We start from the raw sequence: 72,089 nt of genomic DNA, 5'->3' as shown, positions 1-72,089 counted from the left end.
TTGGCTTGATGTCGAGTTTCCGGGCACTGCCCCAGAAAAATCAACCATCAAGGATTGGTATGCTAAGTCTAGACGTGGTGAAATGAGTACCGGAGGCGGTGAACGCAGTGGACGCCCAAAAGAGGTTGTTACCGATGAAAACATTTAAAAAATTTACAAAATGATTTCGAATGACTGTAAATTGAAATTGAATGAAATAGCAGACACTCTAAAGATATCAAATGAATGTGTACACCATATCATTCACGAATATTGGGGTATGAGAAAGCTCTGTGTAAAGTGGTTGCCGCGCGAGCTCACTTTTGACCAAAAACAAAGAGTTGATGAGCGGTTTTTGAAGATGATCAAGCGTAATAAACCCGACTTTTTGCGTCGATATGTAACAATGGATGAAACTTAACTCTACCATTTCATTCCGAAGTCCGATCGACAGTCATCCGAGTGGACTGGGATACGCAAGGAATACTTTTCACTGACTACCTTGAAAAAGGAAAGACCATCAACAGCGACTATTACATAGCGTTATTGGACCGTTTGAAGGACGAAAACGGCCGCATTTGAAGAAAAAGAAAGTTCGCAAATTAGTGAATACGATGGCAAAAATCCATGAATTGGGCTTCGAATTGCTTCCTCATCCACCAGATATTCTCCAGATTTGGCCCCCAGCGACTATTTCCTATTCTCAGATCTCAAAAGAATACTCGCTGGGAAGAAATGTTCGTCGAATGAAACGGTAATCGCCGAACCTGAGGCCTATTTTGAAGCAAAGGACAAATCGTACTAGAAAAATGGTATCGAAAAGTTGGAGGGTCGCCATAATCAGTGTATCACCCTTAAAGGGAATTATGTTGAATAAAAACAAATTTAGTCAAAAAAAATTGTTTTACTATGGTAGTCTGAGGATTTTTCAATTGACCTGTTAAGTGGTAGTCGTACATTATATAAGTATAGCTTAAGTAGTCTAATTTAAATTTATATTAGTAAAAGCTTTGTATTGAATAAATATTAGGGACATTTGTTCAACAAAATAAAACAGTATATTAAAAGCATTTCTTTTAATTCTTGCATATTTCATAATTTAGTTACTACCGGCACATAAAATTATAAAATCAAGCTTGCAATTGCAACAAAAATTGTTGATTACATGAAAATATATTCAAGCTACGATACCTTCGCGATGTTTTAATTAAATATAAATCAACTAGTAACCAATCGCAAAAGGCGTAATATGCAAAATGCGGCCACTAAAAATAAATAAAAACAATTGATTAATGTCAATGAGAATGTTTTTGATATCATTGCATTTTATATCGGTTTAGATTATTTATCGCTCATTTAACAACGCATGATGGCTTTTAAAAATTAATGGTTCAGCGAAACTGAATTTACTACGATATATTGTTTTATATATTAACGGCATTAGTGTATTACACAACATTAAAATGCATCAGATTGGGGGCGAAACACTTAAATTATAATATAACAAAACGTACTGACCAATGGCCCGTAGACTGGTGTTATTTGGAACATTTAGGATATATTTTTTAGCCTTAGATCATTGAAATTTGATATATTATCCACAATTCAATTTTTTAAATTATTTATATCTTACATTAGATTTTTTTGAGTTACATTCACTTCAAAACTGGTGCGTGATTTAACAGGTCAATTCAAAAATCCCCGGCCTGACAAATAGATGGCGCTACTAGAATTAAAACCACATGTCTTTAGTTAGCCCTAACCCTCAAAAGCTGCATGTAAAAATTTGACAGCTGTCGGATCATTAGTTTGTCAATAATATCATTTTGAGTGAAGCAACTTTTGTTATTGTCAAAAAATGGATTAAAAAATCGCGTCTTGGTAAAATAATACTTTTTAAAGGGAAAAAATACAGTTGAAGCAAAAACTTGGCTTGATGCTAAGTTTCCGAACACTGCCCCAGGAAAATCAGCCATCGAGTATTGGTATGCTAAGTTTAGACGTCGTGAAATGAGTACCGAAGACGGTGAACGCAGCGGATGCCCAAAAGAGGTTGTTACCGACGAAAACATTTAAAAAATCCAAAAAATGATTTCGAATGACCGTAAATTGAAAGTGAATGACATAGCAGATACTCTAAAGATATCAACCGAGCGAGTACATCATATCATTCACGAATACTTGGGTATGAGAAAGCTCTGTGCAAAGTGGGTGCCGCGCGAGCTCATTTTTGACCAAAAACAACGACGAGTTGATGATTCGGAGCAGGTTATGGTCGGCTGGCAAGGTTATGACGTCTGTATTTTGGGATGCACATGGAATAATTTTCATTGACTACCTTGAAAAAGAAAGGACTATCAACAGCGACTATAACATAGTTGTCACGATGTCAAAAATCCATGAATTGGGCTTCTAATTGCTTCCTTATCCACTGTATTCTCCAGATTTGCCCCCCAGCGACTATTTCCTGTTCTCAGATCTCAAAAGAATGCTCGCTGGGAAGAAATTTTCGTCGAGTGAAGAAGTGAACGACGAAACTGAGGCCTATTTTGAAGCAAAGGAGGATTTTGGAGGGTAGCTATAAGCAGTGTATCATCCTTGAAGGGAATTATGTTGAATAAAAAAAATAATTTTGACAAAAAAATCGTATCGTATTCAATCAATCGTAGAACTTTGTTTTGGGTGAGTTGGATTACTAGTTGGTTTGATGTTTTAGTGTAACCCCATTTTTGCACCCCGTATGGATATAATTATATTATTACTTTATTCGCTATGCCTAAACTTTAACTTGGACTCCCTTTGCGAATAACATTTCTTACACCACTCAATATTAAACTTATCTTTTATTACCACCCACAAATTTTAAAATAATAAAAAGGTGCAGAGACCCTGACATGACCGGCTTACATTTCGGTATGACTTATTTTCAGAAGAAAGGCGACTTGAGATCGCGAAAAAGGTGAAAAACCTCCTAAACGGAATAGACTCATACAGCTGCTGTAAATAACGCAGTTCGGGCATTTTGTCGTCAAGGCCACACTAAAGACATTCTGGCGCCGGCAAGAAGTCTGCGGTAAAACTGTTAATAAATCTTTCCTAAGACGGAACAAGGGTAAGAGGATGGGGAAACTTTAAGATATATATATATATATATATATATATATATATATATATATATATATATATATATATATATTCAATGTAGTAGTTTTTGTATTATACAAGAGGAAAAAATTTAATAAAGTTTCGTCAAAAGCATGTTTCTTAAAAGTATTTAAATATTATAATAATATTAAATACAAAAGGTACTACTTTTTACTATCCACTGGTTCAGTCGCTAGTTTTGGTTCGACTGATTTTACTACTTTTTACCAGTGACTGTTTCACTGGACTGTTTTCAGTCGCTATTTTTGGTTCTACCAGTTTCATTCGACTGATTTTTAACGTTCTGGCTTTGTCGTCGTAGCCGCGACCTTGACAAAAATGTACCCAATTTATGCTTACAGAGATTTATATGTAATATATATAGTTTTATGATTTTTTTGGTTGTTCCGTTCAATAATAAATAAAGCATTTATAACATTTCATTCAGATCATTTTTAATTATGTCATGGATTTTTTTTTTATTAGGTATATGTTTAATTTTTAGGTTTTGTTTAAGTTTTATTCTATTGTCTATATTTATTATAGTATATTATTTAAAAATATAAATTAACACATTAAAATACAATAAAACATTTGTGGGGTCGTATTGCATTCCATAGAAAAATTCAATTTCTTTTTACAAATCCACAGAACATTCAAATATAAAAGTAATTGACTTCGTTTAAAATTAAATTATAAATTACATATTATGTATAATTATTACAGTAGTATTCAGTAATTAACTAACCAAGCAATTATCTCCGTCATTTCCTCTCTCACAATTTATATAAGAAAGGATTCGTACATCTTCGTCTGACATCACGAAGTGAAAAAAACCAAACGAACCGTGCATTTGTCGGAAAATAGTAATTACTATTTTCAGTCGCTAGTTTTTTGACTATCAACTGTTTAGCGACTATTTTAGTATTAGGACTGTTTCAACTGTTTTCGTCGATAAAACATATATCAACTGAATATTATTATCCCTCAAAAGCAATCTCCCAAGAATCACGAAAAGAATTAAAAATCGCCTGTTTTCAAGATAAATTATTCAATGGTGATTATTTTGACCAAAATTACAAAATATAGAAATTTCACCAGCACCTATATTTTGTATATAGTTTAGTCATATAAATTAAATGGAAATGAGGACATCAAATCAAATGGACCACAAAGATCTAATCCAAGGGTACCAAGGGTCAGCGAAGAAACTAATAATTAAATAATTACTACAACTACTCGACAATAGTGAACTTGGTTAAAAAGACAAAAAAAACTTTGAACTACTGTAGTTAAATTATGTGTGATGTATTGTCCGGATATATAAATTACTAAACAGCTGTAGTTAACAGCTAATAGTAATATATGTGCGATGTGCTTACTAAATAAAAATACCAATATGACGAAGAGGAAACGTTTAGTGGTTAGAATCAAATAAACCTCGCTAAACATTGAAAAAGTCTATAGAATTCTTAAAAATATCAAGGTAGATCTATATATCTCATCTCTCTTTAGAAATACACATCGACCATCAAACAGTTTTGAATCTTTCTTATAAGACTTGGGTCAATTTTCTAAATAAATATCGATAAATAAAAATATCAAACAATATAATATTATCTTATATAATAAACTTTTAGATTAAGTACCAAATATTTGAAATTAAGTACCAATAGTTATAAAAGAAAATAAAAGTTTAAAAAATATCATTACTTTTCTATAAATAGAAAAATATTGGTTAATAAAAATATCGACATATTGGACAAAAAAATCGAAAAACATCGAGAATACTGAAAAAATATCGATGATGATACATCGATATTCGTTCAGCATCCCTGTATAGGATCTACATATTTAGGAATCAATATAACGAATGATTACGTTAATAATTAAGTGAGAAAGATCATAGTTGAAACCTGGAGAAGCTTCACAAATGTCTTGTCAAGCGCTGATTGACACCAAGCAATGGTGGTACGAAGTGCTGGTAGGATTAGAAAGACCATTAATTCGACATTTTACTGGCAGATCATCATGATTAATATATACCCAACACACCTTAAGACCCAAAAATATAACCAAACCACGACGTAGTTGAAATTTTTATAAAAATAATAACCAACCACTATGTAGACCCACGCCACTATTTATAAATCGGGAATATGAAAAAAAACAAACAGTTAAGCTGCGAATATATTTTTATTGTTTTTCAAAGTACTCGCCACACTTGTTGGATTTGGTTCATCTTGGAACACCCATACAGTCGGCTGCTGCTTACTTTCGGGTTCATAGGAATATATCCATGATTCGTCATCTGTCACGATTTTATAAACGTCTTTCGAAGCACCGCGATTGAATTTCTTAAGCATTTCTTTGCACCAATTGACACGAGTCTTTTTGAGCGATGGTCAAATTGTATGGGATCCAAGGCTAAAATAACTTTCGCGCAGCTAAGTGTTGATGTAAAATCGCATATATGCTGATGGAACTAAAGCTTAGGGATGCCTCTATCTTACACTAGGTGACATGATGATCTTCTTTAATCATTTCGCACACAGCATCGATGTTTTCTGGCACAACAGCCGATTTTGGAGGATCTTCACGAAACTTGTCGGACAGCGAAGTACGACCACGATAGTGAATTCACTAAACGAGCGATACACGGTGGTTTTTGATGGAGCTTCATCGCCAAAAGTCAAATTAAGTTGATTGATGCATTCTTGTTGTGATAATCCACATCGAAAATCCTAAAAAAACATATCGTATGAAAATGTTCACGATTCAGTTCCATTTTTTGCCGAGACGAAATTTTCGACGACGTACGTATATCGTCAAAAATGTCAAACTTTACGATAGAATCGTCAGATGGACTCACATGACAACAGTGTTGCCAATTCCGGAAATATAAATAATGACCCTCGTATTAGAAAACTACGTTAATGTAGTTTAAAGAGAATGCTTTATCTGTAAAAATTATAATATTTATATAAAAAATTCGCAAAATATGGGCATATTTTAATTCATCGTTGAGTAAAACACTTAATAAATAAATAATCTGTAAAAAAACATTAAGATTTTACATTTATTATCTCCATAAACCAAATAAAACAAGTTGGTATTTTTGCACTAAACAAAATAACTGCTATTAATTATTTTTAATGATTTGCATGGTTATCCGAAAACACAAGAACTGGGGAAACTGAAAGTAAAATTTCACTGAAAATTCGATTAATTAAACTTTAGTTAGCTGTGGGTTTAAAGGTGCTTATTCTCAAACTTTTCGAATGAGCAAGAGGGAGAGTTAAAATTAAGTGTTCTAACAGAAGAAAGAATCAAATATTTTTAACAAAAAAATTGAACCGAGTTCAAAATATAAATAATGAGTTCACTAAATAATCAAACTTTTTTTAACACAAAAAAATAATTTTAGTATAAAACATATACATAAAAATCGTTGTAATAACTATATAAAAATAAACAAAAACCTTATTTACCCTACCTACTACACCTATTTTATATTATAACTCATAATCACTATAAATCAAAGATAATAGTTTTATGGTTGCAACTGTAAATATAAATTGTACCAATCTTATAAACCAGAGGCTAATGCCATAGTGGCCAAAGTTTCTGATGTATAGTTATGATCTATGGATAATTTGAAGCATACATAAACGCCACCGAAAGTGGTTTCTACTGGGTTTTGATGGCAGCGTATCTAGCGTGTGGCTTTTAGCTTTCTCCCTTGTACGCATTGCACGTCCATCATAGCTGGAGCTGGAGAAGTGAGTGCACTAGTAACAGTACTGTTCATTTGTTAATTTGTTTATTTATTTTAAAAATTCAGCTTAATCCTAGCGAGGCCTATAAACTTTAGTGGCAGTAGATCTCGCGCGTTATCCCTTGATCATATTGCACGTCATTATTGTTAGTGTTAGGACATCAGCAGGTACGTCGCGTGCTATGCCTTCTGCACATGTCATACTTCATCCAAACATAGTTTATCATTGCTATCAGATATCGCTATTGTCTTTCATCATTATTCTCTAATGACACGTTTAGGCATTGTTATCACGATCGGCGTTGAAAACTCAACAAACCAACGTACAAATTCAATTACCAGTCAATTGGCCTTAATTATTAGTATCATCACCGTTGTTAATCAACCTGGCCGATAATTCGATTAATAATTATACGGCTGATTTAAAGTTCTTTATATCTTACTCTTATTCTCGAAAATTGGTTGCTCTGATACTTTTTTTTCTATTTCAAAACTGTCGCCCGACTATTTCCTCAATAGACATTTACCACCTGTTTACTTTTAGTTTAATTGATTTATTGTTGTTTGTAAGAACTTTATATGATGTTTGTTTTAATTGTGTATATATTTTTTGTAACTAAAATAAACAAATATCTTTTTAAAATAATTTATATTTTTTATTTACGCGCACATAATAAAATTCGTTCTACAGTAACAGAAGAGAATCAAAGAAATATACTGACAATATATTCAAATATCTATATATAGCAAATACCAGATAACAGATTATTAATAAACCAAACCAAAACCAATTTAAATTAAATGTATTTAAACGTATATCCATTATAATACAGAATATTCCGAAACAGATAATTTTTTTCCATATTTTACGTAAAAAACACAACGTTAAAACAAAACTTTCTCCGAAACATCATGGAATAAAATATCGTATATCAGCATTTACTCGGCTAACAACTTCGCAGAGTCCCGGAAAGGTTAAAAAATACGACTGGAAAATGCGTAGAAAAGCTGAAGTAAACAAAATAAGGGTCAGACCGTTTGCCCTTAAAGATAAACAAATGCCATTTCAATGCCAGTTAGAGGATATCTGAAATATTTTCAAAATAACACTTCTTGGTCATTATTTGATCAAACAAAATATTTTATTTCACAATAAGGACTAGAAAAAACACTCCAAAAATCAATCACTTTATATCTCGATCATTCCAGAGACAACAAATCAGTTCAAGATCTTCTGAAAATGCGCTTGTTCACGAGCTGGTCGACATGCTGGGAGCTTAGCACCGCGTCACCACTAACCTGTCCTTAAGTGGGCGCATACCAAATAGTGTTTTAGTTTCTTCATTTGCGGCTCGGTATCTCGAGGTATAAATTTGCTAGCAAATCTGAAATTTGACACTTTCTGCTTTCGGAAGGATATTCTAGAAAATAAGAACGCGTAGGGTATGTGTGTTTATATTTGGTGGAAATAATCAAAAATGTATTATTTTGGACTTTTTAGTTATTATATACTTCCTATAGAACTAATTTGATCTATATACAAATAATTTCGGTTTAATTTTTTTCGACAAAGTAATAATTAATTTTATTCACCACTCAACATTCGATCAAGTGCACAGAGCACCTGCGGATATTGAAAAAGCGTTTGAGGAAAAGAAATACTGCCCTGCAATATTCCTGGATGTCTCACAAGTTTTTGATCGGGTTTGGAATTTTGGATCAATCTGTGAGATGAGCAAATTGTTACCGCGTAACTATTGTCAACTGCTGGAGTCATATCTTTTCGGAAAAAAAATTAGAGTATCGCACAAAATGGTGTTCTCAAGATTTAAAATTATTTCGACTGGAGTTCCACAAGGTAGCGTCTTAGGACCTCTCCTATATCTGCTCTACACTACTGAGATTCCAACAACAAAAGAAACACTACTTGGAACCTTTGCTGACGACACAATTATTATGGCAAACGACATATCTCTGCCTAGGGTAGTAGAAAATGTACAAGTGGCAGTCAACAAAATCTACAAATGGACGAAAGAGTGGAACATTCATCATTCAAAGCATTGCGGCGATATAACAAAAACTTAATTATATCACTCAATGGATGCCCGATTCCTCGAGCAGAATCAGCTAAATACCTCGGAATCCATCTTGACAGTAGACCAAATTGAAAATATCATGTTAGACAGAAAGCAAAACATATTAGAACCAAAATAAACCAACTATACCGGTTAGTCGAAAGATACTCTCAACTTGATCTAAAATCAAAGAGGTTGATTTATAAGACAATTATAAAGCCAATTTGGACCTATGGGGTGTAAATATGGGGTTGCACTAAAAATTCAAATCAACTACAATCTCCGACGCTGTCAAAACAAGGTTCTTCGATTGATTACCAATGCTTGTAGCTACGTAACCAAGAAAGAACTGCACGATGATCTGGAAATCAAATGGATTTGCGAAGTATACGTCATGCATTCCACCGCCTGGTTTTAGGCCAGTACACAGAAATAATATAAAAAACAGTTCAAAACTAAATAAAACGACTTAAGTAATATCAATTTATGAGCTTGCCAAAAATATAATGGGTTTTCTAAAAGCCCAATAAGTGGCATTTCCAAATACTGCTTAATTTGTAAATTGTTGTATTAACTGGTGTAATTATTTCATTCATTCTAGCTAGTGTTTTATCAAAATATCTTCAGATGTAATAAATTCTTCGTCAGTAGTAAAATGTTCTCAAAACCATAGAACTGTTCGCTTAATACATCATTCTACCGAAGAGGTATACAATAATAAAAATAAATTATAAAAAAGATAATATAAATCTTAAATAAAAAGTCTAGCGACTATCATTATTTTCTTGTATGTTTTTATAGCCAAGAAAATAAATTGTTGAATATTAAAGAAGAGTTTTCCTATCAGAAAATTTACCTGTTAACAATATTTAGTATAAATATTGAATATAGTTTATCACCTCTGTACTATTAATATTTTTTTACGAAATTTAACAGCTACTGTGAGAAAATTCTTCAAATCGTTTCGAATCCATGCAATTTCTGAAAACTTTCGAATCTATATTTGGTTCTCAAGATTTTAGGAAAGAGGTTTTGATAATTAAAAGGTTTGAACAAAAACGGAGGGTTAGATCGAAAAGAAAAAGTCAATGAAAAACAAATTATTTATTATTGCCATCATTCACAATTTTAATATTTTTGTCCTATTGCATTAATAATCTTGAAAAATATAGTTCCAAAATGTTGCTATATTAATATACAATATATTGTTATCTATAAGCAAACTATCAAAAAAGTATATATTAAACGATGTGGCTAGGACGACAGAGTCAGAATATTAAAAAACAGTCGAATGAAACTAGTAGAACCAAAAATAGTAACCAAAAGTATAAGACTGAAACAATCGATAGTAAATAGTAATACAATCAATCGAACTATCAACAAAGTTCCCAACGCTAATTAAGAGTAATAAATGTTAGACAAGAAAACATTTCAATGAATTATGACACAAAAAAATTAATACACACTTATATTCTAAACTAGATTGTTCAATAAAAAAAAAAGTGATAGTGAAGACAGAGAGAGCCAAATCTGTACTGCGATTACTTATTTTAATTTATTTGTTTTTAAAGCTTTAAACATTTACACAATTATAAAGATTACCATTAGGTTACTAATGAATATCGAAATTCATAATTTTGTAAATTAACTAGCAACGAAAACACACTCCTCGTTATTTCGAATTATAGCCAACTAAAAAACAATCCTCAGACGCCAGACACTGAAAACCTCTTATAGCCTTCTGAATAAATCTTTCTGAAATAATAAATACTATAGAAGATATACACTCCGGCTATATTAACAATAACAATTTCAGAAATTCTGTATATCTTCTTAATTAAATTTCTAAAACTAAGATTTAATTGGACGTTATATATATAAAAACCCAGCAGATATCAATTATCTTATTTAACAAAACAAAAGTTGAATGAAAAATAATATTTGTTTATGTTTTACTTATTTAATAATATAGGAAAATGTATTGGCTAATTGGAAAAAAATCACAATTATCAGTACATAACAAATTGGTATTATATAAGCAAATACTGAAACCTATATGGACATACGGAGTTCAATTATGGGGATGTTCTACAAAGAGTAACATAAGCAAAAAATACAATTTTTTCAGAACAAAGTCATGAGAAGTCTTGTGGGCGCACCCAAATACTGACTGACAATACTGACTACCTACATCGAGACCTTCAGAAACCTACAGTCACTCAAGAAATCAAGAGAAATGCAAGGGGGCATGAGGAAAGGCTCCATTCTCATGAGAATATTGAAGTATTACAACTTTTGTATACCATCAGAGCAGGACAGAAACTCAAAAGAATCAAACCATCTGATCTTGTGTAGTGTTGTGTTGTGAGGTGTATATAATAAAAAATATAGCAGTGACATAACATCTTTATTAGATACGCTTAGCACATTCTTAATTTTCAATGAATTTATTACCACTTTTCCTATGTACTTGGATTAATTAACAAGTAAGACGAGTGCGAGAAAATACATCAGTATGTATTCCTCAATTATAAAATTATAATTATTTATTAATTATTAACTTATAGCTATAGTTTACACTAAATGTATACACTTTATATAAGTTCGTATGGTTTTGTTCGTTTCAATCTCCTGACATCCTGCGCGCTGTCCAGCAGTTGTATTGCTTCCACGTTAGTATGATTTAGTAATCTTCTTTCGTGTTTCAAGGCGAAATCTTGGATAACTTCGTAAATCCATTTGATTTCCAGGTCATGGTGCAGTTCTTCATTAGTTACATAGCGATTGGTAATCAATCCAAGAACCTTGTTTTGACAGCGTTGTGTGACTAGTTGATTTGAATTTTTAGTACAACCCCATATTTGCACCCCATAGATCCAAATTGGCTTTATAGTTGTATTATAGATCAACCTCTTTGATTTTGGATCAAGTTGAGAGTATCTTCCAACTAACCAGTATAGTTGTTTTATTTTGGTTCTAATGTGTTTTGCTTTTTCTCTAACGTGGTGACAGCAGTGGCATGTATAAACATTATTTCATCAGAGGCTGAGGTAGGGCCGATGGGTCCTCCTAGTTATATACCTAGATTTACGTTATCATAAAGACAAACTGTGGGTTAGTGGGAAACGACTAGTAACAATGTAACAATTAAATAATAAAAAAAACTTATTTGATAATGATATTATAATAGAATAACTACTCTACGATATTTTTACGTGTTTATCTGAAATATAACTTATTTCTCCAAAACATAATATTTTTGAATGAAAAATTGAAGTTTGAAATAGTATAATTGTTAATTTGCAGTTTTTCAATGATGTTTTTCCACACATTCATTCATAATGATGCCTTGTATGCTTTGACTGTTATGATCCAAAATACAAAGCAAATTTTCCATAAATATGACCTTTTCAGTAATTTCATGGACGGGTTGGATAGATTCCAAGTACATAACATTGATGATGGCTAATAAAGCGATGCAAAACTTCTCTACGGCCTTCCAATATACTACAGCATTCATATTCATGTGATTTTGGCAAAACCATCCACCATAAACCTCCAATATTTTAAACAACTTGTTACTTGAAATTGATAATTGTACATATACAATTTTTTCAGAACAAAGTCCTGAGAAGCATTGTAGATGCACAGAGATACGACAGGGCTGATTACTTACACCGAGATCTTCAGATACATCAGTAGAATTTCAAGAAGACATGAGGACAGACTCCAACCATTTGATATTGTGTAGTGTACTATAGCAATTTTAATAGAAAAAAACAATGTTAATTACTATTAAACATATTTATAACAGAGCCCAGTAAGTCCTCTCATTATCTATATATCTTATTCCTAGATCTAAGTTATACTGAAGAGAAATTATAGGTTATTAATAACATAATAATATAGTAACAATTTAATAGATAGATTTAAAAAAATAAATATAACGAATAGTTGTACCATCTCAGCAACTAAAATATTTTAAAAAAATCCCGATTAACACAACGGATGGCAACAGTTGATTGAGCAAAATAGCCTGAATTAAAAGCTTGAAATTAAAGCTTTGAATTAAAAAGCAAACGAAATCAATTAAATTACTGTACAATACACAGTAATATAACGTAATAAGAGTGCTTGAACGTGAAATAAAATATATTTTCTCAGAAATAAGAAATAAACTTTAGGAAACTAAGCTCTTAGCATGAGAGAAAAAAGCTATTCCATATAAAGTTTCGAGAAACATTTCCACCGAAAACACTAATACGTCAATAAAAAAACGGTCTGTAACTAAAACCTGAACTAAAACGTTCCGTTATAAGATCGGGAGAAAGTTTGCTCGCCATAAGGAGAAAATTTCTAGACAACTCCGAATAGATGGAAAGTAAAATGTATAGGGGATCCCTCCAGCTGCCGCAAAATACTGTCACAACGCTTGTGGTATGAGCTAAGTAAACGACATTCCGACGCCAGGGCTAGAGATTATCCGCAAGAAAACTCTTAATAAATCTCTCCCAAAAAAAAAATGCATATAAAAACAAGAGGACATATTACACAGTTGTCACAATAGTTGCTGTTATTATAACTTGCAAAGGTTTCCACAATTAATATAAAATTAATAAGAATTAACAAGAAACAGTTAATACTGATAGCTACTGACGTCCATGATACGCTCAACAAAAACATGAAAAGGCAAACCTTTGCAGCATCATAATCAACAGCCGTGTTTATCTGAAATATAACTTATACTTATAACTCCAAAACATAATAGTTTTGAATGAAAAATTGAAGTTTGAAATAATATAATTGTTAATTTGCAGTTTTTCTATGATGTTTTTCCACACATTCATTCATAATGATGCCTTGTATGCTTTGACTGTTATGATCCAAAATACAAAGCAAATTTTCCATAAATATGACCTTTTCAGTAATTTCATGGACGGGTTGGATAGATTCTAAGTACATAACATTGATGATGGCTAATAAATCGAGGTCTTCAGATACTCAAACTTCAGATAACAAAGGTTTTCACAATTAATACAAAATTAATAAGAATTAACAAGAAACAGTTAATACTGATAGCTACTGACGTCCATGATACGCTCAACAAAAACATGAAAAGGCAAACCTTTGCAACATCATAATCAACAGCCGTCCCACACAGCAAAATCCGAAATGTTGAAATCACTTGGATGGTAGTTTTACGAGGATCACTATTTACATTTCGGGAATTGGCAACACTGTTGTCATATGAGTCCATCTGACGGTTCAATCGTAAAGTTTGACATTTTTGATATAAGTACTCAGAACGTTTTATCACACGGACGCTATTTGTTTATTTTATATTTAGTTAAAAGTTTCGTCCAAGCAAAATATGGAACCAAATCGTGAACATTTTCGTGCGATGATTTTTTACGATTTTCGACGTGGATCATCACAACAAGAGTGCATCAATCAACTTAATTTGACTTTTGGCGATGAAGCTCCATCTAAAACCACCGTGTATCGCTGATTTAGTGAATTCAATCGTGGTCGTAGTTCGGTGTCCGACGAGTTTCGCGAAGGTCGTCCTAAATTTGCTGTTGTGTCAGAAAACATCGATGTTGTGTGCGAAATGATTAAGCAACATCGTCATGTCACCTACTGTGAGATTGAGGCTTCCCTAGGCATTAGTTCCACCAGCATATATGCGATTTTACATGAACACTTAGCTGTGCGAAAGTTATGTTCGCGTGGATCCCACAAAATTTGACAATCGGCCAAAAAAAGGCTCGTTTCGACTGGTGCAAAGAAATGCTTAAGAACTTCAATCGCGTTGCTTCGAAAGACGTTTATAAAATCGTGACAAGTGACGAATCATGGATATATTCGTATGAGCCCGAAAGTAAGCAGCAGTCGACTGTACAGGTATTCCAAGATGAACCAAATCAAAAATGTGGCCTGTTTCTTCGGGAAAACTGGTCATATTGCAACAGTGCCTCTAAGGATCGTAGAACAGTAAATTCTGATTGGTACACAACCATTTGTTTGCCAGAGGTCTTCGGTCAAATAAAGAAAACAAACAAGAGACGCCGGATTTTTCTACATCATGACAATGCGAGCTCTCACACATCGACTCAAACAAGAGACTATTTGATGGGACATCCGCCGTACAGCCCTGATTTGGCACCCAATAACTTCTTTTTGTTCCCATCCGTGAAGAATAAGCTGCGTGGTCAACGATTTTCATCGCCCGAAGAAGCTATTGAAGAGTTCAAAAATCATGTTTTAAAGATACCTCATTCGGAATGGAATAAGTGCTTTGAAAATTGGTTTAAGCGTATGCCAAAGTGTATCGATCATCGTGGCGAGTACTTTGAAAAACAATAAAAATATATTCGTAGCTTAACTATTTGTTTTTTTCCTATTCCCGAAATGTAAATAAAGACCCTCGTATCGCACCATATTCTCCAGATGTAGCTTCACCCGACTATCACATTTTCGCATCGATGAGGCACACGTCTACACAGCAGCACTTCTTCGAATAAAATTAAGAATGGTTCGATGAATGGTTCAAATTAAAGAAAAAGCTGTTATTTTGGAATAACATCCATAATTGTCAGTGTCGGCAAATATTTTACATAAATACATACATTTTAATTATCGATTGTATAAAACGTGTTTTATTTAGTGAGAAGACATGACCGAAATAATTACTAGTTATTTCTTGTGGAAAAATTAATCAAACAATTAACAAAACAGTATATTCAATGTAGACTCCAATGTATGTATTTCCAATGTATGTATCCAATGTATGTTGAGGATGAATTCGAACAACCAGTGTTAATGATGCACCATTCTTTAAATATTTAAATTAATACTTTCTTAATGAAATTATTGTTTTACTTAGCATTATTTAAGATAATAGTGATAGCTCTGTGGTCGAAATTCGACCACCATGTTATAAATTAATGCCTTTTCTCTTACAATAGAATAAAAGATTACTTAAAAAATGATAGGTTACAAAGTGATCTAGCTACTAGTTTGTGAATTATAGCATTTTGAGGGAAGCAACTTTTATTATTGCGAAAAAATGGATAAAAAGGAATTTCGCGTGTTGATAACGTATTGCTTTTTGAGGGGAAAAAATATAGTTAAAGCAAAAACTTGACTTGATGCCGAGTTTTCGGACACTGTCCCAGGAAAATCAACCATCAAGGATTGGTATGTAAGTTTAGACGTAGTAAAATGAGCACCCAAGATGGTGAACGCAGTGGACGCCCAAAAGAGGTTGTTACCGGCGACAACATTTAAAAAAAACCACAAAATGATTTTGAATGACCGTAAATTGAAATTGAGTGTAATAGCAGACATTGTAAAGATATTAACTGAACGTGTACATCATATCATTCACAAATATGACGAGCTGATGATTCGGAGTAGTGTTTGGTGATGATCAAGCGTCATAAGCCCGAGTTTTTGCGTCGATATGTAACAATAGATGAAACATTGCTCCATCATTTCACTCAGAAGTCCAACAGACAGTCATCCGAGTGGACTGCACCCGATGAACCCGCTCCAAAGCGTGGTAAAACGCAACGGTCGGCTGGTGAGGTTATGGCGTCTGTATTTTGGGATGCGCATGGAATAATTTTCACTGACTACCTTGAAAAAGGACCATCAACAACGACTATTATGTAGGGTTATTGAACCGTTCGCCCGAAGACGAAATCGCCGAAAAAGGCAGCATTTGAAGAAAAAGAAAGTGCTGCTTCACCAAGGCAATGCACCGTGTCACAAGTCAGTGAAATACTATAGATACTTATCAGTACAAAACTTCCCTTCAAAGTTGGAATATAATATGGAAATATATCTTAGACTAAACCTAGTTAGAAAAATCTCAAAGATGTAAGTAAACAAAAAAAAAACAGTTACCAGTTATGATAACAGCTCAATCTTAAAAAATACTTGACATATATTGACATTATTTACAAATATTAACATACATTTTTATAAACTGCTGCTATCCTAAATCCTACTTAAGCATTTATATTTATTTCACTAAAATTAAAACCTCCAGTTCAAACGTTCTAATTCCATTTTAAAAGAGAGGACAACCGGCAAACAAAAGTTCGTTATTTTTAAAAGGCCAATTGCAAACCTAAAAGGAAAAAACGAACAATTAAACTTTATTTGGCCGAAGGGCGAGAATCTGCTCGATGGGAGTTTTCGAGGATGGCGGGCGAAAGAATCAAGAAACATGAATGGGGGGAGGGGGTAGATCGGTAGGGGAATGACTAGATAGTGAATAACTAGTTATAATAATGGCATGTGCTTTAAATTCTTTAAAAAATTCGTTGGCCTATTAATTAATTCCTATTTTTCTTCGTTTCTATAAAGTTATTAGTTATAATAATACTGATACTATTTACCTAGTATCGGTCTTTCTGTACCATCGTTTCTTCCTAATTTAAAAAAAAAACTTCTGATTAAACTAAATTTATAGATTCAGTCAAACGGTATCTTCCGAAAAAAAAAATAGGCAGACGAAATGGCAATATTACCTGTGAGAAAGGGGCGATTTTACATCTTACAATGCAGAGAGGTCGCAAACATCGAGGGGTGGCCGAAGGTGAATTGTGTACAAGGGTGAGCTTTCGAACAGTTGAGTTTTCGGACTTTAGGGGAGACCAAATCTAATCTGCTTCCTTACAAAGATTTTTTATCTCGAAAGGCTTTATATTCCCAAGGACATTTGATTGATTAAATTAAATCCGCAGATTGATTTAGAATTATGACCGTGCGACGGATGACGATTGTTCGGCAAGTAGAGCCTTGATGAAGTTATTGACATTACTGATAATAAATCTTGTGAAGAAATTCAAATATCAAATTAAATTTAAAGAATAGTAAATATCTTAATTATATATAAAAACAGTCAATGACACATATAATAGTGAATGATAAAGTTTGGTAATAATATTGTTAAAGAATAGTGTTGATAGAGAGAATATAGAAAATACTACACAGTGGTCCAGAAAGAAATTTCTTTGTGAAAATTTAAATAAAAATCTTCGTACATTATTGCAACATATCGTTTCAAACAAATAGAAACCTGGTACAATGTTTTTTTTTAATTTAAAAAGACACATGGAATACATTACAACTAGATGATTTTGGCCCAGTTTATTTAGCACAGCTTTATCTCTTTGGCTGCCATCCTTTTCGAAATTTCTGGCTAATAGTCGAATTTCTCTTGACTAGTTTATTCCTGATGTTACATCTTTTGGTAATGGAGTATTTTTCTCGACCCCCAAAATGTATGTATTATAAAATTTAATACTAAAATATCCTCCAATTATAAAGTGATTTCATAAATTCTGAAGAAAAACACATAAATTCTTAGATTTTGTACAGATGTTGTTTGTATCTGCCGTGTTTCATACATGAAATTTTCATATGTAACATTCTTCCTGATAATTACGGCAAATTCACCACTAACACAGCTTCTAACCTTCTCATTTTAGGTCAATTAGTCGTTAGTGAAATCTGTTTCACTGTGAAATGAAGTGGATTGCCAATGTGAAATTAGACAAATATCTATTTCTTACACTCCAGATAGCCATTATAATAGTTAAAATTATTTCTTGGTAGGGCAGTGTTCTTGGCCCATTGTTATATCTATTGTATGCAGCTGACCTACCGACCTCAAGAAACACTACTGTTGCAACATATGCTGATGATACAGCAGTTTTATCATCACACGAGGGTCCAATATCAGCAATAAGAAACCTTCAACTTCATCTTAATAAAGTCGAATTGTGGTTGAAAACGTGGCGTATCAAAGCAAATGATACAAAAGCTACCCATGTGATATTCACCCTTTGTAGAAGCACATGTCCGTCGGTAAAATTGTATAATCATGAACTTCCGCAAGCAGACAACGTTAAATATCTGGGAATGCATTTTGATCGAGGTTTGATATATAGTAACAAAACGCAAACCGCTTGAGGTTAAACTAAACCAAATGTATTGGCTGATAGGGCGTAAATCTAAATTACCATTAGATAACAAGGTTTTGCTGTATAAATCACTACTTGGGGTACTACAGAATAAAGCGTTGCGCGTCATCTTCGATGTCCCATATTACGTGTCCAATAAACTAATTCAGCACGATATCCCCTTAGAACCCATAACGAGTGTGATTCGGAGTGTTAGTGCGAAGTACTCTGAAAGGCCATTAGTGCATCCCAATGCACTCGCCAAACACTTATATGTGCACGATGACAGTCTAGTGCATAGGCTCAAACGCAAACTATCATACGAACTAATTAATAGACATAGAATGATTTAATACTCTCTAGAATAACTTAGAATAGGTTTTAGAATAAGTTAAGATAGAGCTTAAAATAAGTTAGAACAGTATCTAGAATAATATTTAGATTATAAGTTGTTATATTATATAACTGAAATCATATGAAATCATAATACTTGTTGCCCACGAGAAGATTGTTGATGTTCTAGGAGATTACTAACACAAAATTATTTCTTGGTTCTGGAAGCTGATCTATTTCTAAGTTAAAGTTTTTCAACTGTTTTTGAAATTATTTTAACCGTTTCTTCACGTATACCTGTTTTTTTACAAATACAGTTGAAGAAAAAACTTGACTTGATACCGAGTTTCCGGACACTGCCCCAGGAAAATTAGCCATCAAGGATTGGTATGGTAAGTTTAGATGTGGTTAAATGAGCACCGAAGACGGTGAACGTAGTCGACGCTCAAAATAGATTGTTACCGACCAAAACATTAAAAAATCCACAAAATGATTTTGAATAACCGTAAATTGAATGAAATAGCAGGCACTCTAAACATATCAGCTGAACGTGTACATCATATCATTCACAAATATTTGCGTATGAGAAACCTCTGTGCAAAGTGGGTGCCACGCGAGCTCACTTTTGATCAAAAACAACGACGACTTGATGATTCGGAGCAGTGTTCAAACGTTATAAACCCGAGTTTTTGCGTCGATATGTGGCCATGGATGAAACATGGCTCTATCATTACAGTCCGAAGTCCAACTGACGCGTCTGTATTTTGGGATGCGCATGGAATAATTTTCATTGACTACCTTGAAAAAGGAAGGACCATCGACAGCGACTATTACATAGCGTTAATGGACCGTTTGAAGTACGAAATCACCGAAAAACGGCCGCATTTGAAGAAAAAGAAAGTGCCGCTTCACCAAGACAATGCACCGTGTCACAAGTCAGTGAAAACGAACGATGGCAAAAATCCATTAATTAGGCTTCGAATTGCTTCCTCATCCATCATATTCTCCAGCCTCCTCTTATTCTGCCCCCAGCGACTATTTCCTGTCTTCAGATCTTAAAGAATGCTCACCGGGAAGAAATTTTTGTCAAATGAAGAGGTGATCGCCGAAATTGAGGCTTATGTTAAAGCAAAAGACAAATCGTACTGCAAAAATGGTATCGAAATATTGGAGGGTCGCTATAATCAGTCTATCACTCTTGAACGGAATTATGTTGAATAAAAAGAACTAACTTTACCAAAAGATGTGTTTTACTATGGTAGGCCGAGGACTTTTCAATTAACCTGTTATATTCTATAAATAATATGATACATAGTGGGTTTCTTTAAACAGAACGCCAAAACTATTACCTGACATTAACTCATATTAAAAAAATAATTGAAAACCGAACTTTAATATCAGTGATTAATCTCAATCAACGTGATAGCGTTGAAATATTGAGCTCCCATTATCGAATCTGGCTCTCTGCGGAATTATTTATTATGATATTAAGTATCAAGAATGTCAAAGTCCTAAAAAACTACTTTATTATTAAGAGAAATTGGACGGAGAAGTTTTAATTAATATCACACCTCTGTCAGGTCGGTATTTGTTTGAGCTCCTGTAAAATATCGTCGGATATTCGGAGGAATATAAGTTGACAACTAAGGCTTTCGACAGTAATTATTTGTAATGAAAAAAAAATTATGAGACTGGATATTTTATAGTTTTATTTATTTTTACGACAAAAGCTTATATATAACCGCTTAATAAAAATAAAATACGTGTCTTACTACAAATTTTCATTCTACACTGAGTATAATTGATTGATAGTATAAAAAGTAATTTATTACTATAAAATATTAGATAAATGATCAAAATAAATTCGTTAAAAAGCTGAAACTGTAAACAAACTGCAAAAATGATGTTCAAATAGCGGATTATTATTATAATTTGTGTTTCTATTTCTACTAGTATCTTAGGAATAACACTCGTAAATTAAAAACAAGTGATATATTAGAGATATTTATTTAAAAATTGCTGTGATTCTTGCTTGATAATATTTGACCAAAAGCTACATTGAGGTTTTCTTGTCATGCCGTTTTATAATTAACAAGTTGACCCGGTAGACTTCGTATTGCCTTAATCGAAGAAATGTTCAGTATGAATGAATTTTTATTATTATTTTCGATTAATTACACGTGATATTTCATACTTTTTAACAGAGTTTTAGATATTTACAGACATACATAGGTTATGATACAGTTTGTTAATAAATTTAAATATTTCAGATAAACTATATTTTTTGTGGTGCGTAAATAAATAAACATGACGGTTTTCTGATGCGCGAACACGCGACGTATAATTGTCCATGCGCGAAACAGGGAAACTCCAAGTTGAGTCCGCAAACTTCCAACGACTGGTCTTGAGATTTATTTATGGTCATCGCAAAGACCAGACGTACTGGAAATTGTAAACGTTTAAAATTGAATGGTAAATCCGTTGGAATCATCGGTATACGCGCGATCAAGACATCCTCTCCATTGTATTTTCCCTTTATGATTGTTGTCTCTATGACATTATTCATAATCTTTTTCACAGCCAGTTTTGGTCCATTGCACAGTCGAGGTTGATTAGTGTTACGCAGCATGATGCCAACTGATCCTAATTTTAAGTGCAAATTGTGAGGTGGCAATCCAGGCAATTCCAGTGAATTTAAACACTCCGTGGGATAGTCCTGGTTCATAACGGTGTCAACTGATTTGAAGGAAACCAACTGTCCCGGAAGAAAATTCTGAATGATCGCATTAGGATCCTCGACTTTTTTCCTCCAGACCATTTTCTAAATGGACTGCCAAATGGACTACTCTAGGGTGTCTTTCATGGATCGTAAATGAAAAGACACGCCAAACTGCTTCGTTGCTACTTACACAGCGACACATCTGATACTATGATATTTCGTCATTTGCATTGGTTACAGCGAAGATGATCATATCGCTACCTTTGTTAACTTATTTACATATGTACTTTATCGACTTCACAAAGTTACAATGTTCCACATTGATGTGAGTCTCAAAAGCTTTGGATAATATTGGGGAGTATGGCACGGTCCAACGATTGTCTACATCAACATTTTGTCTTCTTGCCTTCACAACTACCGATCGCCCATTGTCCGCAATTGATCGCCGACGATACAATGAGTATCCATCATTTTCCGTTGTGGTTTCAGCAATCAGGTCGCTTGGGTATCGCTTGGAACAATTGAGCGTACAACTAAAGAGCGTAAAGGATCTGGTGGTGGGAGCAATTGTGGCAATTTAACTTTGCCTCCAGCACAACATAATCCAGTAGATTCGCCACTGTATTTTAACGCCTTGCAATATTTACAAATTATTGTCACTTCCGCAATTGTTACCGATTTGTCGGTACAATAATCTATTGCTGCATCATAGTGGAATGCAGCTCGTTCCCGGATCACAGGAGCACTGTGTCTGCGGAATCGCTCAACTTCATTATGTCGTGCTCGCTATTACTATGTTTGATGTACACGAACTTGTTGAATTCTAAGCCTATCTACTTCATTGTCACTCTCTAAAGAACGCAATTCTGACAGAGCAATACGACTATTTTCTTGATCTGTCACTCTTTGGTCATTAGTGCGGTTAGCATGTGAGGTAGCTCTTCGCACATTTGATTGAGTGCGACGACCTAAGTCAGGTCGTCTTCTCCTCGGCATCATAAATTGTAATTAATCAACGTAAGAAAAGTTCTCGCACTTAGCAGTAAATTGTCACTATCACAAAAAATCTACAAAAAAAGAGCACATAATTTGAAACGTGACTATCACAAAGGATCCCCGAAATTAAGAAAGTTTTCGCCCACGTTTATTGTCGGATTCGATCCTCGACATCAAAGAAAAAATATTGTTGTTTTTATTTAATTTCGAGCATTTTGATATTTATTCACCTTCTAAACCTTCCCTGGACTTCCACAAATAATTCAAGACCAAAATTATCCAAATCGGTCCAGCCGATCTCGAGTTTTAACGAGACTAACGAACGATTCATTTTTATATATATGGATTACATCTTACATAATATATGCCTAGTACCATCTTAACCTACAAATCAGTTTATTACTGCTATTCTGTTGTAGTGCACGCATTCATACACAAGCAAAGCGATTACGCGATTAATACATCAGTATGTATTTCCCAAAATAAAATAAAATTAAACTACTTAAACTAAAGTTAACAATGCACTTACAGTAAATAATTTCGTGTAGCTTGTTCTAATTCTAGTTCGTTTCAATCTTATGATTTCCTACGTGTTGTCTAGTAGTCTACGTTGCAGTGATTTAGCAACCTTATTTATGTTTAAGACGAAATCTTAGATAGTGTACATCCATTTGATTTCGAGCTAACTGTGCAGTTGTTTGTGCTCCTTGTTGGTTATGCAGCGATAAGCGTTGGTAATTAATCGTGGAACTTTATTTTGGCTACGTACTACTTTTATATGCACACCATAAGTCCAACTTGGCTTTATGATGACTGAAAAACCAATCTCTTTGATTTCTGATGTGTCCAATTTAATCTACCATCTAGATGTATTCCAAGGCACTTCCAAATATGGAGCTATTAAGCTGTATTTTCTTAAGTATCTAGTCCAATTGCAGATCTTGTTGGCTACTACTTGTACTTTTTGTCCAGCCTTACGCAGATAACTGTATCATCGGCAAATGTTCCGGGTACTGTTTCTTTTGTTGTTGAGATATCAGCAATGTAGAGCAGATACAGGAGTGGTCTCAAGACACTACTTCTGTTATACCTGTCGAATCGCTTGCCATTCTATGTTGTGTCCATCAGACTTTTTGTTAAGAAATGGAAAATAAATTGATGAGTGGACTAGTTTGAATGATATTCAACAATTTTTTGCTGTAATAAATATATTGCCGAAGGTCAGACTAAACGTTATATTTAATTAAAAATCCTTAAAAATTAAACATAGCCTTATAAATTATCAAAATAATAGCAGGCGAAGGTAAAACTTACTTAAATTTGAAAATATAGCAACAAAAAAAAACGAAAAACACTGGAAAAGCGATTGGACAAACTGACTCCCGATCCTGCATAAAAAATGCAGACGGAGCCCGGGAAAAGTGAAAAAAAGCGACCTTTTTTATTCTCCTCCGAGAAGAAAAAACGCCAAAAGTCAAATTGTCCCCGAAAGATCAACGAACGAAAGTTCAGTTTACCGTCTGCCTAAAATCTGCTCGACTAACAACTTTGCAGGATAGAGAAAAAGGTAACGGAAAAAAAAACCCGGTCCGGATAGAGGTTCGTGTAACGGCGGTAAACAAAATAGAGTCAGGTCTATGGTCGTCAGGGCCAGACAAAAGAAGTTTTGGCCGTCAGTTGAAGAAATTCGCCGGGGTAGCTATTAATAAATCTTTCGAGCAAAACTGTATAAAAAATTAGGGCGGTCTACACCATTTTTTAAACAGAGTCGTTTTTTCCTAGTTACTTTCATACTTTCCCTAAATTTTCAATGGTATGACATCACGAATTGAAAATAACAGTCTAAGCGTGCGTCGCTGGTTTCATAGAAAAAATAGAAATTTCACGGTATAGGCGACCTTGGGGAAATGTTTTGTTTAGTTCAATCAACTGTAGCGCTGCGATCGCAAATTGTGATTGGCTAGTTTAAATTCCTGGTGCCGCCACTAACATGAAATGTGATTGGTCGATCAAATTGTGTGAAATCAGCATTTTCTATGGGCGTCCATTTTTATGTTTGTTGTTTGTAGGTTATGGTTTTTGTTTAGATCACGAAATTTTCGTTTTACGTTGTGCATATTTTCTGTTTTACATTAATTATTATGGAGTAATAATATAAAAATTGATGACAATGCGTCAGTGTAGTAAAATATGTAGTGTACCGGGGTAAAATTCTACTACGGAAATTAAACATCGTTTCCCAAAGAATGATCTCGCTCCTTTCCAAAAATGGGTTGATCAAGTAAATAGTAGTAAGTTACCTGGATAAACCACAATGTAAATATATCAACGTCATGGTGTTTGTTATGGACATTTTAGTGAAAAATTTAGAATTATCCTTCCTTCACGAACAGGTATTAGGGTAAATGCATATCCATCATTGGTTTTATCAGGTACATATAAAATCATCTATCTACTACATGTCTGTTGATATATTGTTTGTTTATAGAAATTCAAAACCTTATGAAGATGTTAGTAGTGATAAAATTCAATTAATCTACCAAGTTGTTCATATGCTGTCAGTGTGATGTATCTACATAAAGAAGTCTTACAAGAAGGTAACAATTAATATAACTGGATAATTAGTAGTAATAAATACTACTTTTAATTGTAAAATATCCCTAAAATATTTGCAATACTTTATAGTAGAGGAATTATATATTTAAATTTGATTGCCTTGTTAAGAAAATATTTGTTATGGTGCCATCAATAAATTTAATTGCTACTTTTAGGGGATTTATTACCTTAAAGAAATCTATTTTGTCTAAATTTACAAATAACTACATTTGTTTAACAAATCTTAACCAAGATTGCTTAAAAAATTTTGTTGGATCTATTAGAGGTCATGGAGGTAGAAACAACATCTTTCCCCTAGTATGTTCGAGAAATTTTTAAAAGGGCTCATCACTTCAACTTTTTCACATCATTCTCCCGGAGAAAATTGTGAAGAAGATGAACATGTTAGATAACTTATATTCTTTTTTAACGGGGGATCTAGTACTACTTGAGGTTGTTAAATCACCAGCTGAGTCTATATTTTCAGTGCCAGAGAATTTTGCTCTGAGGAAAACGAGTCTAATATTGTATTTTAATCTTATTTCAGGCGATTTAACAAAACTTCTGAAAAAGAGACAACATGCAATATTTGTCTATATTCTATATTAAGTAGTTCCACAGATTAAATACTCTAAAATCTAAATATTTTTAAAAAACACATAAATTTTTAGTGTTTCAACTGTCCAATCCATAATGATTTTCAAGACCAAATTTTAAGTTATTATGAGCTGTGATTGTATTTTTGGTTTAATGAAGTTAATGCAATATCAACAGGGAAGGATTTAAAGTTTACCTTCAATATATCAAGATAAGTTAGAACTCTAATAGATCCCATAAAATTGATGGCACTAAACATATATGGGAAGGCGTTATAGAAGAATTATAGATATTTTAATATTGCCTAGAATAGAGTTCATAATTGTTTTTTTTTTTGCTTTTTGTTTATATATATTTATATTATTTACACTTATGTATATTTGTATAGGATTTTATTTTAATAAATTAAGTTTAAAATTTAAATTTGATTTTTATTTAAATACTATTGGCCAATAAATGTGACGTCACAAAATAATCAGGGGAAATGGCAGACCAATCAAAGCAAAGTATTTTCCTTACAGGTTCCTACATAACTATTTTAAACTAACCAATCAAATTCGCGTTGTCAGCGCCGCCAATGATTGGACTAAGCGAAACTTTGCCCCACTACTTACCATTGCAGTTGCACACCCCTGGCTGGTTTTTTGACTATCGACTGTTTCGACTGTCTTATATATGTATATGTATATATGTATGTGAATATATATATATATATATATATATATATATATATATATATATAAACACATAATTATACGAATTCGGTATTAAATCATCAAACAAATGTATAAAAGTAATGGTTTTGTTTGGCAGACTGACAATTTATTCAGAACAGGTTAAAAACACGACGCTAACACAACAAACACGAAAATAACAAGCTTCGTCGACACGGCCGGACGGAAGACATTTTGGCGTCCGCCAAAGGAAACCCCCGCCGTACCCGTTAATAAATCCATCCAAGAGCGGAAGAAGGAGAACGACTCGAACTTTAAAATATACTCGAGTAGATGCTTCAGTTTTTGAAAGTTCTCGTAGATTTTCATGATTAGATTTGCCGAAACGACTGTTCCGCAACTTTATATATTTCGCAGATAAGGTTATTATGGTGAAACATATATACACTTTTATAAGCAACTTTTGCCGTTTTCAATATCGAAATTACCCAATAAAAGTAACATCAAGATTGCGTTCAACCATAATTTTATAAAATTGATGGCTGGAATTCATGCGATTTTATTACATCGTTAATAATTTTATCGAAAACTGATACTGCAACATATAAAAGTCAATATTTAAAATTTTAAACACAAAATAATACGATTGTTCGTGCAAAACTGAGGATACATTAAAAAGCATCGAGGTCCGGAGATTCGGGTACCTTCGCCACTATTCGTATATTAGTCAAAGATGTTGCCAAATTTACCGTTAGCCAATTTGCTTTATGAATATAATTTATTTTAGAAAAACCATTTATTTATTAATACTTTTTCTCTTATTGTATTAAACATTTATTTATAAAATAAAGGGCCATTCTCAACACTTAAACCTATTTCGACTGGAGTAAGGTAGTGTCTTGGGACCATTTCTATTTTTGCTCTATCTAGTCTTTAGAATAAGTTAGGATAGATTTTAAAATAAGTTAGAATAGTATTTAGAATAAGATTTAGATTATACATTTGTACAGCAATCTTCTACAGGTCAGGATAGGTTATGTTATATAACAGAAATCATATAATATTACTTATTACCCACGAGCAGATTGTTGAATTTCTAAGAAATTAATTTGAAAATATTGCCAATCTTGAAATCGAGGAGCCTTTAACATCTAATTTTCACCATTTAATAATCAGAATCTCAGCTAGACATTTCTTTCGTTGTTATGTTTAAATGTTGTTATGTTTTTCTATAAGCTTTTTTATTTGTATAAGCTTACTAGCGACCTACAAAAACATTACTCGATGGTGATCGGTGTAAAATGCAAGAATATGCAGAATTATTGAGATTTTTTATTATTTAATTATTACATTATTACTAGTCGTTTTCGAGTAACCTACAATTTGTATTAATTATAACTTAAATCTAGGTATATAACCAGGAGGACCCATCGCCCCTATCTCAGTCTCCGGTGAAATAATGTTTATACATATGCACCTCACTACACAATACTACACAAGATCAAATGGTTTGATTCTTTTGAGTCCGTGTCCTGTTCTGGTGGCATCCAATAGTTGTAATATTTCAATATTCGTGTGAGAATGGAGTCTTTCCTCATGCCCCCTTGAAATTCTCTTCTTTCTTGACTAACTATGGCTATCTGAAGGTCTCGATGTATGTAATCGGTCCTATAGTATTTGGGTGCACCCACAATACTTCTCAGAATTTTGTTCTGAAACATTTGTATTTGATTTATATTACTCTTTGCAGAAGATCCCCATAACTGAACTCCGTATATACATATAGGTTTTAGTATTTGCTTATATAATAGCAATTTATTATGTACTGATAATTGTGATTTTCTTCCAATTAGCCAGTACATTTTCTTATATTTCAATTCCAGTTCTTTTCTTTTCTTCTTTATATGTTCCTTCCAGCGAAGTTTTGCATCGAGATTCATTCCAAGATATTTAGCGTTGTTGCTATATGTAATGATAGTGTTATTTAATGTTAATGGTGCTTGTACGGTCTGTTTATAGATGAACTGCACATGTACAGATTTACTTTCATTAATTCTTATTTTCCAAGCTTGTGTCCAATTATTTATAATGTCACTTGCCTATTGTAATTTTCGTGAGCTTTCTTCACTATTGTCTCCGACAGCTATAATCGCAGTATTATCAGCAAATGTAGCCATCGTAATATTCTCCAATTGTGGTATATCACAAGTGTAGAGTAGATAAAGCATTGGCCGCAGTACACTTCCTTGTGGTACACCTGCTTTAGCTTCTTTTATTGTAGAGTAAGCTTCTTCTTGTGTAACTCTAAACATTCTGGTTGTAATGTATGATTTTAAAAGTTCAGTGTGCATTTTTTGTAGTTTATGAGCAAGGCCTTCATGCCAAACCTTATCGAAGGCTTGTGCATATCTAAGAATATAGCTGAGCATACTTTTTTACTTTCGTAGGCTTTTTCAATAACATCTCTTATTCTGTGGACCTGGTCTATTGTTGAGTGCTTGTTAATAAACCAAAACTGGTGTGTTGGTATTAGGCTTTTTCTCTCTATGAGTAACCAGAAACATAAGAAAAAATCGTACAAAATATTTTTATTAGTATCAAAATTTTTTTTCAATAAATTACATTTTAAAGTGAAACAAAATCGATCAGAATACGTGCAATTTCATTATCTTAGTATTTCAGAAACAGAACTTTAACAACTACCAGCGTCGGTAAGCTTAAAACCGAAATGAATCTTGAAAAGGGTACACACTCCCTAATATCCCCTCTTATCCCTTATTCCAGAACGCCTCGAGGAAGTATTTCGTAAATTAAAGTGGACCGGAGGTGAATTAAGGGTCAATGGCGATTATCCTAACCTAAGAAAGTCTCCAACATAATTTCTCCAACAGTTGAAATTGGTGTAACATACTTTAATTTATAAAATATTGGATTTATTTGTCAATTTTCGTATCAATAGAGTTATTGTCCTCATGAGCATATAAGCATGGACCACAAAACAGATTTAAACTAGGTTTGGGAACTATCGACTGAAAACAGTCGATAGTCGAAAAACAGTCGATAGTCAAAAAACTATCGACTGAAAATAGTAATAATTATTGAATGGTTCGACAGTTTTTTTTACAATTCGTGATGTCAGACGAAGATGTATGAATCCTTTCCTGTATAAATTGTGAGAGAGAAAAGGACGGAGATAATTGCTTGGGCCAGTTATTATTATATGTGCTTATATTTTACAACGGTAGTATAAGCGAGACGGATATGTACATATTCCTTCACGTACTAACTTTAGAAAAGAAAAGGAAAAATAATTACTGAATACTATTAAAATGAAATTAATAATTTCATTTTAATGGAAGTAGAATATACTCGAATGTTCTGTGGATCTGTAAAAAAGAATGGAATTTTCTATGGAATAGAATAATACCCTACAAATATTTATCATAGCCGGCTTGGTGGCCAAAATATAACCAAAAATAGTAGAGAAAACAGTCGACTGAAACGGTCGATAGTAAATAGTAACAAAATCAGTCGGGCCTAAAATAGCGACTGAAAACAGTCGACTGATACAGTCACTGGTAAAAAGTAGTAAAATCAGTCGAACCAAAAATAGCGACTGAAACAGTCGATAGTAAAAGTAGTCAGTTATTGAACAGTCGACAGTCAATTTCAGTCTAAAGTTCCCAACGCTAGTTTAAACCATTTACAGAAGACTGGGTGCTAACATAAGTTCGATAAATCGAATATTGTAAAACGAAACGCTTTTAAATATAGTAGCTATGAAGATTAAGACAAATTGTTATGACTCATATGAAAAAAAATATAAGATAATACGTTACTATGTTATTATTCACGATGTAAAGGCAATTCCGATAAGATCAAAAATATTATCAATCTAGTTTATTTATGACAAATCCATGCTAGGAAAGGAATATAACAATTAAAGACGAAATTCTATTTTAATCTAATATAGAGCAGATTACGCCCGTTAATATTGTACTCGTAACAATAACTGCTAAGAGCCGTATATTAGTAAGCAACCTGACAGAATAGAAGCATAATAGACCGTTTCTAATAGATTACCAATTATGACAGACTAAACAAACAATAGGTCCCAACAACAAAAATCAAAGAATTAGCTTTACAGTAATTTTAATATTTTGATTTTCCATACTAAAACGATACAGATATTGTTGAAATTTGAAATAAAGTGAATAAAAAGATCACCCGAAGAATAAAACTAAGGTTTGGTAATACGAGGCTTAAGAAAAATTAATTTCGGCTTTTCCTAATAGGCGTATCTAAAGTAGTAATACTTATTGAACGAAGCCATACTATAAGCTGCAGTACTTGGCATTCAGCACAACACAGACATTTTTTTATTAATCTCCTAGAACGTCAACAATCTGCCCGTGGGCAATAAGTATTATTATATGATTTCAGTTATATAATATAACCATCCTGATATGTAGAAGATCACTTCAGCAAGTAATCTACTGTACAACTTATAATCTACATCTTATTGTAGATACTATTCTAACTTATTCTAAAGTGTATCCCAACTTATTCTAAAAACTATTCTAGCTTATTCTAAAGATTATTAAATCTCACTCTCTGCGTCTATTAATCAGTTCGTATGGCAGTTTGCGTTTGAGCCTACGCACTTCATTGTCATCGCGCACATTTAACTGTTTCGCGAGTACATTGGGATGCAATAGTCTTTTAGAGTACTTTGCATTAACACTCCGAATCACACTCGTTATGGGTTTTATGGGGATATCGCGCTGAATCAGTTTGTTGGACAGGTAATATGGGGCATTGACGATGATTCGCAATACCTTATTCTGGAACCCCTGAAGAACAGCTTTGTTAAATTTGCTAGTAGTACCCCACAGTTTAATACCATAGGTCCAAATGGGCCTCTCTGGGGATATTTTCAAAATCAAATTCAAAAATTCGAGATTTTCGTTCTTCGAACAGCGACATCTTGGTAACCTAGTAAATTTATTTGAAATCATCGCGTAGTTCTTTGTTGGTTACACTAATTATAATTATTGGTAATTAATCGAAGATCTTTGTTTTGGTAGCGTTGGATTTAACTTGGTATGGACAGCGTTCAACATCTTTATTAGATACGCTTAGTACAATCTTAATTTACAATTAATTTATTAGTATTTCTACTTGGATTAATTCACAAGCAAGACGGGTGCGAGAAAATACAACAATATGTATTCCTCAATTATAAAATTATAATAACTTAAGCTATAGTTTACACTAAAGGTATACACTTTATATAAGTTCGTATGATTTGGTTCGCTTCAATCTTCTGAGATCCTTCGCGCTGTCCGGCACTTCTATTGCTTCCTCGTTAGTATGAATTAGTAATATTCTTTCGTGTTTCAAGTCGAAATCTTGTATAACTTTGCAAATCCATTTGATTTCCAAGTCATCGTGCAGTTCTTCGTTGGTTACGTAGCGATAGGCACTGGTAATCAATCGAAGAATTTTATTTTGACAGCGTTAGATGACTAGTTGATTTTAATTTTTAGTGCAACCCCATATTTGCACTCCATAGGTCCAAATTGGCTTTATGATTGTCTTATAAATCAAGTTGAGAGTATATTCCGACTAACCAGTATAGTTGTTTTATTTTTGTTATATGTTTTGCTTTTTGTCTAATATGATGTTTCCAATTTAATCTACCTGATTCTGCTTGAGGAATCGGGCATCCATTGAATGATATAATTAAGTTCTTATTATTTCGCCGCAATGCAAATTTAACATGAACAGATTTGGAGCTATTAAGTTGAATTTTCCAATCTTTCGTCCATTTCTAGATTTTGTTGACTGCCACTTGTACTTTTTCTATTACCCTAGGCAGAGATATATCGTTTACCATAATAATTGTGTCGTCAGCAAAGGTTCCAAGTAAGTTCGCAAAAGTTATTTTGTTGTTGGAATGTCAGCAGTGTAGAGCAGGCAGAAATACTTTTAAATATCGAGAACGCCATTTCGTGCGATACTCTAAATTTTCTTCCGAAAAGAGATAACTCTAGCCATTGAAAATAGTTACGCGGAAACAATTTGCTCATCTTAGAGATTAATCCCAAATGCCAAACCCGATCAAAAGCTTGTGAGACATCCAGGAATATTGCAGGGCGGTATTTATTTTCCTCAAACGCTTTTTTAACAGCCGCAGTTACTCTGTGCACTTGATCGATTGTTGAATGGTGATTTCGAAAACCAAACTGAAAATCTGGTATTATTACAAAATTTTTAACACGTTAAAATGTTAGTTTCTCAAAGAGCTTTGATATTGCAGGTAGTAGTACCGAAATAGGTTTATAAGATTCGATTTGTTCTGTAGGTTTGTTAGGTTTTTTGAGCATAATTATTTGTGCCACCTTAAAGCATTCCGGAACACACTTCAGTCTAAAACAGGCATTAAATATATATGTCAACATGATGATTGCTTCATAAGCTAATAACCATTAACCACTCGAATTATACTATAACTGCAGCGTTCACAAAATCTATTTCCCGTTATAAATAATAAAAATGAGCCAATAAAATAATTAAAGCACGCTAAAGGTTTTGCAAGGATACTCTAAGATGAATTATTCGACTTACTGTCTAGCATCGTAAACTTCTGCGCTTCACATAAATCTTTCCCAAGCTGTATACCGTTTAGAATTAGAGCTATTCCTATTCAAGCATTTTAAAAGCAGTAAAGAACAAGAGCGTATATTTTTAATACGCGTAAAGGTTCATAAACCGGATATTAATGTTCTATAAAATATAATCTAACGTTTTACCGACATCCAGATAGTTGATTAACCCATAGAGAAATAGAGATTTAACTTTATAGGAAATTTTGGAGTTTGTTTCGGAAATGTTTCGCGACGTCCAACATCTAGAAGACGCTACTTTTAATTTGACGCGACGGGATCTTATTGGCTCAGTACTTTTCTAGTGTTGGGAACAATCGACTGAAATCGACTATCGACAGTTTAGTAATTGACTACTTTTTACTATCGACTGTTTCAGTCGCTATTTTTGGTTCGACTGTGTTTACTAGTGACTGCTTTCAGTCGCTATTTTCGGTCCGACTGATTTTATTACTATTTACTATCGACTGTTTCGGTCGTTTATTTTAGTTACTATTTTCGGTTCTATTAGTTCATTCGACTGATTTTTAACAATGTGGCTGTGTCGTCCTGGCCGCGACCTTGAAAGTAATGCGCCGAATTTATGCTTATATAGATTTATATGTAATATATGTGGTTTAATTTCTTGCAGTAGCAGTTGTTAAATTTCTTTTTAAAATATTAACAGTAAAGAGGTGAATAAAGTATATTAAACATTTATAATAAATAAATTTTCTGATAGGAAAACTCTACTATTCAACAATTTATTTTGATGGCTATTAAGAAGAGCACCACAGTTTTTATTTATTGACGAATAGACTATCTTAACAGAATGTGTTCAACTTTTAAAGCCCATTGAAATAATGACCACCGAGATATCTGGTGAAAGATATCCCACGATGTCTTTAATTATACTGTTAATAAGGGTATTGAAACATTCCATCTAATCCAGGATTTTCACAAGTGAATGGGGAAAAAATACAAAATGGTCTATTAGATGTTATCAATAAAAGACTGGCAATTTTAGAAATGAACACGATACGTGGGAAAGCCACATTTTCAGATCCTATATTAAAAAAAGCAGGATTTCGTATTGCAAATAATGTTGAGGCGATACAAAAAGTTATCACAAAAGGGGTATCTCCCATTCTTCCAACTTCAAAGAATACAAATATAGTTCTATAACTCGAAATTCAAGACACAACTACTGACCAAGAATGTATTGACATCTGGAGATACTTTGATAAAAAAATTACTAGAATGGAACAAGTAATTACTCCAAGTACTGCAGTAACTTAGTAGATTAAGCACTATTTGGAAATGCCATTTATTGGGCGTTTAGAAAACCCCTTGGATTTTAAAATATTGAATTATATTAGTTACACGTAAAATATTCCTCTATACCCGCAACATCTGTCCCTTCAGAACGATTTTTTTCAGAATCTGGGCAAATAATTCACGATCGAAGAAATCGCGACTGACATCACGACTGGAAAAAACACAGTCGAACCGTGCATTTGACTGAAAATAATAATTACTATTTTCAGTTGCTATTTTTTTGACTATCGACTGTTTCGACTGTTTTCAGTCGATAGTTCCCAACGCTATTCTTTTCTATGGTACGTTTGTTGTTTATTTATTTTGAGCACCCTTTTCAGTATGGCTAACATCCCTATTGAGTTGACTCTTTATTACTCTATGTATAAGTTTCCGCGAGTTTTTCTCATTCTTCTGGCAACAGGTCAATACCATGTAGAAATAGTACTTACATCAAGCCATCAAGCGAAATTACATTTTCCCCAACCTTATATTAGCATTCAAAAACAAACCCTGAAGTATCAATAGATGTACACAGTTATTCGTTTAAAAAATAAATTAAACAGAAGAAAGATAACTCGCATATCATAAACCTTTCCCAGTAAAACCAAATTCTTATGATCCAACAAATATTTATTAAAGACTAAAAATAGAACCTATTAATCAGGTGAACAGCCCAAGTATAGATTAATTTAAAATTTATAGTAGACGATTAAATGTAATAAAATATAGACATTGAACAAGGTCAAAGCATTTGTACATCAATATATTAAATTGCGCTCAAAAGTGATGAACGCCACATTAAATTTGATTTACATTTTAAATTCATATATGGTCAAAAAACTCTATGTATATGTTTCACAACTTAATAAAGTAATTATTTCATTATTATTAGCGTTGGGAACTATCCACTGAAAATGACTATGGACTATTTAGTAATTGTCTAGATTTTACTATCGGCTATTTCAGTCGCTATTTTAGGTTCGACTGATTTTGTCACTATTTACTATCGACTGTTTCAGTCGTGTACTTTTCGTTACTATTTTTGGTTCTACTAGTTCCATTCGACTGATTTTTAAGAAAGAAGATAACGTTCTTGCTCTGTCGTCCTAGCCGCGACCTTGACAAAAATGTAGGCAATACTCTCTGGATTTTCGTTAAGAAATATTTCCGTTCAATAATAAATAAAGCATATTCTTTATTTAAAACAGCCCTAGTCGTTATTGTGCGATCATTTTTAATTATGTCATGGATTAGTTTTTTATTCTATATGTTCAATTTTTATTTAGTATTTATGGTTGTTGCACATCTTTATTTTTTCGGCTTTGTTTAAGTTCTATTGTATTATCTATATTTATTATAGTACTAGCGACCCGCCCCGGCTTCGCACGGGTGCAATGCTGATAATAAATTAAATACACTACAGAAAAAATATGAACGTTGTATATAAAAACATAGCGGCCCGCTCCGACTTTGCACGGGCATAAAATATATATGCCTATGTCACTCAATGAAAACATGATTAAAATCGATCCAGTATTTTTGGTTCATTCATTACTGCCCTTGGCCTGCACGCATTAAATTTGGAGTAAAACAATTCCTCTTCCCCTATACTTACTATGAAGATTTCCTGCTATCTTTGGAATATCTAAATTCATACAATTTTTATTACATTACACATTTTTAAACGCAAATTTTAAATTTGTAATATCTCCGAAAATATTTGTTTAATTTACATGCTGTAAGGAACCATATTGATCTATATTAATTGCACACTGTATTTAAGGTACTTAATTCGATAAGGATTAATGCCGTATTGCTTAAAATAGCTTCGTAAATAAGCCATTTTCTCACGTAAAAAGTAAACAATAAAAATGGTTAATGTGGGTTATCCCTAAAAGATAAACATATACCATCGCGGACTTTTTTGTAGACCTTTTTATGGTGTACAATACTGTAGTACATTAATTTGATCTAACTCGTAGGGTTAGGCAGCGTTTTTGCTAATTGCTAAATAAGCCTAAAAAAATAGGTTAATTTACGACATCACGTTAGAAACCTCTAAAATTAGCAATGTTGCCTTAGTATATTATACATGTATTATACATATAAACCTTCCTATTGAATCACTCTATCTATTGAAAAGAACCGCATCAAAATCCGTGGCGTAGTTTTAAAGATTTAAGCGCACATAAGGATATAGGGACAGAAAAGGCGACTTTGTTTTATACTATGTAGTGATATTATTTAAAAATATCAATTAACATATTAAGATTCGATAAAGCATTTGTGGGGTATTATTCCATTCCATAGAAAAATGCCATTCCTTTTTGCAGATCCACAGAACATCCAAATATAAAAGTAATTCGACTTGGTTTAAAGTGAAATTAATTGCATGTTAATACTTATGAATAAATTCAGTAATTATTTTTTTTCCTTTCTTTTTTAAAGTTAGTACGTGACGGAATATGTACATCTCCGTCTCACTTATATTACCGTTGGAAAATATAAAAATATTTAAAATGAACTGCTCCAAGCGATTATCTCTGTCCTTTTCGCTCTCACAATTTATATAGGAAAGAATTCGTACATCTTCGTCTGACATCACGAATAGAAAAAACAATCGAACCGTGTATTTGCTAGTTTTTTGACTATCGACTGTTTCGATAATTCCCAACGCTAATTATAATGATTATATTATGCAGAAAATCTTAATTTTCTAAAGAAAAAATAATGAAAAAATTATTCAAAATGATTGTCCATATTTTGATTATAAATAGTAGGCAGTAATTGATAATAATCAGTTTGTGAACATTATCAAAAAGATATTACAGCACTTTTAATCTGAACAAACATATGAGAACATTCCATCCGGATACGTATTCATTCAATTTTTATTTTACAAATTCGCAAACACTTTAAAACCAGATAATTTAAGTAGTAGCAATTTGAAAAAACTAGACTTATTGACTCATAAAGATTTGTATAATATTCAGCAAAAAAACTCTATTGAACTCCATACAGGTATAAAACAAAAAAAGTGGCGCTAAAAGTGTTGAAACATGAGTAAAGGATCATAATAATTGAAGGACAATATGAAATGTTAAAAGAATATTGCAGTGAATGTATACCTGTATATTCTATGTTGTTTTATTTTCTCTTTTCCCTGTTAATATGTTTATTAAATATATGTAAATTAAATATATTTATAAAAAGTTTAACTAACTTAGACAATAAGCCTAAAATAATAGACAGTAAACAGTGTTTTTTTCTCTTTTTTTATTTTCATAATTATTTTAAAATGAAACATGTTTATAAAAGGTTTTTTATATTACATTTTTTATATTATAGGGGACGAAAAATATATAAAAATATTTTAACTTGGGTCTCCACAAAAATATAAGGTTGTGAACTAAAGGTAATTTATTGTATTTATATTATATTCTTCACATATACGTATAATTTTCAACAACTGGCAACGTCACAAACTATAATCTTTGTGCGCATGCGCGGAATCTCCAGAACTAGACTCTTATTATACATGACACCAGGGGGTGGTACCTAAACCTAACCTTCAAACGACAAGTGTCGAAATGTCAGGACGGTCTAGAAAGTTTCGGTGTTTTTAGTAAAACAAATTTGATTATTTAAAAAACAATACGCAATTGCTCTTCAAATCGATTTACCACCGTATATGCTTCGAGAGAAACTCAAATAAAGGATTGACTGCCCAAGCTGACAAATCACCTTGCAAAAAGTTATAAAACTATTAGAGGGATGCGAGATTGAATGTATCACTCTTGACGGTGAGTATCTCGATAGATAGAGTTGAATTTTGCGCCAGGAAAGTGGTTTTTATTCTGTACACTCGAGCTAACTTATTAAGGGATGTGGGATGTCGTCTAACAGTAGAAAAACTTTCAGCATCTCGTCATCACTGGTTAAAAAATCACCCGATCTTTCTAGATGTTACTATTGGCCAAATCATGACTAATAAATGAATACGCATCTAAATCTTCATAGATTATAAAAATCACACAACCTGAAACAAACAAACAGTTATTCAAACTATTTGTATTAGTTGTTTTATGTTGAATTAATCTCACAGAAAGTTAATTTTGAATTAGATATTAAGATAACTTAAAAAAATTATTTCCTTATACAAAACTATGTTAGTACTTTTGTGTTATACAACTACATTGTACCTAAATATGTAAATGTAAACCAAAATATATTATCATCTTTCCTATGACAATCAAGCGAACTAACGGGGTTTATTAATTTTTTTGGCAAAAGAGCCAGCAGAAACCCCCATTGTTAAAGAATAATCTTAAAAGAATCATGCTGTTTTATGGCCAGCTTTACTTTTAAAAAACATGTGAAATATGAAGGTTACCACGATAACGACTTGAAATAAAACAGCCCCAACATCAGCTTTATGACTCATTAAGTCACAGCTTAATATTTAAAACTGGTATTAAACATATTAATGAAGAATATTCTCAACAATTCCTAGGGTTATTAAAAATGTTTACCAAAAAATTTCTAGATAATCCATATAAAACTAATTTGACAGTGGTTAGCGACAGTACACAAAAAAATATAAATAAAAACAATTAGTCCGTAGGTAACAGATTCTATAACACATTATGTATAGAAAACTATACAATTATTTTAAAGAAATTAAATATTTTACGTCCCTAAATTGAAAAAAAAATGTTAATAATATCGAAAGGTTAATAACACATGAATTAATGATTTATAAGTTCGTTTATTTTCATCTGTAACAGGAAACAAAAATAAGGGTGGAAATAAACCCAGATACTGAATTCTAACCCCAAAATTTCATAAGCAAAAGTAATTGTCGATCAAACATTATTACTTACCGGTACAATATTTTAACAGATCCGATTTGCAATATCCAAAGAGACAATTACCAATCACCATTAAAAATTAAATCACACAGAACATGTCAAAAAAAAAACAGACGTCAGAAAGATACAAACAGGGATGTAAACAAACGCACTATAACAAATATTTTTGAGGGGTGAAAACGGGACAACTCGCACGGCGACACGGAGGACTGGCTGGTCGAAAAATTGCCATTCAAACGCACAAACGACACGAAGTTATTTCGAGGAACAAAAACAATATTTTAGTTTCTAAATTATTAACACACATCGCCACTGCATATCGACGGTGCGTACGGCGCTTGCTCAGGTCTTGAGCCTCGAGGGCATAGGACGTAGAATGAGATGGAGGATGGCGGGTTCTCTGCAATACTTTACTTTGAGAAAACGCAAAGGCGCTGTTGCCGTCATCTTTGAAAGTTAAGTGGTAATTTCGAAGGATCCGTTAAAGATTCGCGAGGCCCTGTCATCAATCTAATGTTATCTAATACAGGCACCCCAACAAAATTAATTAACTATCATAAAATCTTGGGTATGTGGTTATTGTCAATATAACACATATATCAACAAAACGTCCTAATTAGATCAAAGTTTGCTATGACTTATTGTCATCTTTACTTATCACATATATATCGTATTCAATATATCTGCCAATATATAAAATCATCCCTAATTCGATTTAGCCAAAAAATTTTAACAAATTTTTGACCTGCTGCTATGAAAAACAAAACATTTGTAAATATGTGGAAACTTGAATACAACTAAATAATTAGACAAAAAGGCAATTTCTCATATTCTTTTAACAACCCTAGTATTGGTTGGTTTTGAAATTTTCACATACTCAACACATATGAACAGATTGCTTCAAATTGTATTTTAAAATATCATCTGTTATGTATACTGAATAAAACCAATAGAGTACTAATATACAAACCTAAAATTTAAAACATATTATATTCATGCACTACTTTATGGCTTAGGATTATATTTTTGGTTTAAAATAATGTTCACAAAAAAAAAACGTTTATAACGTGTTTGTAGTTGTCATTAGTAAGAAGACGATGGAGTCCTTAACCTTATAATATCAAAAGCATTAAGGGTTATATCTTTAAAAATACATTGATTATTTTATAATAAAGATGTCCTTACCATCACTAAGAAAAACCTCGTTGCTATTGGGCGTGTGCGTCCCTAGTCTGAAAAAGGAAGCATCAAAATTTAAGATCAAGAGACTCGAGTTGGATCCTCATTTGAAAATGGTAAAAATGAACTCCCAATATATTTTCAAAATTATCTATATTTTATTTCGTAGTATTTCTCCAAACATGAATTTATTTATGCTCATGATCCCAACAAGCAGTGCAAAACAGGAGATATAGTGTTAATTGAAAGTCTTCGTGAAAGTTTAACAAAACTCATTTCACACAGAGTTAAAGAAATCATATACCCCTATGGTGATGTAACTTGTCCTTTAACAAATAAGAAGGTAGTTGGTAGCAAATACCGTGAACATATAGATGCTATTAATAAAATATATGGAGAAAGGCCAGGTGCATTTAAATATGGTGAAGCCCCACCAAGAGGTTGGCAAGAAGATAAGAAAGACTTTTCTCATGCAGAAACTTATATTAAATATCATGAAGATGGTACTGAGCAGCCTTATGCCGTTTGAGACGTGGTAAACATTGTATGTAGTTATAGTGTAAATAAATGAACCAAAAAAGTTTATTAGTATTAGTTTATTGCGCAATTTCAGGTCTAAAAATAAACATTTTTAGACTGTTTTGTACTTTTTTAAAATTTAATTTAATCGGATAAAAATTCCCTCTCTAGTGCAGCCCCCATCATATTCCATTCTCCATCACTCTCCTCTGGTGCTCCAAAACTGTCGCTGTCATTATCATCAGGATCTCGATCAACATTTTCTAATTCATCATCGACATATTCACCTCTTCTAAATCTTTGACTTGGTAACTCTTCTTTGATATTTTCATTCTCCAGTAGTCGTTTCCTCTTAGTTTTCTCTAAAATGTAAAGAGAGTTTTAATATCTTATCCGACATAATTTAATTGTTAATATACTAACTTTTAAGGGACTTCGCAATTCCTGATGTTGACGAAGCATTTAACTCCTGGTTGTGGGGATCTAAAATCTCTGTTTGTATCATATGTGCGAATTTAGCTTCTTCTACATCTGTATCATCCTCTTCCTCATTATCTATTTGCGTAGACTGAAGGTTATCACCATCACTATCAGATTCATCATCTAAAATATCTTCAACCTAAAAAAACATGACAAATAATTTCTTTCCCTAAACATTAAAATATCTCAGTATACCTCCTTGTCCATATTTGCAATATCATCTCTGGAGAATGACATCAGTGGATTGATGGTATCCATAAATCTACCACTAAGTGTTCTTTTCCTCAATCCCGGTGTTTCATGTTCTGGGTAGCTGGGGATATGTTCAGGACTACTGCAGTGAGGAGGAGGATGGCGATTTTTTGAGCCCTTAGAGTTTAGAGGAAAGATCCGTTCATCAACATGCTCCCATCTTTCAGCACAAGACCACAACCAATCCGGAGTAACAATTTTAAGAGATTTCCGACGACGACCAGCATTAACCTTGAACAGACATCTGTTCTCACAACAACACACCTAAAATAAAAATAACACATACCTTAGCTGTTCCAGGCCTGACAGCCACCAAATGGGTTGCACTATCGCTTAAATCTAATAAAACTTCAGCGCCTAAGCTTCTAGCGACTTGATATGCTTTTGAATCCTCCAGACTAGAGTGGGTGGGCACCAAACCACTAAAAACTAACTTAGATCCCTTCAATACTCTACTTCTTACACCTAAATAACACGAAAATAGCCACTTTGATAAAAAAAAACAAATAAAAATCAATTTACTTGGTATAATTTGTTTTAAATCAGGAATTTTTCCAGACTCCATGGTATCAAACTTCTCATAAAAGGCTTGGTGAATGCGTTTTAAAATATCCTCCAGGTAACTTAGATAATCATCAGGATCTTCAACATCAATTACATTATCTTCTTTTATAGACTTCTTTTGCTCGGTGGGGTTATCATCAGGCTTTAATTTTCTAGTATTTTCACTTTCTGTGTTCTCTACTTTAGTAAGTTTTTCATTAGCCTTATTGCTTTGTTCTTTTTCATCTTCTGTATTCTTTTCCTCACTTGTTATCACTTCCAGACTCATGCTTTCTTCTACTTTTTCCACTGCATTATCAGGATTATCTATACTTGGGGCATCTGTTTTGGTATCAGTTTCTTTATGTCCTGTTGAATCAACAGCTGGTTCATCTGGTTTTTCTTTATCATCTTCTACATTATTTGTGTCGGCATCTTCATGCTCATCAGTCTTCTTATTTTTTTCAGTGTCCTTGACCAGATTTGTTAAATCAACACCGGGTTTATCATCATCTTCATGTTTATCCAAGCCTGGAGGTGCATTTATATCACCTGTATGTTGAAAAAAATGGTATGGCTTGACATGAATTAAATTTAGGGCATGAGACCACACATCTTCCCTGTCATCTATAATACAAACCATGTTATCACCACATGGAAAGAGAGCCCTAAGGTTGAAACAGAAATTGTATATATTCAATTATGTATCAAAATTAATCTATATTACCTCAAATTGGCCTTTTTGCTTGTTGGATCAAAACATTCATCTCTACTCAAAATTCTACTGGAAAAATATTTCTGTTCAGGATCTAGAAACATTGCAATCATATGTGCATAATTTCTGGCACCAAAGGTACAGATATGCAATTCATATTGATCATGAATAGATTGTAAGAAATCATGTGTTCTTGGACGTAATCTTGTATGATACCACGGTGACTTGGACCCATATAATTGAAAATGATATACATCTTTTATATTGGGTGGTATATTATCATTAGTTGTATGAATTAATGTTTGATCTAAGTCTACAAGTAATACTAATTTTCTATCCCTAATTAATCTTTCATTATCAGCTTTGCCTATCTGCTGTGCCTCCTGCAATATAACACATTCATTAAAAACAAGACTCAACAAACCTAATGTTTTGTACAAAAAAAAAACTTTTGACTTAACCATGTTTCTTGTTTCATGAAATAAAGTTATAACATTTATTATGTATAACTTTATTAGTATTATATATTTACCTCTTCGCTAACTTTCAGATCTGGTATGGCATGTATCATGGGAACTGAAGCAGTGATCTGAGGGCTATCATCTTTCCTTAAGTCTGTTCCACATTCTGCACACATATCATTCATTATAGTAGGATGATTGCATGATTTAATTTCGTACAGAGGATCCCTGAAATATACATTAATATATTTAACGGTTTAATTTCAAAACCGGGAAAATTTTAAATACCCGGGCTGAACCACATCGCCTTCTTTCGCTAAAATCTGGTGTATAATTCCAGCTCGTGTGGCTTTCAATTTTTTCTGCTCTGGATTTTCGGCGTTGGTTTGTTCGTATATGAGCAGAATACGGCCGATTGATACCGTGATTCCTTTTCGAACTTTCCATTTTTTAATTTTTATTGCTTCTGTTTGTTGTTGTGACACTCTCACAACATCGTCGGCCATCTTTGTTCATGCGACAGATAGCGTCATCTTCCGGAAACAACCATTACTTTTTACCCGCGGAAATTCGAATCGGCGAAAATAGAAAAATTTCGAGAAGTTACATATTTTATTTATGATTAAGCATACATAAAAAATTACAATATATGACTAGTTCTATAATTTTTATGACTTTTACAAAAATTACATGGTTCCTCTTTCTAATGAAAATTTTCAGTAAAGATAATGTAAATAATGTTTTTTTTTCAGCTCTATATAACCTATTGAATGATCTTGAACTTCTAACTTTTAGAATATGTTTAAAAGTACTGGTGAAAATAAATACAAGAACATTAAGTTTAGATCATTTTTAATGTAGAATTAAAACCGGGGTAAATCAATTGTATAACAAATAAAATTTCACCGTTGGATTATAAGGTACTAAGAATAGTCAGTAAAAATAAAACGTACTAAAACAACTAAAACATGTGCATTTGTAACACATCTAAATAATCACAAGACCAAAGACAATATCATTACATAAATTTAGATCTTTATTTATTACACTCATTTTTCAAACGTTTTTGGAATTATAAATTTATGTAACAGATATTGGTATCATTTTAAATAGGCAATGAACATAATCTTAAAGAATATACGTTACATATTTATCTTAAAAAAAAGTAATTTTGTCTTAACAGCACCCAGATCCTTGAGATCCACCAGAACCACCAGTTCCGGGTAATGATGGATTTGTTGGAGAATGTTGTGGTCCAATTTTGATTCCATTAGCCTTAAAACATATTATAACTCACTATAAAAATTTAAAAAAGTAGAATAGAAATTTTCAGCAGTTTTTACAGGCTTAAGTAGAATCTTTATATCAAATAATATTAGCAATGAAATTAAACGTTCAAAGCCAACTACAGAAAAAAGAAACCAATGATTAACTACAAATTCAGTCAAGGATATTTAAAAACCATAAGCGTAAAATTACACTGCATAGATTTAATATAATTCAACCACCTAAGAATACTAGAAATAAGAAGTGAAAGTTTTAAAAGAGATTTCATATCATTATGTTAGGTAATATTTCAACCCCCATTAATTAAATTGAAATAAGGAAGCACTCATTAGAACATAAAAAAACTAACCTCATTATTAATGTCAAAAACACCTTCCTGAATTTTTTCATATATTTCCTTGGCCGTATTTATGAAAGCCTCCTCTACATTTGCTGCAGTCTTTGCTGATGTCTCCATAAAAACTAATCCATGTTCTCTGGCAAAGGCCTCACCTTCTTCCTTTTTCACCTCACGTCTTGTTTCTAAATCACTATAAAAATACAAAATAAGAAACAACAAAAATTCATATGCCTGCATGACTACCTCTTATTTCCAATAAGCATAATAACCATGTTTGAATTGGAATGTTGTCTGGCATCTTCCAACCAAGTGGTTAAATGGTTGAATGTTTCCCTTCTGGTGATATCATAAACTAAAAGTGCACCAGCAGCTCCTCTATAATATGATCTGGTAATTGATCTAAAAATATCACAATAAATATAGAAAATCTAAGATATATTAAAGCTCTATTAATATTTCTATAGAATATGTAAATGTATACTATACCTAAATGCTTCTTGTCCTGCAGTATCCCAAATTTGTAGTTTGATTTGTTTACTGTCAATGGTAATCATACGAGCACCAAATTCAACTCCAATTGTGAGATCATGAACAGGTTGAAACCTTTTATCAGTGAACTGTAGTAACAGACATGATTTACCAACACCTGAAACATCATTTACTACTGTGATACATTATCTGAATCAAGTTTATTATCAATTTTTAGAATACAATAATTTTGTGAAAATATAAAATATATATAATACACAAACATTTATGACGCATTAGAATACTACAGGAGTAAATGAACCTGCGAAAATAGGTCTTTGTGTTAATTTTTGACAAAATTGATTAAAAAATTGACAAACCACTGCTACCATATTTTTTTTAGAATATGCTTACAAAAAATTAAAACAACGCTTACCTGTATCTCCAATAATTATGTATTTAAATAAATAAGCGTACGACATATTTTTCAAGGATCAAAAATCTATTTACACAACTTTTGGCGAGAAAACAACTTCGTAAAATACTGACAGCTGTCGAATCACGCAAATGACAAGGGGTAGGGTTAAAAAATCATTGCGCATTCTACTTGTCAAGACTTTTGCGCATTTAAGTTGGATTCACATTAATCAATAATTTTAGGAAGCTTTACACCCACATAGTTTATTTTCCCTTGAAAATAAAAGATGGTGCTCTTTTGAGATATAAGGTATATGTTTCCTGTAATACATATATACATTTAATTCTTATATGGTAATCAGCTGTTTGACATATTTAAACGTTTGACATATTTGATTTTAGTGCCTTCTCTTATGATGTAATGTTTTGATGTGAGAGTTTTCAAACAGGTTGGTTTACCTTATTATTTTGCCAGTATATTATTTTTGGTGTTATAGTAATGTTTATTTTTAGCAGATTATTCAATAATTTTGAATAAAACGATATGAGTGAGATTAGAGCTATGGAGGAAATAAAAGTTTTATTTAACCGTTTTACAAATTTAGTGGAAAAAGATATAAAAGGAGTACATGTAAGTTGTCACGTTTAATATTTATTTGTTCTATTTTATATTTATTTTAGATCGGGTGCTATTCCATTGCTCTTCTAGGCCTAACTGTTGCTATAAGGAAAGTAAGACCTGTAAGTTTTATAAAGCATACTATGTATACAATTTGATCAATTGATTGTTCTAGTTTAGTAAATTTAAACGACCTAAAGATATACCAAATCATTTCATAACAGAGAAGAGAGAACTGACTGGTTTAGTAAAAAGAATTGATCCGAATGGTGGACTTTTAATGGTAGAACATAAGCCTCTTGTTGATCTTCCAATTGTGTCATCAGGACAACTTCCAGTTAAAATATCGGGTATAAATGTTTCAGGATTGGGATTGAATTGGCTGCAAGCTATTGTTGCAGGACAAAAAATCAAGTTTGTCCCAATTGAAAAAAACAATGATTTTGTCCAATGTCAAGTTATGCTTGTTCAAAATACTAATAAGGTATGTTTAAATATTTAATTTATGTATGCTAATTAACTTTGATAATTTTTAATCTGATAATTATTTTTACTACATTTTGTTAATTATGTTTAATGATTATATTTGTTACATGCATGCTTTTTACTGACAGGACTACTTTGCATAGGTGCTGAATATTTTTATCATCTATTTTTAAATCAGAAAAAGCAAACTTGGATAAGGTCCAGCTCAAGATTGTGTTCTAAATATTATTTGCAGTATTTTAGATTAATCAGGTTTTGAGATAAGTCTGTATAAACTAGCATATTGTTGATATTAATTTTATGTCTTTTGAAGAATGGGAGGAATTTTTTCTTAATCCTTATCTAAATTATTTTTGTAACTTTGCCACTGGTGATCGTATAACATGAAAATGTATTCATTTTTGTTTCAAAATATTTAATTTTCCATTTGGTTCATATCAACTTAGTGTCCCAATTAGCATTTTATCTTAAGTGTTACACATTAATTAAAATAATGAGTTTTAAGAATTAAAATGCAGATTATTTTAAAGTTGTTGTTTATTGTTTATTGTATTTTTGACATGATTCTATAACAACAGATTTTGTTTCAGGAAAAACCCGATTTTTTGAATGTGGGAGAGAGATTGGTGAAAATTGGATTTGCACAAACTGTTTCTATTGAACATCCTTTGTTAGAAGATTCTCAAGTTATGACTTACTATAAGGGGCTGCAAGCTGCTGAAAACTATGCCCTTCGAAAAAAGATTGGCCTGAAATACTATATCAAGCCTACGAAAAATGCCTTCCAAGTATTGTTTAAGAATATCAATACATTGTCCAAAGTTTTAACAAAGTCTGCTAAGAAACAAATCAAGACACTGCCACAGCTAGCGTCCACATAGTATCAGTGGTTAGTGTTAGTGGGTGATTGTGCGTTATTGTTGCTACAGTGTTTGGGGATATACAACATTGTACAATTTTTTTTCTACACAAAGGATTATTCAATTGTTGAGGATTTACAGTTTATTTTTGATTAATTTAAGCAAAATTTTACTAAAATCTAAATATTGTTATATATTTCCTCTTGTTGATTGAATGGTTGTAGTAGGTTTTGTGTCTTATTTTGTTTTAACATGTCCATGCTCAGCCACCTGTTATTTTGCCATATTTTTTAAAATTTATATGTACATGTATTTTAAGGCTGTTTATACTTAAGCTATATGATGATGAAGTCGTTGTAAGAGTGGCCGTGCAGTATAACTGCTCTGTTTGAAATATTGCGAATAGAATAAAAGTATTTATTTTGTGTATTAATTTAGTCTAATTCCAAAACCCAGATTATAATTTTTAATCATTATATATATATATATATATATATATATATATATATATATATATATATATATATATATAATTATTATTTGATCATTAACCATTATATAATCGTAAATAATTAATTGTACAATTTTTTATTACAGTGTTTTGCATATTACACTTGCTTTTTTAGAAGAATAATCGCATAATTTAATTATAAAGGACTGTAAGCAAATATTACTTGCGTTTAGATGAATTCAAATATTTCTTATATAAAATGGCGAAGGAATATTTAACAGTGACAAAAATCTAAATAACGTCATGCAATGTCAACAATTAATTAACACTCTTCTTTTGTTACGTGTCTATACTGAGCAACTTAGTACTTTCACAAGTTTTTAGAGTAAACTTTAGTTAGACGTGAACGAGGTCACATAACTGTTACTGTACAGTAAATGTTTGAAATATCACATATTGAATATATAAAATGTTTTTGTGTTAATTCTAAAACTGAGATCATATTGTTTAGTGATTATCTTGAAATTGTAATTAATATATGTAAGCATTCATCATTTGCTAAATTATATGTCCAAATAATGACAAATTCTGTCGTTTTCTCCAGAGAATGTAAAATAAATATTCATGAACAAACTGAATCTCCTTGTATTTACCCGAATTTAAAGCTAATAAAGGGACTTTTAAGGGGTAAGAACAAAACAGGTGCCTGGTAAAGTCTGTTGAATCTTTATGACGAAAAGACGGAATGTATTTTTTATTCGCCAAAAATAAATTATATGATTTAAAAATGTTTATATGATTTGAAATATATATATATATATATATATATATATATATATATATATATATATATATTCCCCTTTCGTTTAATTGATAATTTATGCGATAAAATGGTGAAGGTATGCAATTTTTTTTCTATGAAACAAATTACTGACAACCTATTGATAGGTACTCTACCATAATCCATTTAATTATGTTCATTTAAGTATGATTACATTGTTTAAAGTATGGTACACTGAAAAATGCAATATACTTTAATAATTTTCCTTACAACAGTAATATGATTTTAAATATAAATTTAAATAACATTAAATATGTTGACATACCTTTAAGTTTTCTTAGGTATGTACTCACCTGTTTTTACACATCCAGATCTTACTAAGGTAGACAGAATGACTTCCGCTCGTTTCAAATTTGAAACCAAATTTTCCCAGGTGATGAGACAGCAAGTATTTAAAATTACGCGGAAATGTTGCTGCATCAACTTCGGGTTTTTTGGCTTTGACATATAACAAAATTCTAAAGCCACGTCGATAATATAATAACATTTTTGTCAAATGTTAAAAAAAAATAAATTTAAAACCCTTCAATTAATATATTAATTTCATAATGATCTTTCCGATAAAATATTAAAAATACTAGCAAGGTCGCTATATACTTTTAAGTATAACAGGTGAACAGAATTTTAAGAGGCAAATACTCAAAGTTTGCTTTTATCAGTATGAGAGAAAAAAAAGAACTCTAAGAGATCTTATTAAATTGATGGCACTAAACAAATATGAAAAAGGCAATAGTCGGAAGAAAGTATTTTGATTTGCAATACACCAAAGTTTTTTGTTTATGATTTTATATATATATATATGTATGTAATATTTATATTTTATAGATATATTTATTTTTATATTGTATTTATATTTTATAGATAAATTTACGTTATATATTTATATTTATTGTTATAGATTATATTTATATTTAATTGAATTTTATTTAATTTATTTTTGAAAAAAAATGTTTTTTTTTATTTAAATTTCATTGGCCAATTAAACATGGCGTTAAGGCTGTCATGTGCCAAACATTACTAATGAGCAAATCAAATGTCTTCACAGTAAAATATGTTTCTTACATGTGCCTATAATGGAGATTTAAATTGACCAATCGAATTATTGAATGGCCCATTAGGCTCTCTCTGGATGTTCGGCAAAGCAAAACTTTGCGCCAGAGTCCCCTATTGAGTTGCATATCTATTACTATATGACTTTTACTTTCTTAGGGTCAACTATGCCTAAAATATAATTGGTCATAGAATTGTATCCAAATTACCAATGCACCTGGATGGAATTTCGTTATATGCCTCTTCAGATTAAGTGTTATAATAGCTTTTTTTGGCAATATTCACAAATCGATGATTTATCCATTACTGTCTACCATTTTTCATCAAAATACGAAAATTTCAAGAACAAATAAACTATAAACAACAAAATTTTTAACCTTATAAAATAGAGCTCTTACCAGTACAAGGATCATATCCAAAATGACCGTTGTAGTTCCTTGGATTCTACTTCTCAATAGCTTGTAAATGGCAACATCGCAATACCAAACGGAAACAACCGAAGTTAATCGAATATCGCATATGATTCTCGATAAATAGCTATTAGTCTCTGTATATTTGTATATTTTCTGATTTAGAGGTTATAAATTTATTTGTTGTTAGGGAAAAGATAAATAGGTTATATTAGTTATGGATGGGGAAGTAATTAAGCTCATTTTTTTTAGATAATTATGATTTTAAACGCTAGTTTAATTGCTTAGTGTTTTTTTCTTTTTTTTCTTACATGTGCTTTGGTTATCATAAAATAAAAAAAATACTCGGTAGTGGGCAATATATTTAACTGGCATTACGCCAGATTCCTTTTTTTATCTTTGTTAAATTAATCTATTACTACAATGGGTTCTATTTAAAAAATAAAAAAAAAATTCAAAAAAGGAAAAATAAACGAAAGACTATCGATCCTCCGTCTATGGATCGACTCGCAGAGTTGGAAAGTCATCGAGAAACCCATTACGGCCGGCAAGTGATATGAATGGTTTTCTGATGACCCAACAATGCAAGCCAACCCTATTTCTGACGTCAGTCGCCGCCATTGTTCGTCGCCGTTTGTAGTCTGTCTTTAGTAATTTACGTATTTTGTTCGTCTTGGTCTCCTTTGAAATTTATTTCCCGAAGTTCGCGTGGTTCATGTAAATTTCAGCAAAATGGGATCGGCTAGACGGACGAAACAGCGGTCAGATAATTTCAGGCCTTGCTGGAAACCTGTCACGATCGTTGGAAATTTACAAATTAAATTTTTATATTTGTCGGTTTTCTGTGCGGTATCAGTTATATTGTTGTTTTTATATTTCGTTATCGATTTCATTTATTCATTCATCAGTTGTGAAGTGCGACTAAGTGAAATCAAGTTCGTTTGTAGTTTAGGAAATGTAATTTTGTTTTTTTTCTCAAATATTTTAAAATTTATAAACACATGGCATTCATATTACGGCTATAGGTCCTTCAATAACAAGGGTCTAGTTCTCGAGAATCATCGAGTATCCACAAGGATTTAAATTTGCAACGTTGCCAGTTGTGGAAAATTATAAGTATATTTGAAGAAACCCTTGAAACTCAAGATAATTTTTTTAATACAATTTCCATATCCTATAATATATTTACTATTCGATATCTTTTTATTTTATCGAATTTTTGTTTATGTTATCATACTTGCCGTACTTTTCAGACCTTGCTCCGTTCGACTATCAACTCTTCGCCAATTTCGAAGAAGTTAGAAAGTGGTTCGATGGTTCATAAATTGCCTGAAAGATGGGTAAGATGTATAGAATCAAATGGCCAATACCTTGAATAAATAAATTTTTCAATTTATTTGAAAATTATGTAGTTTTTTCAAAAAAAGTGGTAATGACTCTCCTTTAGGTAAAGAAATCCTTCTTTTCATCAGCCAGGTGTATTTATTGTTTTTTCAATGAAGTGATGAAAATATGCAGCTGTTAAAATGAAACTAACTATAACTATAAATAACTACTCGTATACCATACATAATTTACATAGTTGGAGCACATGGGATAAATAATTAGGAATTACTAACAGTAAATTAGCAAACATTTTAAAGCATTGATAATTATTACGTTGTTTAACAATTAATTCAGTAAGATATTTGAGTATATGACATTTTGTTCTTTGAATTTTGTGGCAATTATTTCGCTTATTTATTTTAGAGATTTAAATTTAAAAAAATCAGTGGCTCATTTAATAATTGTAAAAATATTTCTTCAATATAAATTTCTAAATTGTAAAGTATATTGCCTAATTGTATTCGTTATAATTTTAAAATACTTGCTAAAGTCACCACTAAAGAAATATCTATTTCAAAATTGTTTTATTCATATATTCACTGTTTTTCTGTACAAACATATGTATTACTTTATTTATTGTTCCGTATTTATGTTTTTAAAACAATGACAAACAATTAATATAAAGAAATATGATGTATACTTATTTTTAATGCTCTGAAGTGGTGTAGAAATTTAAACTTATCAATACTTTTTTCCATTACGTTCCAGTGGGTAGTAGTTAAAATAATATTGTAAAGCGATAAATAGTTCTAGGTAGGTATTAAGCTAAATTGTGTGTATATAGTAGAATATAAAATACGTGTAGTAGATAGGTTAAATAAGGTTTTGTTGATTTAGTTATTACAACGATTATTATGTACATATTTTATTTTAGGATGTTTTTTTTTGTGTTCTAAAATCTAAGTTTGGATTATTTTATAATTTTTAGTGAGTTCCTTATTTATTTTTTGAAGTCGGTTCAGTTTCGTTAAAAATATGTTTTATCTTATATTGAAAATATTGCGGAAATAAGTTTTAGTAATTTACATGATTTAACTTAATAAATTGCGGTCGAACTAGTCTATATAAGTTCTTTTAATTTTAGTTTTAATTTTACATCTACTAGACTATTGATGCTTAGATTGATGATACACTGGGGAAATGCTTGATAATATTTTATAAGGGATGTGCGTGAAGAGTAGAATTTATTATACTGACGGCCTGGTGATGTCTATTACCATATTGCATTAGCCCTTGTGTCATTCCGGCATCATTTTTTATTATTGATGCTAAAGAATAATGTGAAAAATATGAGTTCGGTCACGAATTTTTGTCACGGATAAAATTCGCCCAAATATATTACGTGAGTTCTTATAAAACTGCTACCCTCTATTCTGAAATATTATGGTTTATCAATATATGATTGGAAAAACGAGTAAAAATAAGATAGTTTCAAAATTATGTATTTTATTGAAACAAATTATTTTACTTAAATAAAATAAAACTATTTTAATTTGCTGAATATATTACTCATCAGTATGTATTAATTTATTAATCCCGTACTGGCCTTGCTTGTGTATAAGTGCAAGCACAACCGAATTGCAGTAATAAATTAAAGTATAAATTAAGATTGTATCGATTTTTGTTTAATAAATTTAATATTTCAATTGTTTAGTGAAAGGAGTTCCACTGGTACAACAATGGGCTTATGTCTGAGTTTAAATTATTCAATTAATGTAAATGCGGATTTCTATATTCTCGATGAGAATTTTCCCATGTTATAAATGTGACACTAACTGAATGCATCCTTTGAATATTACGTGATTTATTAAGCAAACACTCTACTTATCTCCCTTTACGTATGTACGATGCCACTCGGTTATTGTGTCAATTAAATTCATGCACGTGACCACTCTCTTTTTTCCTGCGAACACGGTCCTTATCATCATTAAATCCGACTGCTACGAGGTTATATATATATATATATATATATATGTATATAATATATAATATATATATATATATATAATATATATATATATATATATGTATATATATATATATATATATATATATATATATATATATATATATATATATGTATATATATATACATATATATATATATATATATATATATATATATATATATGTATATATATATATATATATATATATATATATATATATATATATATATATATACTGATTTTACTACTTTTTACCAGTAACTGTTTCAGTCGACTGTCTTCATTCGCTATTTTCGGTCCGACTGATTTTCTTACTATTTACTATCGACTATTTCAGTCGTGTAATTTTAATTATTAATTTTGGTTCTACTAGTTTCATTAGACTGATTTTTAACATTCTGGCTCTATCGTCCTAGCCGCGACCTTGAAAAAAATGTACCGAATTTAGTTTTACATAGATTTATATGTACTACATATAATTTTATGATTTTTTGTTGGTTTGCTTGTAAATAATAATATATTGTGCATTAATATATATATATTGTGGTACGATATTTTTCAAAATTGTTAATATAATAGGGTAAAAAGATTAAAATTGTGAATTATAAATAGAAAAATACTTTTAACTGTCTTTATGGCAATAATAGCTAATTTTTTTAGAAGAATATTTAACAGAAAAAACCGCAGTGTTAATTAATACATGGTGATAACAGATGTACTATAGGGATTAGGTTTCTTGTATATATTCTTAGTTTTTAAGTTATCGTAAAAACAAATCGTTCGTTGGCAACTACTACTAACAATATATTAATAATAATAAAATTATAGAATTTTATATCATAATATTGAGGCATATTTGGGTATCAAAAGGATATTTGAAAGGGTTCATAAGGTTTGAGAAGATTCCTAATAATGGTTTTTTATATTGGATATTTTTTGTAGCATTATCTCATTTTTGACGTAATTAATGTTGGAAGGTCATCAATTTTCGGACGAAAAGCTTGTTATCTCCCCATCATTGTCATCCTAAGTTGTCGGTAGGTTATCTAATCTGTAATAAAAAATCTATAGGTTTCAAGTCAGGGGACTTAAATGATATCGGTTTATGTTCGACTCGGTGATTTAAGTTTTTTCTATTTAGTGTTAATTACTTTTCTCTGTATGGTGCTCTTACATAGCTAATTTTTTCACCGAAGCTTTTAATTATTAGATCTTTGTATATATCTTGATCAGCGATATATATATATTGCTGAACATGCGAAGTGTTAATGTAAAAAACTCTTAAACAACCTAACCTAACTGCTAAATTCGACAGTTTTGACATTTCTCTACATTAAATTAAAAGGTTTCTATATAATATTATGGATGTAGCATTTTCTACTGTTTTGGTGATGCTGCTGCTTCGTACAAATACAAATTATCTAATATTAATAATATATACTTGTATATACTAGTAATACATGAGAAAAAATATATTTCCTGCTAAGAGGATGCGTGTGGATCGCTTAAGTGACCAATTTTCCAATATCTTATCTTTTTCAATATCTTCCTGCAAATTCTACATGTTTTTCTCTGAGATCGTTCATACTGTTTATATACCAACAAATATGAATAATGCATTATCCAATACAAGAACAATTCTGAGTACCTTGGAATGAATATTGACACAAAAATTCTTTGAAATAGCCATATATAAAGAACAGAAAAGAATTAAAAAGAATTAAAATACGAATTAAAATACAAAAATGTATTGGTTATTTGAAAAAAATCTCAATTATACTTATATAACAATTATATCTGGTCAAGGAAGCATTGAAAGCACTTGATTGGGGCATATTATCGCACCCGCCGTACTCTCCAGACCATGCCCCCTCCAATCCTAACTCCCAAGGCCTGATACATTCCTTATTTTCAATTATTTTTTCTATATTCATATTTTTCCTTATATGGGCTGCACTTTTACTTGAGCTAATACTTTGGACTGACACTGACTTCAAACTGATCAGTTGGTAGTAATGAAAATAATATTGTAAATAGATGAAAAGGTTTAGGTAGGTATTAAGTTAAATTGTATGTGTATAGTAGATTATAAAATATCTTTAGTAGATAGTTTAAGGTTTATGTTTAATTTTTAACTTAGTTATTACAACAATTATTAAGTAGATTTTATTTTAAAACGTTTTTTTTTTGTGTAAAAAATCTAAGTTTGATTATTTTTTATTTTTTAGTGAGTTCCTTATTTATTTCTTGAAGTCGGTTCAATTATTTTGTTAAAAATATTTTTTTAAAGTCACTGTAGAGAAAAAAGAGATATGTGAGTTAATCGGCAAAAACTAGTAATTATACCAGTCGGAAAGTCATTACCGATCTCAATAACGGATGTCGCTAAGCTTAAGTACGCAATGTTATGATTTGACACATATATCATTTTATTCTACTGACATCAAGCTTCAAATATGTACACCGTGTATCTGTTTGATAATGTCAAGTTTCGTACCTGAAAACGTGAATTTGCTGCACGCAATATAAAGAACATTCTGGTACGCTGAAAAAGTCTGAAGGTGCAAAACTGCAAGAGTTATTGGATGAAGACCCAACTCAAAAGAAACTCAAAAGCAATTAGCAGAAGCTTTAAGTACGACCTAAAAAACGATTATAAACGATCTGGTGAAGCCGCCCGATCGATTCTAAGGACAAATCGTTTTGGAATTGTTGAAAGCTGATAAAACAGTTAATAGTGATAGCTACTTACAATAAATTATCAATATGAACCATGCATCGAAAAACGTCGAGAATGGACCCAAAGACATGGTAAAGTGATTTTACAGCACCATAACTGTTCAACCCTCAATGTAACCCTCTCACAAAGCAAAACTGGTCAAGGAAGCATTGAAAGCACTTAGATGGGACATATTATCGCACCCGCCGTATTCTCTAGATCCTGCCCCGTCCGACTACCAACTTTGTAAAGCACCAGTTCGCCAATTTTGGGGAAACTAGAAAATGGTTCGATGGATGGTTTTGCTTAAAGGACAAACAGTTATTTTGTGATGGCACCCATAAATTGCCTAAAGGCAATATGTATAAAATGAATTCTTGAACACATTTTTCCATTTCTTGAGTATTATGTAGATTTTTTGCGAAAGGAAATATTAATAAGTTAGAAGGAAAACTTTCGGAATTATTTTATTTTGCTTGGAACAAACATATGCCAATCTAATTGGGTGGTGGCTACACCCGTCTATTTACCAAAGAGACAGCGTCGTCCGACCCTCGCGTCAATTAAACTCGCGCACGTGACACACTTTTTTCCTTCTGGCGATCGCCTCCATCCCCCTATCCCGATCAAACAAGACGATACGTACCGCCTGCATTGTGACGCCACCACAGGGTGTCGGGCGGCGACGCAATACTCCTCTCCCCCCACTAATGCCGGAATTATACGCGACTCAATTTATTAATCCCCTTCCACGTTCTAACATACAAAACGGCAAAACGCAGTCGGTCGGATTTTCCGCTAGATGGGAGGACCGAAAGGGCTTTGTATGCCGCCCCCGAAACAAGGAAGATAATGAGGACGGGAAACGATGGCGGCGCGACGCGAGGGAGAATATTTAACGTGGCGTCCATGAGACTTTCGCCGGTTTCGATGCCGGCGACGCCAACATCAGACAGGATTGTGTGAGGGATTAAGACCGATGTGGGTGCTAAGTTGTATATGCTACAAAATTATATTTTTATTTTATTATTATTTGGGCTCGGCACCGACTTCAAATAGTACCGATTTTCCTTTATCCAAATGAGGTGCATGAGCATTTAATTATGAGAAACCTCTGTTCAAAGTGAGTGCCGCGTTTGTTCACTGTTGACCAAAAACAAGAACGTGTTGATTTTTGGTATATGCTACAAAATTATATTTTTATTTTATTATTATTTGGGCTCGGCACCGACTTCAAATAGTACTTCCGATTTTCCATTGTCCAAATGAGGTGGCAACACCAGAAGCCCCACCTAGTTAGCCATAATCGTAAAGATATCAAAAGAACGTGTTGGTTTGATATTGAATGAGCATTTGATTATGAGAAACCCCTGTTCAAAGTGAGTGCCGCGTTTGTTCACTGTTGACCAAAAACAAGAACGTGTTGATGATTCTGAGCAGTGTTTGCCCATTTTTAAACGTAACAAACTGAAATTTTCACTATATGTGACAATGGATAAAACATGGATCGATCACATCACTCCGGAATCAAAACAAGATGAACGAAAACATGAACAGATGTATACAGGTAATAATAGAACTTTAGGGTAAATGATGTGGCTCGGTGAATGGAGGTAAATCGAAATGAAACAGTGGTGTTTACATGATGTGACCGTTATTTATTGACAATATAAAAAATGAGAAAAATACAAAGATAAAAAGGATGGCAGCGGAGTTACCTGTTGACGAGGCTTGGGCAGTCGATGGTGGCACGTCTAAACCAAACGAGGGTTGAGCACTGAATGACCGAAATACCCTTCAGTAATATCCCAGATAAACGTCTCGGGGTTGCCGCCAGCTATTCGGTGTCGGGTTCCAATTGGCACCCCGCCCGTGTTCAACATCTGGGATTATATTTCTGGGTATTTTGTAGACCGTTATTCCACGATGTAAAATTCGACATGCCTCAATTCGCTACAATACTCCCCTGCCAGAATTTTACATAAAATTACTTCAACAAAAATACAAAAATGTTTGCAAAAAATATCAAATACAAAAAAAAACATATACCGAACAAAATGTGCTGTGTAAAATGGGCTTTGAAAAAATATGATAGTTCGAAACGGTTGTGGTTGGTACGGTTGCGATCTGGTACGGCTGTTGATATCTTCCGGTCCTACAGATACCGTTGCATCATCGTCGCTTTGGCACTTGAATGTGGTCCATCGACGACGTTGAAAATAAGCTATTCTTCAGACAGGGCTCCCGTAATCGACGCTGTGGGAGGATCGACTGTTCGACGACGTGGTAGCTTATTTTCTTCGACGACGAGACGTTAGCAATTCTGGTACTTCGGCGAAGACATAACGAGTCTACGATGACTGCAATCGGTACCTAGCTTCTGGAGCTGCTCTGTGACTAATCCGTAGTCACATACGTTAGGTTAATTCACAAAAAACAAATAACGACGGTATCCGACCGAAGCTGCCCAAAGCCTTTCAAATCAAAATATCTGCCAGTATGACGGAGACGGCGAGCGAAGGAAGACATTATGATTTAAACATAGCGCCGAAAGAAATGTTTAGCCGAGACGCTGATGATTAAGCAGTGATGCAAAAATATTCCAAAAGATTGTGAAATAAAAATTTTGACAAAAAAAATTTTAAAAAATTAATTGGAAATAATGAAATTAATCGGAATAAAATGAAAATGAATCTTGAAGATAAAATTGAAAAGGAATCGAATTAAAAATATTTAAAATTTTGAAACAAAAAAATATAACGGTCACGTAAAATACACCATTTTCTACGTACTCTCCATTCACGAGTCCAAACCCAATTTTGCGAAAGATCACGTCGGGGTCACCACTTTAGGGTAAAATGATGTGGCTCGGTGAATGGAGGTAAAACGAAATGAAACAGTGGTGTTTACATAATGTGACCGTTATTCCACGATGTAAAATTCGACATGCCTCAATTCGCTACAGAACAAACTAAGGAGAAATATAGTAATATCAAAATGACTTTACAAGGAAACAATTCATCGAAGGAAACAAGAACTAAGCATCAAAGGTAAATATGCTCTCTAATGAAAGTACATTACTCACATATATGTTGCATTTGTTAATTCGGTGAATTAGGCCTACCACTACAAAAAAAAGGTGCCTATAACTCTACCTATACTAGTGTGGAAAAAAGTTCAATGTATATATAATAAAACAACTTTAAACTATAAATTATTCTGGCTGTATCATTAATTGTTGTTGTACAATAATGTTAAAATCACTACATAGTATAAAACAAAGTCGCCTTTTCTGTCCCTATATCCCTATGTGCGCATAAATCTTTAAAACTACGCAACGGATTTTGATGCGGTTTTTTTCAATAGATAGAGTGATTCAAGAGGAAGGTTTATATGTATAATACATGCATAATATACTAAGGCAACATTGCTAATTTTAGAGGTTTCTAACGTGATGTCGTAAATTAACCTATTTTTTTAGGCTTATTTAGCAATTAGCAAAAACACTGCCTAACCCTACGAGTTAGATCAAATTAATGTACTACAGTATTGTACACCATAAAAAGGTCTACAAAAAAGTCCGCGATGGTATATGTTTATCTTTTAGGGATAACCCACATTAACCATTTTTATTGTTTACTTTTTACGTGAGAAAACGGCTTATTTACGAAGCTATTTTAAGCAATACGGCATTAATCCTTATCGAATTAAGAACCTTAAATACAATGTGCAATTAATATAGATCAATATGGTTCCTTACAGCATGTAAATTAAACAAATATTTTCGGAGATATTACAAATTTAAAATTTGCGTTTAAAAATGTGTAATGTAATAAAAATTGTATGAATTTAGATATTCCAAAGATAGCAGGAAATCTTCATAGTAAGTATAGGGGAAGAGTAATTGTTTTACTCCAAATTTAATGCGTGCAGGCCAAGGGCAGTAATGAATGAACCAAAAATACTGGATCGATTTTAATCATGTTTTCATTGAGTGACATAGGCATATATATTTTATGCCCGTGCAAAGTCGGAGCGGGCCGCTATGTTTTTATATACAACGTTCATATTTTTTCTGTAGTGTATTTAATTTAGTATCAGCATTGCACCCGTGCGAAGCCGGGGCGGGTCGCTAGTAAATTATAATACATAATATTTTTGTTTCATTATTTTATTTAGTTTAGTATTTTGTTTATATATCAGAGCCAAAATGTACTAGAACTTCGAGTGGCTGCGGCAATATTGCGACGTTTTAACAGGTCACGTGGATACACTGCTCTTTTGAATTGACTATATTTCTTATATCGGAAATATTGTCAAAATCAGTTTCAGTAACGTAATATCGTTTTTAAATTAGCCTCTTTATTTTATTATTCGAGAAACATGATTAAGTTAAGAAGTAGTGCTCGAATTTCGACTAGTTATCATAAATCAATATTTCTGTGATTATTTCACGTCAGGCGCATCCAGCACGTTCGAAAATCGTTTCTGTGATTTAACAGCCCGTCCTAATCCCATCCAGCCAGCCAGCCAGCCAGCCATCCCGGTCGAAACGAATCAACCAGACTTTTTAATATTCTTTATCGCCGCTCCGTCCGAAATGCGCCCGCCCGGGCTTCTCGCCCCCGTTCAAACAATTCAATTCGCCGCTCCGCATACGGGATACAACATTTTTCAATCCGCTAATCAACTAAGTAAACAGAACGATCGGTTCGATCAACAACCGGCGGGGCTCTAATGGTTTTCAGAGGAAATATTTTTCTTTGTAATGGCGCGCGCATGCATTGTATCGGATTTTAGCCATTAGCGCGGGCTGCCTAAAAGGCCGTGTTTGAGGAAACAATTAGGTTTTCGCCAAATGGAAGAAAGAAAGCGGAATGCTCTCGGCTCGGTTTATATACATAACTATAATTGGAAGTCAAATTTGTACGGTACGCGTATTGTACAGTGCTGTCGTTTAACCAAACACTGTTTTTTTACGATATAAATAAGGCGAGCATTTATTTTTGTCATCAGAGGCGGACGTCTAAAGAAATGTGTAGAAAAATACTCATTAATGTCCTAAGAGGTCTATAACACTAAATATAGAAGGTACAACATGGTATACGGCTCCTAGTAGTGCATCAAAAAGTTAACTTCACATCATCTACAATTAAACAGAATATCCCAGGAAGAAAGAAACTGCTCAAAACTTGGCAACAAGCAAGTGCAAATAAATCTAACCTACAAACTGTTATACCTGTGTTCTTAATTGTAGTTTTAAGTCTTTCAATAATATATGTATAAGATGTACTATATTGTTAAAATAAATTATATTTGATAACATTTTTGTTCAATTATTTTATTTAGATTAGAATTTTCTTGTACGTCAAAGTCGAACTGAACTAAAACTCAGATTTGATGCGGCAACGTTGCAATGTTTCGACGTCACAAATATCCATGACACATTACTAAAAGAAACCTTGAATAGACTATATGTATAGTCGATAGGTTAAATAAGGTTTTTGTTTATTTTTATTTAGTTATTATAATGATTATTATGTATATATTTCATTAAAAAAAATCTAAGTTTGATTATTTTTTAGTATTATTATTTTTTTGTTAAAAACATTTTTTGATATCACTACATAGTATAAAACAAAGTCGCCTTTTCTGTCCCTATATCCCTATGTGCGCTTAAATCTTTAAAACTACGCAACGGATTTTGATGCGGTTTTTTTCAATAGATAGAGTGATTCAAGAGGAAGGTTTATATGTATAATACATGCATAATATACTAAGGCAACATTGCTAATTTTAGAGGTTTCTAACGTGATGTCGTAAATTAACCTATTTTTTTAGGCTTATTTAGCAATTAGCAAAAACACTGCCTAACCCTACGAGTTAGATCAAATTAATGTACTACAGTATTGTACACCATAAAAAGGTCTACAAAAAAGTCCGCGATGGTATATGTTTATCTTTTAGGGATAACCCACATTAACCATTTTTATTGTTTACTTTTTATGTGAGAAAATGGCTTATTTACGAAGCTATTTTAAGCAATACGGCATTAATCCTTATCGAAATAAGTACCTTAAATACAGTGTGCAATTAATATAGATCAATATGGTTCCTTATAGCATGTAAATTAAACAAATATTTTCGGAGATATGACAAATTTAAAATTTGCGTTTAAAAATGTGTACTGTAATAAAAATTGTATGAATTTAGATATTCCAAAGATAGCAGGAAATCTTCATAGTAAGTATAGGGGAAGAGGAATTGTTTTACTCCAAATTTAAGGCGTGCAGGCCAAGGGCAGTAATGAATGAACCAAAAATACTGGATCGATTTTAATCATGTTTTCATTGAGTGATATAGGCATATATATTTTATACCCGTGCGAAGCCGGGGCGGGTCGCTAGTAAGATCATAAATGAGTGCACTACAATTTAAAAAAATTCGATATGGACATTAATAGTCGCAGATTTTACTTTATTATTTAATGCTATCTTATTTACTAGGTATATGGCGTCCATATTATTACAGAGCGGTATCTATACCACAATATATATAATTCCTTTTTTCGTCTCTACCAAAGCTGGGAACAAGGCGAGTTAATGGGGCAGGTGGTGCAGTCCCCTTTCTCGATTAGATTTCGAGATAATTAACAACCTTGTTGTTTTCTCGAATCGACTGTTCGGGCCATCGGTTTGGGCCATTGTTGTGGAACGGTGCACCCACCGGGGGACGTACTGGATCTAAATTCGTCAATGGCGACGGCGTTGCCATGAAAGGCTACGCTTAATTACGATGAGAATGCTGACAATTTTGTCCTCTGTCATTCCGTTGTAAATATGATTAGGTATGTTTGAATTTCGTTTGTTTTAACGACGAGTTTAAAACAACAACCGTATTGTGACGGAGAAATTAGTACAATGTATTTTACTTGATGTGTTGTCCATAGTTAGTTACGATTATTGTTGGGAAACATTGAATTAAATCAACTATCGAATGTTTTATCGTTGTTAAACCCTTCACATTTCTTAATTTATCTCTGAAAATGATTTAAATTTTCAAAAATCCTGTCAACACCATACTCTAAGTAATTATAAGGTTAAGTTATGAAAATATCGTAAAAATTGATTTTTTCATTACTAAAGAACTAGTCGCTTCTTCTGAATATAAAAGAAATTACTTACTATAAAAGAATGGACCATTCATTTTTCGTTTCTAATCGCTATACTTTTGATGAAATCACTAGGACCTAACATAACAGGTCAATTTCAAAGTCCCCGGCCTGATATATAGATGGCGCTACTAGAATTAATTGCATATGTTTTTTTATTTAGCCCTAACCCTCAAAAGATGCGTGTATACTTTTAACAGCTGGCGGATCATTAATTTGTGAATTATAGCATTTTCAGTGAAGCAACTTTTGTTATTGTGAAGAAAATGGAGGAAAAGGAATTTCGCGTGTTGATAAAATATTGCTTATTGATGGGAAAAAATACAGTTGAACCAAAAACTTGATGGCTTGATACCGAGTCTCCGGACACTGCCCCAGGAAAATCAACAATCAAGGATTGGTATGCTAAGTTTAGACATGGTGAAATGAGCTCCGAAGACGCAGTGGACGTCCAAAAGAGGATGTTACCGACGGAAATATTAAAAAATCCACAAAATGATATCAACTCTACGCGTACATCGTATCATTCACGAATATTTGGGTGTGAGAAAGCTCAGTGTAAAGTGGGTGGCACGCGAGCTCACTTTTGACCAAAAACAACGACGAATTGATGATTTGGAGACGTGTTTGAACATGATCAAGCATAATAAAGTCGAGTTTTTGCGTCGATATGTGACAATGGATGAAACATGACTCTATCGTTTCACTCTCAAGTCCAATCGAGAGTCATCCTAGTGGACTGCACACGATGAACCCGCTCCAAAGCGTGGGAAACAAGACAATGCACCGTGTCACAGGTCGATAAAAACAATGGTAAAATTCCATGAATTGGGCTTCGAATTGCTTCCTCATCCACTGTATTCTCCAGATCTGCCCCCCAGCGATTATTTCCTGTTCTCAGATCTCAAGAGAATGCTCGCTGGGAAGAAATGTTCGTCGAATAAAGAAGTGATCGCCGAAACTGAGGCCTATTTTGAAGCAATGGCAAAAATGGTATCAATAAGTTCGAGGGTTGCTATAATCAGTGTATCACTCTTGAAGGGAATTATGTTGAATAAAAAAATCTAATTTTGCCAAAAATATGTTCTTTACTATGGTAGGCTGGAGACTTTTCAATTGACTTGTTACAATTAGTTGTCTATACGTCCCGGACTATTTTTATAAATCACTATATAGTATAAAACAAAGTCGCCTTTTCTGTCCTTATATCCCTATGTGCGCTTAAATCTTTAAAACTACGCAACGGATTTTGATGCGGTTTTTTTTCAATAGATAGAGTGATTCAAGAGGAAGGTTCATATGTATAATACATGCATAATATACTAAGGCAACATTGCTAATTTTAGAGGTTTCTAACGTGATGTCGTAAATTAACCTATTTTTTAGGCTTATTTAGCAATTAGCAAAAACGCTGCCTAACCCTACGAGTTAGATCAAATTAATGTACTACAGTATTGTACACCATAAAAAGGCCTACAAAAAAGTCCGCAATGGTATATGTTTATCTTTTAGGGATAACCCACATTAACCATTTTTATTGTTTACTTTTTACGTGAGAAAATGGCTTATTTACGAAGCTATTTTAAGCAATACGGCATTAATCCTTATCGAATTAAGTACCTTAAATACCGTGTGCAATTAATATAGATCAATATGGTTCCTTACAGCATGTAAATTAAAAAAATATTTTCGGAGATATTACAAATTTAAAATTTGCGTTTAAAAATGTGTAATGTAATAAACATTGTATGAATTTAGATATTCCAAAGATAGCAGGAAATCTTCATAGTAAGTATAGGGGAAGAGTAATTGTTTTACTCCAAATTTAATGCTTGCAGGCCAAGGGCAGTAATGAATGAACCAAAAATACTGGATCGATTTTAATCATGTTTTCATTGAGTGACATAGGCATATATATTTTATGCCCGTGCAAAGTCGGAGCGGGCCGCTATGTTTTTATATACAACGTTCATATTTTTTCTGTAGTGTATTTAATTTAGTATCAGCATTGTACCCGTGCGAAGCCGGGGCGGGTCGCTTGTATTCTATAACTCCTAACTGTTGAGGAGTTGTGTTCTGACTTGGTCCCAATGGGACCACCTCGGAAGTGCACTCTATTGAATAAAGTATGCATTTTGAAAATCGGTCCACAATTGGCGGAGAAATCGGTGAACATACATAAAAAAGACATATAGTCGAACGTAGAACCTCCTCCTTTTTTGAAGTCGGTTAAAAATAACGCAATGAGATAGAATAGATCAAATAAGCAAAGACAAGAGGAAAAGATACAGTGATTAAAAATATTCATTGATATCATTGGTTTAGAATCTCCTCAACGCTTGAGCATATTGACAATCGAGGCTTTCCTTCGAAATACCCTCCAACAGTTGCCTGTTCCAAGGAATCCAATAATTTAATTTACAGTTACATTGATTAGAATTTAACATTATGATTAAATTAAAAACAGATACGACTGTGTTATTTAAAATAACTACTATTGATCATTGATGATTTTTATGATTTATGAACGCAAAGACGCCTATAATGTTTTTTTTATGGAAATTGATTACGTAGCATTACGACTTTCGATTATAAATCGATACGCGATCAAAAATAAATACCCGGACCACCCAATCGGTCTCTTTTAACCGTATTTTTCTCATGTTCCGCCGTAATTATCTAGCGTAAAAACGTTCGATCATCCACAATATGACTTCGGAACGAAACGATCTAGAAACATTCGAACAAAAACGTAATTTGTTTGGCTAGCCGTTCCCGATGACGCTGGCGCCGTCGCCATCGTTTCTAGGAGAGCGAACATAAAACCTTTCAGGTTTCCAATATTGGTTACCTACGTGAGTATATGTCATTATGGGTACTTACTTCCGTGACTTGGCAAATACAAGAAGTGCGCTTTTTTTTAAATTCTGACAGGAGGGACGACTTTGGCTCGAATTACGCCTGGGTGGTCTGGGTTTCGTCTGAAATTTCATATACGCCGAGTAAACAGATCCACCCCTTGTATTAGATTGTGGGGAGTATTCGTGATGTCGTTTCATTTCTCCGTTAACGCTAACTGTATCGAAAGTTAATGGGCGAAAATTCCTTAAATATTTAACGTTAGCGTTACGTAATTAAAAAAAATAGGCGGTAGTAAAAAGTAGTCAAATCAGTCGGATTAAAAATAGCGACTGAAAGTATTTGATTGAAAAGATCGACAGTAAAAAGTAGTCAATTACTAAAGAGTCGATAGTCAATTTCAGCCGATAGTTCACAACGCTATTTAGCATGTTAATTTTTACTTACACGTTTTCTGGGTAAATAGATTTTTACCATGTTTGGTTATCGGATTTCAGTTTTAATTACATTTTATGTGTACATTAACATTGGTCGTTTATTTTGAAGAGAATCGAGCGAAAGCCAGATGTCAAAACAATTATTTCCGAAGTACATTACTAATGTAATGTCTTTTAAATTTTTGTTTAAAATAGCTTGAATACTATAATAAGCTTAAAGATTTCTCTCCAATGAAATGTTAACGCAAATTTCTGAAGATATGGATTATATAATCGATCTGACATGCCACTTAGAGGTGGTGAGATTTTTAAAATGTTTTCGTCGGTAACAACCTATTTTGGGCGTCCACTGCATTCACCATTTTTAATGCTCATTTTACCACGTTAAAACTTAGCATACCAATGTTTGATGGTTGATTTTCCTGGGGCAGTGTCCGGAAATTCGGCAAGCCAAGCTTTTGCTTTATTTTTTCCCTTCAAAAAGCAATATTTTATCAACACGCGAAATTCCTTTTTATCATTTTTTTACACTAACAAAAGTAGCTTCGCTCAAAATGCTATAATTCATAAGCTAATCATCCGACAGCTGTCAAATGTATACACGCATATTTTGAGGGTTAGGGCTAACTAAAAAATATATGGATTAAACTCTAGTAGCTCCATGAATGTGTGTATATGGTAATGTTCCTCCTAATACAAACCAAAGGCCAAAATATCATATGAATGATTACTTACGTCGAAATTTTCAGATACTAAGAAAATCGCAAGATAATCAAAGAAACATGAGGAGAAAATCCACTCTCATGTTAATGTTGAAGTATTGCAGCTCTTAGAAAACGCTCGAATAGGACACAGACTCAAAAGAATCAGATCATTTGCTGTTGTAGTGCAGGGAAGCGTATTTGACATATAGACGAAGTAAGAATGTTAGATATTATGTGATGTTTGAGTATATGAGCAAGCTGTTCACATAAGAACCATAGTGCATGTTTTATTAACTGACATAAATCTACTGTGATAATAAAATACAAAAATACGATTAAATTACAGAGAATCATCAATATCGCAATAATAAAAAACGGAATATCAAACTAACCACTAATAAGTTCCCTTTTATCAAAGCAAATGAAACCAAATCTACCCACGTGACATTCACCATTTGTAGAAGAACATATCCCTCAGTAAAATTGAATAATCATGAACTTCCGCAAGCAGAAAACGTTAAATATCTGGGAATACATTTCGATCGACGTTTGCCATGGAAAAAATATATAGTAACAAAACGCAAATAGTTTCGGCTTAACTTAACCAAATGTACTGGCTGATAGGGCCTAAATCTAAATTATCATTAGATAACAAGGTATTTGCTGTATAAGTCACTACATACTTATTACCATTTGGACCTATAGTATTAAGCTAAAAGTTTCTACTAGCAAATCTAACATAGATATCCTCCGGAGGCTCCAGAATAAAGTATTGCGAGTTATCATCGATGCCTCATATTACGTGTCCAACAAACTGATTCAGTGCGATATCCCCATATAACTCATAAATAGTGTGATTCGGAACGTTAGTGCGAAGTACTCTGAAAGACTATTAGTGCATCCCAATGCCGTCGCCAAACAGTTAAATGTGCGCGATGATAGTGAAGTGCGTAAGCTCAAACGCAAACTGCCATACAAACTGATTAATAGCCACATGGAGTGAGATTTAGTAATCTGTAGAATAGGCTAGAATAGTTTTTAGAATAAGTTTGAAATAAGTTAAGAATATTATCTAGAATAAGATTTATATTATAAGTTGTACAGTAGATCACTTACTGAAGTAATCTACTGCATGTCAGGATAGTTATATTATATAACTGAAATCATATAATAATACTTATTGCCTACGGATAGATTGTTGACACTTTAGGAGTTTATTAAAAAAAATTGTTTTGACGCTCTTATAGTCATTTTATTATAAAACGTTTAAGTGATACAGAATCATTTATGTCCTATTATACACGCAAAAAGTCATTGGTATCGTTTTAAATCATGTTTCGTATAACGGCGTCGACTAAAATTGGTACCAGCATGAACGGTGTCAGTCGGTTCGGAAAGACCGCGTACAAAAAAGGCACTTATCTAAAGGATATGTTGTGTAGAATAGATAATAACAACTAGGCCTACTTAGTATAACGATCTGAACAAATGTAATGCGAACGTAATGATAGAACACACAGTCCCATCCGGAAATATCATTTCCTGCACACTACTTTATCTTGACAGTTATGTCTGTCACGGATTTAGTTTAATCGACGTTTGGAAATACGTTTTAAATTGTCTGTGCGAACAAAACGACCAGTTCGAATATGAATGGTGTCGGATAGTTACGCTGGAGGATTTTAAATGTGTGTTTTATGTAATCGAATTGCTTTACATCCACGTTTATTTATTTTACATAGAGTTAATTTTATTGCTCACTATTGTTTTAAATGCTGTTATATGGAAAGTTAATACGAAAGTTATTTTTACCGTAAATCCTGAAGAGTTGCATGTATTCTAATCAGAGAAAGATGTTAGAAAAAATTAGTGTTGAGAATTATCGACTGTTTCATAATTGACTATCGACTTTTTACTATCGACTTTTTTAAGTCGTGATTTTCGATCCGACTGATTTTATTACTATTTACTATCGACCGTTTCAGTCGTACTTTTAGATACTATTTTTAGTTCTACTAGTTTCATTCGACTGATTTTTCTGGCTCTGCCGTCCTAGCCGCGACAAAAATATACCCAATTGTAACATATCGACGCAAAAACTCGGTTTTACTACGTTTGATCATTTTCAAACACTGCTCTGAAACATCAACTCATCGTTGTTTTTTGGCCAAAAGTGAGCTTGCGCGGCACCCACTATGCATAGAGCTTTCTCGTACCCAAATATTCGTGAATGATATAATGTGCACGTTCAGTTGATATCTTTAGAGTGTCTGCTATTTCATTCAGTTTCAATTTACAGTCATTCAAAATCATTTTGTGGATTTTTTAAAATGTTTTCTTTGGTAATAATCTCTTTTGGAAGTCCACTGTGTTCAACGTCTTCGGTGCTCATTTCACCACGTTTAAACTTAGCATATCAATCCTTGATGGTTTATTTTCCTGGAGCAGTGTTCGGAAACTCGACATTAAGGCGAGTTTTTGCTTCAACTGTATTTTTTCCCTTCAAAGAGCAATATTTTATCCACAGGCGAAATTCTTTTTTATCCATCTTTTTTACAATAACAAAAGTTGCTTCACTACAAATGCTGTAATTCACAAAGTAAAGATCCTACAGCTTCCAAATGTATACACCACGCATCTTTTGAGGGTTAGTGTTAACTAAAAAACTTATGGATTTAATTCTACCAGCGCCATCTATGTGCCAGGCCGGTCACTTTTCAATTGACCTGTTATGTGTTCTTGACATATATGTAAATACTATTAATATTATAGTACATGAAATGCATGTATTATTGGAAGACTTAATCTAACTTAATGTATTTTATTTTCATTGTTTAAAAAATATTTTAAAGTCTTTTTTTACCAGCGAGGTTTTATCTTGACTAGACGTACAGTTTAAGCCTACCGACTGCTGAGTGACCAACTTAGAAATCATCCCAGAAGATATCCGGTCTTATCCAGCCTGGTTATTGGCGTGACTGGGATCACTTTCCTTGTTCGATTTTGCACTCTTGCCTAAGGACAATCACAAGTGTGCCATCACAATCGCAGCCACGCCCCAGCAGGATTCGAACCAACTATCGCAACAAAATGTATCAAATAAGCAATAAGCAAAAAATTTGAAGAATTTTGCGGAAATTTGGCAACCAAACGACTTACGTGTTCGAATGTATCACACAGTAATTTTATCTGCAATAATAGATAAAGAAAATATTGCCTGGTATTCGAACGAATTTGCAAATTGCGGCAGGTAATACATTAACCCTCTTGATGACTGCTACTTTGGATAGACCGTAGTTCTTTTGTATGACTTTCTAGACGAAAATAACAGAAAATGCATTTATTTTACTGTTTAAAATATAGATTTGCGTCATCGGTCTTCAGAGAATCGGGCCGGAACAGGTCCGCCAACTGAGCGAACCGGCAACGGACGTTGGCAATAACAAATTACGCCCGGTCCACCGCCCCTAAAACGTTACTTATTCCGCTTTTATGCTTATGGCAAAGGCAGATGTGCGGTTTTTGTGCCAGTGGGTTTAGTAACACTCACCGCAACAAACGTGGCGGAATGTTTTTATTACGGCTCTAACAGTAACGCGCCGCAAAAGAAACATAATTATTGCAGACGTTCCTAACCGTAAAAATATAATAGTTATTACTGTCAGGCTTCGCCGGCGGACGTTGAGGCTTTCGCGTAATAGTCGACGAAAAAATAAAAGCTCGGTTCGGTCGTAATAACGCTTGTCCAACCGCGTTCACGAAAGGACTTAAATTGCGTTCG

At 32.6% G+C, this 72,089-nt stretch overlaps 4 protein-coding genes and 1 long non-coding RNA gene across 10 annotated transcripts; 3 read left to right on the top strand and 2 right to left on the bottom strand.

Moving 5' to 3' along the window:
• The first annotated feature begins 25,230 nt into the window (after nt 1–25,230).
• On the top strand, nt 25,231–25,541 carry LOC143201185 (uncharacterized). The gene is made up of 3 exons (XR_013006901.1): nt 25,231–25,292; nt 25,360–25,433; nt 25,490–25,541. It is a non-coding gene; the product is annotated as an uncharacterized LOC143201185 (long non-coding RNA).
• A 12,990-nt stretch (nt 25,542–38,531) lies between these two features.
• Nucleotides 38,532–41,469, top strand: mRpS17 (mitochondrial ribosomal protein S17). The gene is made up of 3 exons (XM_076412085.1): nt 38,532–38,637; nt 40,783–41,000; nt 41,054–41,469. The coding sequence occupies exons 2-3, from the start codon at nt 40,881–40,883 to the stop codon at nt 41,411–41,413; spliced, it is 480 nt and encodes a 159-aa protein (XP_076268200.1). The 5' UTR covers nt 38,532–38,637; nt 40,783–40,880; the 3' UTR covers nt 41,414–41,469.
• Fcp1 (RNA polymerase II subunit A C-terminal domain phosphatase Fcp1) lies at nt 41,466–44,388 on the bottom strand. Its single transcript, XM_076412070.1, has 8 exons — nt 44,143–44,388; nt 43,926–44,082; nt 43,406–43,776; nt 42,658–43,346; nt 42,422–42,600; nt 42,079–42,366; nt 41,827–42,022; nt 41,466–41,765 (listed from the first exon to the last, which is right to left on the bottom strand). Exons 1-8 carry the CDS (start codon nt 44,358–44,360, stop codon nt 41,548–41,550), a joined length of 2,316 nt encoding a protein of 771 aa, XP_076268185.1. The 5' UTR covers nt 44,361–44,388; the 3' UTR covers nt 41,466–41,547.
• A 64-nt stretch (nt 44,389–44,452) lies between these two features.
• On the bottom strand, nt 44,453–46,542 carry Rab2 (RAS oncogene family member Rab2). Its single transcript, XM_076412084.1, has 5 exons — nt 46,386–46,542; nt 45,968–46,127; nt 45,725–45,880; nt 45,491–45,671; nt 44,453–45,129 (listed from the first exon to the last, which is right to left on the bottom strand). Exons 1-5 carry the CDS (start codon nt 46,429–46,431, stop codon nt 45,031–45,033), a joined length of 642 nt encoding a protein of 213 aa, XP_076268199.1. The 5' UTR covers nt 46,432–46,542; the 3' UTR covers nt 44,453–45,030.
• A 19-nt stretch (nt 46,543–46,561) lies between these two features.
• LOC143201178 (protein C3orf33) lies at nt 46,562–48,760 on the top strand. 6 transcript variants are annotated; one of them, XM_076412082.1, is made up of 6 exons: nt 46,571–46,676; nt 46,769–46,815; nt 46,883–46,997; nt 47,048–47,107; nt 47,161–47,469; nt 48,062–48,760. In XM_076412082.1, the coding sequence occupies exons 3-6, from the start codon at nt 46,911–46,913 to the stop codon at nt 48,350–48,352; spliced, it is 747 nt and encodes a 248-aa protein (XP_076268197.1). In that variant the 5' UTR covers nt 46,571–46,676; nt 46,769–46,815; nt 46,883–46,910; the 3' UTR covers nt 48,353–48,760. The 6 variants fall into 6 exon arrangements, with proteins under 6 accessions (XP_076268198.1, XP_076268197.1, XP_076268194.1 ...); XM_076412079.1 differs by having other exon boundaries at nt 46,880–46,997; XM_076412081.1 differs by having other exon boundaries at nt 46,864–46,997.
• The last annotated feature ends 23,329 nt before the right edge of the window (nt 48,761–72,089 follow it).

The sequence above is a fragment of the Rhynchophorus ferrugineus genome, unplaced genomic scaffold (genome assembly GCF_030347505.1).
Source record: "Rhynchophorus ferrugineus isolate W39M unplaced genomic scaffold, kcgeb_rfMv2 rfM8, whole genome shotgun sequence".
In the NCBI taxonomy this organism is placed as follows: domain Eukaryota; kingdom Metazoa; phylum Arthropoda; class Insecta; order Coleoptera; family Curculionidae; genus Rhynchophorus; species Rhynchophorus ferrugineus.
Note: the sequence above shows the minus strand (reverse complement) of the source record. Positions and strands in the feature narration are given on the sequence as shown.

Bases quoted from the DNA above. Each gene is read 5' to 3' on its own strand.
- mRpS17 (XM_076412085.1), top strand. From the start codon at position 40,881: ATGTCCTTACCATCACTAAGAAAAACCTCGTTGCTATTGGGCGTGTGC. The intron at 41,001-41,053 runs GTAAAAATGAAC...TTTATTTCGTAG, and splicing joins TGGATCCTCATTTGAAAATG to TATTTCTCCAAACATGAATT.
- Fcp1 (XM_076412070.1), bottom strand. From the start codon at position 44,360: ATGGCCGACGATGTTGTGAGAGTGTCACAACAACAAACAGAAGCAATA. The intron at 42,601-42,657 runs GTAAATTGATTT...CGTGTTATTTAG, and splicing joins TTTAAAACAAATTATACCAA to GTGTAAGAAGTAGAGTATTG. The intron at 41,766-41,826 runs GTTAGTATATTA...TTTACATTTTAG, and splicing joins AATTGCGAAGTCCCTTAAAA to AGAAAACTAAGAGGAAACGA.
- Rab2 (XM_076412084.1), bottom strand. From the start codon at position 46,431: ATGTCGTACGCTTATTTATTTAAATACATAATTATTGGAGATACAG. The intron at 46,128-46,385 runs GTAAGCGTTGTT...ATGATGTTTCAG, and splicing joins CATAATTATTGGAGATACAG to GTGTTGGTAAATCATGTCTG. The intron at 45,130-45,490 runs GTTAGTTTTTTT...ATATGTTTTAAG, and splicing joins TTTTTGACATTAATAATGAG to GCTAATGGAATCAAAATTGG.
- LOC143201178 (XM_076412083.1), top strand. From the start codon at position 46,911: ATGAGTGAGATTAGAGCTATGGAGGAAATAAAAGTTTTATTTAACCGT. The intron at 47,108-47,160 runs GTAAGTTTTATA...TGATTGTTCTAG, and splicing joins CTATAAGGAAAGTAAGACCT to TTTAGTAAATTTAAACGACC. The intron at 47,470-48,061 runs GTATGTTTAAAT...ATTTTGTTTCAG, and splicing joins TTGTTCAAAATACTAATAAG to GAAAAACCCGATTTTTTGAA.